This window comes from Phocoena sinus, chromosome 15, assembly GCF_008692025.1.
Source record: "Phocoena sinus isolate mPhoSin1 chromosome 15, mPhoSin1.pri, whole genome shotgun sequence".
Classification (NCBI taxonomy): Eukaryota; Metazoa; Chordata; class Mammalia; order Artiodactyla; family Phocoenidae; genus Phocoena; species Phocoena sinus.
In genome coordinates this window covers 33,561,938-33,634,026 of record NC_045777.1, presented here as the reverse complement: position 1 = coordinate 33,634,026, position 72,089 = coordinate 33,561,938, and the positions used below count along the sequence as shown (strand labels likewise).

General features: G+C 39.8%; 1 protein-coding gene across 2 annotated transcripts; it reads right to left on the bottom strand.

Moving 5' to 3' along the window:
- Nucleotides 1–40,437: 40,437 nt before the first annotated feature.
- BMP2 (bone morphogenetic protein 2) lies at nt 40,438–57,023 on the bottom strand. 2 transcript variants are annotated; one of them, XM_032606863.1, is made up of 4 exons: nt 55,832–55,965; nt 54,346–54,695; nt 46,002–46,792; nt 40,438–41,100 (listed from the first exon to the last, which is right to left on the bottom strand). In XM_032606863.1, exons 2-4 carry the CDS (start codon nt 54,686–54,688, stop codon nt 41,071–41,073), a joined length of 1,164 nt encoding a protein of 387 aa, XP_032462754.1. In that variant the 5' UTR covers nt 54,689–54,695; nt 55,832–55,965; the 3' UTR covers nt 40,438–41,070. The 2 variants fall into 2 exon arrangements, with proteins under 2 accessions (XP_032462754.1, XP_032462753.1); XM_032606862.1 differs by lacking the exon at nt 40,438–41,100 and having other exon boundaries at nt 44,805–46,792; nt 55,832–57,023.
- Nucleotides 57,024–72,089: the final 15,066 nt, after the last annotated feature.

The window sequence follows — 72,089 nt, the reverse complement described above, 5'->3', positions numbered from 1 at the left end:
ATAGCCTACAAAGGATGCCCTTCCAAGGGTCTGCATCTTTATGGAGCAGATGTTCCCTCAAGAACACGTGCTCCCAGTTGACCTTTTCTCAAATAAACTTCCTCCTTGAACCTGAAAGAGAGCTTGAGAGCCTCACTGTGTGTGTGACAAATCCAAGCATGTCCATTCTGCCATATTGTCTGTCACAACTGTAGCTCTGAAATCACAGAAGCCACTGCAGGGTTACAATTCCCTCTCTTTGAGATGGTATCCATCAAGAAATGGGACTCCTTATCAACCAGCTGGGAGTCAGGGCCAGTGAACCCCTCTGACCACAGCTGCTGTCAGCTTTCAACACCATGGATTCTGTTGTTATTGCATGTTGGCAAATAATCCAGTCACCCCTTCCCAGCTTTCCAGTTCTCTACTTATCAGGTCAAATTAGTTAGCGCTTGCTATGTCTTCTAAGTAATAAAGTATTCCTTGCCACTTGCTTTCAGAGTTGTTTAAAGAGTCTCACAGGCAAGTCAGAAAATAACTCTTTAACAAACGCTGGGAAACCACCCTTCCCTTGATGTAAAGGAAAAGATCTGCAGGCTGTTAAAAGAACTTCCTCTGATTAATAGAGTACTGAACTGTGGTGCAAATCAATGTTGATGGCAGAAAGAAAATGACTTTTGGAGAGGTGAAGTAGAGTGGTAAAATACATTTCTTTTTAAATAAGTGGAAGTCTTTTCTCTTTTGCATACAATGGCCTGCCACCCTCCTACTTATCTGCAGAGATCTTGACCTCACGTTTCTTTGTTCTATTGCACTCGCTGTTGCCACCTGCTGGTGACATAGCATGATTGAAGTACAGAGTGTGGGTGTTCATATGGGAAGTACCAACTGTAAGCTTAAGGCCAAATCAAGAGTCCACGTACACTGGAGACTCAGTCTTCCTTGAGATAGGAAAAGAACAGTCCTGAAAGCAGAGGGAAAAAATCCAATTCACACTCAACTTTCAAGAAGTTCTGCTATGTTTCCGTCCTAATTTGTCACCAATGCAAGAGACTCAGTTGCTTGCCATTATCCTTCTCTCTATAGGGTAACGTGGGACATGCCTCCTTCTGATCACTGGAGATATCATTTGTATCTTGCTATATTAATTTTGTATTTTGAAGACTAAAAGTTTTCAACGTAATGGAACTTGATCTCAAATGAAAGATGGCTTTTAGTTTTCCCTAAGCAAACTCTCAAGGCAAAGGATAACTTCTTCTGTTCCCAAGGAGCCTAAGCGTGATAAGGTTCTGGCACACTACATCATTTATAAAAGAGCCCTCAGAAGTATGTATATGCACCAACACACCCAGAGGACTCAGGATAAGCAAGTTGTTTGAAGTAAAGTAAGTCTAGTTTTTAAAGACCCATACTGAGCAATAATTTGCGAAGGAATATGAAATGGAAATACCTTTCCTTAGGTTTCTCCACACTCATAAATAGCCAATGCCATGGTACATATTTCCTTGGAAATTCAGACACATTGGAAGCTACTGTGCAGAGCTATACATGTGTAACCTACAAATTTATGGTCATACAATAAGAAGGTTTCAAATGAAAGTATGCCAAGTATCAGGAAGTTCAAGAGTTAAGATCCTTTCACAATCTTAACACACACCCACAGTGCACAAATGCCACATCATAAGGAGATTTAAAAGCTTTCTTCAGTAGGAATGCCTAATATTGAATAGGCCCAGCATGGACAACTTAACACTTATATGTATTTTGTGTTTTAATTTGTAATTTGAGTTGTGTTTTAATATAGATATTTATTTTTCATTCCCTGATCAAGTTCACAGTAATAACAGCAATGATGAGGGGCCCAAGGCCATGCCGGCACCCTTCTCTTCTGTATACACTCCAAGTTACCTTGTCTAATTCCACAGCCTTTAAATGCCACCTATATTCTAGAGATTCTTACATCTCTTTCCCCATTCCTGATTTCTCCCCAGAGCTCCAGATTCATAGCCAATCGCCCATCTGAGAAGTAACCAGCACCTCAAACCTAACATGCCCCAAGCAAAACTCTTAATTATGTTACTCCAAACCTGCTCTTTTCTCTAAATTTCCCCTTCTCAGTAAATGACATTAAAATCTCCCTAGATACTCACATAAAAGTTCTGGGAGCTAACTTTGATCAGACTCTTTACTCTCACTGCTTATATAGGAATTCTTGCTAAATCCCTAGGCATCAAATTCTCTAAAATTCTAATTCTCTCTGTCTCCACTGATCCCACCTATATTAGTCATCTATTTGACATAATGAATGATCCCAGCGCAGAGTACTATAAAACAACAAGCACTGATTATCTCACAGGGTTTCTGAGGGTCAGAAATCTGGGAAGGGCTTTGCTGGGTGGTTCTGGCTTCAGGTCTCTCATGAGGTTGCAAACTGTCAGCCAGGCTGCAATCATGTCAGCTGGGGAAGGATTCATGTCTGAGGTCACTCAGGTGGTTGTTGTCCTGCCTCAGGTCTTTGCTGGCTACTGGCTGGAGGTTTAAGTCCATGGCTACATGGGTTTCTCCTTAGAAACACATGGGAGTTTATTTCTCTCAGAGAGAGAGATCCAAGGAAGAGAGACGAAGATGGAAGCCATAGTCTTTTATAACCTAATCTCAGAAGCAACAGAATATCACTTATGCTGTATTCTGTTGGTCACATTGACTAATCCTGGTAAAATGTAGGAGGTGACCACAAAAGGATGTAAGTACAGGCATACCTGGGAGATTTTGTGGGTTCCATTCCAGACCACTGTAATAAAGCAAATATCACAATAAAGCAAGTCACACAAAATGTTTGGTTTCCCAGTGTATGTAAAAGTTATGTTTACACTATCCTGTAGTCTATTAAGTGTGCAATAGTATTAGGTCTAAAAATAAAATACAAATACCTTAGTTTAAAAATACTCTATTGCTGAAAAATGCTAACCGTCATCTGAGCCTTCAGTGAGTTGTAATTTTTTATTGGTGGAAGGTCTTGCCTCGATGTTGACTGCTAACTGATAGGGGGTGGTTGCTGAAGGCTGGGGTAGCTGAGGCAATTTCTTAAAAGAAGACAATGAAATTTGCCACATGGATTGACTTTTCCTTTCACCAATGATTTCTCTTCTCTGTAGCAAGCAGTGCTGTTTGATAGCCATTTACCCACAGTAGAACTTCTTTCAAAATTGCAGTCAATCTTCCCAAACCCTGTTGCTGCTTTATCAACTACATTATATCATATTCTAAATCCTTTGTTGTCATTTCAACAATCTTCACAGCATCTTCACCAGGAGTAGATTCCATCTCAAAAAATCATTTTCTTTGTTCATCCATAAGAAGCAACTCCTTATATGTCCAAGCTTTATCATGATATTGCAGGAATTCAGTCACATCTTCAGGCTCCACTTCTAATTCTAGTTCTCTTGCCATTTCTACCACATCTGCAGTGACTTCTTTCACTGAAGTCTTGAAGCCCACAAAGTCATCCATGAGGGTTGGAATCAACTTCTTCCAAACTCCTGTTAATGTTGATATTTTGACCTCTTCCCATGAAACACAAATGTTCTTCATGGTATCTAGAATGGTGAATTCTTTCCAGAAGGTTTTTCAATTGACTTTGCCCAGATCCATCAGAGAAATCACTATCTACGGCAGCTATAGCCTTACAAAATATATTTCTCAAATAATAAGATTTGAAAGTTGAACTAACTCCTTGATCCACTGGCTGTGGAATGGATATTGTGTTAGCAGACATGAAAACAACACGAATCTCATTGTACAGCTTCATCAAAGCTCACCTGGGTGACCAGGTGCATTGCCAATGAGAAGTACTATTTTGAAAGAAATCCTTTTTTCTGAGCAATAGGTTTCAACTGTGGGTTTGAAGAATTCAGTAAACCATGTTGTAAACAGATGTGCTGTCATCCAGGCTTCGTCGTGCCACTTGTAGAGCACAGGCAGAGTCAATTTATCTTAATTCTTAAAGGGCTTAGGGTTTTTGGAATGTTAAATAAGTGCTGACTTCAACTTAAAGTCACCAGCTGCATTAGCCCCAAACAAGAGAGTCACCCTGTCCCTTTGAAGCTTTGAAGCCAGGCATTGACTTCTCTTCTCTAACTATGAGTCCTACATGGCATATTCTTCCAATAGAAGGCTGTTTTGTCTTCATTAATTATCTCAGCTAGATCTTCTGAATAACTTGCTTCAGCTTTAACATCAGTCCTTGCTGCTTCACCTTGCACTTTTATGTTATGGAGATGGCTTCTTTCCTGAAACCTCATGAACCAAGCCCTGCTAGCTTTGGACTTTCTTCTGCAGCTTCCTCACCTCTTTCAGCCTTCATAGAATTGAAGAGATTTAGGGCCTTGCTCTGGATTAGGCTTTGGTTTAAGGGAATGTTGTGGTTGATTTGATCTTCTATCCAGACCTCTAAAACTTTTTCCATATCAGCAATAAGGCTGTTTTGCTTTCTTATCATTTGTGTGTTCACTGGAGTAGCACTGTTACTTTTCTTCAAGAACTTTTCTTTTGCATTTACAGCTTGGCTAACTGTTTGGGGCAAGAGGCCTAGTTTTTGGCCTATCTTGACTTTCAACATGCCTTCCTCACTAAGCTTAATCATTGCTAGATTTTGATTTAAAGTGAGAAATGTACTACCCTTCCTTTCACTTGAACGCTAGAGGCCATTGTAGAGTTATTAATTGGCCTAATCTCAATACTATTGTGTCTCAGGGAATAGGGACATCCGAGGAGAGGGATAGATTTGGGGAACAGTTGGTTGGTGGAGCAGTCAAACATATTCAATTAAGTTTGCTGTCTTATACGGGTGCAGTTCATGTTGCCCCAAAACAATGACAATAGTAATATCAAAGACCACTGATCACAGATCACCATAATAAATGTAATAATAATGAAAAGCTTGAAATATTGCAAGAATTACCAAAATGTAACACAGAGACACAGAATGAGCAAAAGCTGTTGGAAAAATGGTGCCGATAGACTTGCTTGACACAGAGTTGCCACAAACCTTGAGTCTGTAAAAACGCAATCTCTGCAAAGGGCAATAAAGTGAGTGCAGTAAAATGAGATATACCTGTATGAAGAAGAGAGAATCATTGGGGGCAAATGTGGAGGCTGGCTACCATATCATACTAGCCCACGCTTCTACCCTCGACTACCTAGTCGCCTGGAATAGCTTCCTAATCCATCTCCCTGCTTCTCTTCCTGCCATCTCCATTTATTAACCACTCAGAAGCTAGAAGCTAGAACTATCTTTTTGAAAACATAAATCAGATCTTGTTATTCATGTACTTCAAACCCTCCAATGGCTTTCCATTTTATTTAGAGTGAGATTTAAACTCTTAACTTGGCCCTGCCTACATGTCAACCTCAATGACCATCACACCCAGCCACCATGGATATGTTCCTGTTCCTCCAACACACCAGGTTGGAAGGATTCAGATCACAGCTTAAATGTCATTTCTAGAAAAGCCAGCCAACACTACCTTATCTGAAGTACTCATTCAGATACTCTCCTGCCCCAGCCCCACACATGAACACAAATGTACTTCTTACCTGCTAAAAGAATCCTGATTTTGTGTTTAAGAGCAAACAAAGAGATCTTGGTTTCAGGGAACACGGACTCCTCTCATCTACATGGAGGACACATGGCTGCTCTGTAGCAGGCATGGTAACCATTTCTTTCAAGGATGAAGCAAAAGGGTCTAGAAATGTCACATTGTCCTAAACTGAGTAATGAGAGGTGAGGGGATGTCTACTGGGGGCTTCCTTTCCCTTGGTGAAGACAGCATCGCTTTCTCCACTACTTTTCTGAATGTGATTACCATGAAGATGTAAGTCCAGAGCTATGAGATGAGCAATCATCTTGTGACTATGACATAAGCAGCAAAATAAGGAAAACCCAACAACACCCCAGAATCATAAAATAGGAAGATACAAATTACCCAGGACTCTGATCTTTGAACCACTACACCATTCCTGGTCTACAAATCTTTAGACTCCCTGGCATGTAAAATAATTATGTATCCTTATCACTAAGACCCTGCTGGCTGGGTCTTTCTGTTACACACAGAGGAAAGCATTCTTAATTGATAAATTTACTCGCAAAGAACCTTCCTGCTAAGTGAGATGGCTCACACATTAAAAATTTTAGACTCTATAACATAGCATACACTGATGACAAAGTGCGGTATTTTGATGACAAGATACCTGATGACAAAGAATCAACAGAAAGACTGAGGCCTATAATTTTCTTGCTAAACTTTCTTGAAGATCTTAAGCAGTAACAAATGAAGGCTGAATTATAAAAATAACTTGTTTTATAAGCATTTCCATGGAAAAGCTTTCTTTAATAAATTTAAGAATTATGAAAATGAATTTTTAATGAGTCTGACTACTACTGAAAAATAGTAGTAAGTGTTTCACCTCAATGACCTGAGATTGTAAATGATCCGACCTAATGAAAGAGCCAGTATTATTAACCCCATTTCACAGATGAGGAAACCGAGGCTCTGGGAGGTGAATTTGCCCAAGGTCATCCAACTTGCAAGACAGAGCTGGAATTTGAACCCAGGTTCATTGACCTTGTATCCACAAGCTTAACTCCAGTACCAGCCTCCAACCTCCAGCAGCAATGCTCAGCCCATCATCAGCTCCCTTCCTTCACTTCTCTTTTGATCTACAGAGTCAGAATGTGTAGACTCTGGAATGTGTCTCATCTGATCGAACCATATTTCCATGCCTGAGGTGCATATTTCCCCCCGCCCCCGCCGTCGCCTTTTGTCGTCTATGTCTTTTGTGTGTGTGTGTGTGTGTGTGTGGTACTCGGGCCTCTCACTGTAGTGGCCTCTCCCATTGCGGAGCACAGGATCCGGATGCACAGGCTCAACGGCCATGGTTCACAGGCCTAGCCACTCCGTGGCATGTGGGATCTTCCCGGACCGGGGCACGAAGCCGTGTCCCCTGCATTGGCAGGCAGACTCTCAACCACTGTGCCACCAGGGAAGCCCCCTGTTGTCTATATCTTAAAAAGCACACATTGAAGAAAGTTTAGATACAGTTGCTGTTACTCACCCAGAGGAATATTTTAAACCTTCTAAAGCTTATTAAATACCCATCATAACAAGGAGAAAGGCTTATGCCCTGAAGTTGAGATTTAGTGCCATAGCTGTTTAGTTTGTGGTAGTTTTCCTATTCCCTGCCATTTGTCTTGGTCAATATTCAATTTTAGCATAACCCTTGACCACTTAGCTGACCTCCCTACTTGCACACTTCCATCACACACTCCTGACTCTTCTCCACATAATAGCCAGAGTGATCCTTCTCAAATGTAAGTCAGAGTGCCTCATCCCTCTGCCCAAATCACTTCCTGGCTTCATACGTCAGCCAGGTTAAGTCTTTACAGTGTCTGACCAGGTCCTCTGAAATGCTTCCCCTTTTGCATTCTAACCTCATTGTCTAAGACTCTTCCCTTTGCTGGCTTCTCTTGGGTAAATTTGCCTCTTCACTGTTCCTTAAATAAGCCAAGCACTCTTGTACCTTAGGGCTTTTGCATATGCTGTTCCCTTTGCTTGGAAAGCTGTTCCTCCAGCTACCTGCATGTCTTGCTCCCACAATCCATATCTCTGCTCAAATGTCTTAATATCAATGAGAACTTCATTGCATGCCATATATAAAACAGGAACAGCTTCCCTCCAACACACACACACTTCCTCTCCCTTGTGCAGCATTTTTATGCTTATTACAACCTGATACAGTATAAAATTTGTCTACTTGCTTACTGACTTTCTTCTTCCCACTGTCATATAAGCTCCTCAAGAACAGGGACTTTGTCTTGCTCAGTGTGTTTCCAGAATTCAAGCATGCTTATCATGTGAGAGTTGCTCCGTGAATCCTTGTTAAATGAATAAATGATGAGTGAATGAATGAATGGACAAATGCATCTTGGGCAGTGAAGTCTCACTGCTGCTCTGTGACTTAGTTTCCTCATCTATAAAACAAAGGAGTGAAGATTCGAGGATTTCCATGCTTTATCCTTGCTCTTTTGTACCATATAAACAAAAACACAGGCCTGTCTCCATCTTGAGAACCAAGGGGATGAGCATTGGCCCAGAGCCAAGAACTCTGGGCCTTCCATCTCTTGGTTTCCTGGGTGGCCCTGGGCAAGTCACTTAACTCTATTCTTTAAGTTCTTCATTTATAAAACAAGGCTAACACTTAACTTCCCGCACTGTAGAGTTGGGAGCATTAATTAATGCTTATAAAGTACTCTGGTATTTCTCAATTAAAAGATTCAATTAGAGTAAATTGTTACTATTAGGCAAATGGAAAGGAAATAATGAGACTGTTCCAGGCACTATAATTCATGCATGAATTCCAGCTTTAAAAAATAAGAAGAACCACTGCCTACATTCTAAAACAATCCACAAAATGTTTTACTCAAAAGACAATTTTTCCAAAATTTAATGGTCTAAAAAGAAATTCAGTTCCAAAGAAGTAACATGCTGACTCTTCCTAATCTAGAATGTTCTTGGTTGTCAAATCTAGTTCTGTATATATGATTAAGATTACAGTTCAAAAATTTATCATTAAAGAAAAAAAAATGAACATATTTTAGCCCATTGCCCACCTTATGTATCTTATCTTTATAGACAAAAGGAAAATAAATATTTTAAAGCACAAAATCTTACAAAGAAAATGTATCATAGCTGTTCGTATTTGTGACAATGTCCAAGATCATTCAAGAAAAAGAGAATACAAGGAGCTATATTTTTAAACACCAACACTATGAAATAGAGCTGGAGCTCTCCTAACTGGGTAACTTCAGGCAAGCTGAGGCTTTTTATTTAAAGAGCTTTATTAAATTCAACTTCAAATCATTTTTAATTCACCCTGCCCAAAGAGAAAGCTTGCCCATGTCTCAGCTGCATTTTAAGCAAACATTTTGTTTTTCAGTATTATTGCCTTGGTATTCTCCAAGCAAGAGACTATCATGGCATTGCATGTCCTTCCTTCACCCCTTCCTTCTGAGCTAACTTCCTTCTTTCCCTCTCTCCTTTTCTTCATGGTCACGAAGGTCTGCCTGCCCACTGCAGGAAACCGGGCAAACTTGTTTAAGAAAACAGTTGACCTCCTGGGATATTGGGGTGATTGGTGCTGCCCAGCAGGGACTGAGATTTAGGAGCCAGAAACACTCCAGGAACACTCATGAACATGGCGGATGCGGTGTTTGAAGGAGAAGGCCCCTCAAGATTTTATGGGCTCAAAAGGCAAGGAATCATGATGGAGTGTGAAGCTAAGCTAAATCCCTTACATTTTCTTCAGACCTCATCTCTGAATCTCCAGTTTACCCATTCTTTTGAGATGCTAAGAAGAACACATGTGAAGAATTTGCTAAGTAGTAAAAATATCTATAAACCTTCAAAATTATTATCTACTTTCTGGGAAATGGCTTTCTTTGGTATGCAAATTAATATTATGGTTTCTCTTCCCAGAAAAATGCACATAGATGAAGAATTTTATATATGATTTTGGAGTTTTGGGATGTCTCTAAGATTCATGAATCCCAGACACTGCAGCCAAAGGGAACCAGGTTAAGAAAACTATCTGAGGAGATCTGCAGCTGGGCTCCAGGGGTACCATGAATTCCCCACATTAAAAGAAAAATTTTCATAGAATATTTAGTTATCTAGTAAGATTTTTTCCAACAATTCATGAGTCGGGCAGCATCCAATCTAGAGATAGTAAGGTGCTCCAAATAGCTGTACAGGTAAGAGATTTTTATAGAAAGTGAGCAGGATAAAGGAAATTATACTAGGCATTTGCTAGCTGGTCAAAGCAGGGTTATTTTTCTCATACGGAGTAAAGGGAAGTGTTGGAACCAGGTCAGGAGACTTGTGCTAAGCAGGCAAGTGCTGGCTGGTTGATCTGGGCCTTTCTTTCCTGGGGAGTAGGGCATAGAAACGTAGGGAAGTTTTGGTTTGCTGACCCAAGCTTTAGCATGAGTAACTCCATCTCCATGCTAATCTGGTTACTTTAGCATCCAAACTTGTGAACATTTTCCTGAGGAATTTTTCTTAACTTTCATAATGCTATCAATGGGGCCAGTGACCCACTTGAAGTTAAGAACATCTGAGTTAAGGCTACTTGAAACACTAATTTTGCTCCCCTGGTCAGAGTCTGAATTTCTCAAGGAGAAGGACATGTCTTTATCATCTTTTTATTATGTTTGGTACATAGAGTGTTTAATATATATTTATGAAATGAATAAGTCAATTAACCAATCAAAAGCCAAGTTGATTCAGTAGAATAGGTGTTGGCATAAAATAGAAGAAAAAGAAACATCAAGCAGAGAATAGAAATATAAGCAGGTAATCTTATTCATTTTATTTCCTGGATAGTTCCAAATATTTCCCAGAGTAGGCACTTAAGTCATGTGAGGTATATATTAAGCTTCATCAGCTTCATAATAAACATTTCCATGTGAAGAAGTATTATAAGATTCTCAGATGTTAATGTGCGTACACTGCACCCAAGTATCTTTTTTAAATGTTGGTTCTGTATAGGGTGAGGGCTTGAAATTTACATTTCAAACAAGCTCCCAGGTGATGCTGATGTGAGTGGCTTGCAGATCACACTTGGAGGAGCAAACACATGGTAAATCGAAGAAGTAGCTGTTAAAGGTTCTGTTCTCCCCCACCCATTCACTATCTTTGGGACCAGGATATAATGGCCACTTATGGATGGATTTAAGGTAGAGAAAAGGCCCATAACTGGGTAACTGAATAGACTCGCATGCAGAAATACCAAGAATCTCCTCTACAATCCAGCTGAAACCAAGATTGGATTGAATGTAAAGTGAGACACTGATTTTCCACTCTCCACCTATTTATATTGATATGGAATAAGCAAAGATATTTCACTTGTATTTGTATTTAGATTTTCATTGACCAGAAACACAAAAATCAGTCATTTAAACATTTTATCAAACTGTTCATTCTGATCAGATTGTCAGAGAATGTAAAAATTCTTACCCAAAAGGAGAATTTCAGGGCAGAATTTTTTCTACATAATTTAACAATGATTTGCCCTTCTTTCTCTCAATCCTTTTAGTCCTGGGCCATTTAGCCCCATCTTCTGACCCTAGAAAATTACTAGGTGAGGTCCTATTACCCTCAACTTTCTCTTTATGGTTTCTCAGTGCTCCTGAAATCCACTTACCGAGGAAAGGTGTTCATTTTCATCTTATGTACTTGTAACTCCCTACATAACTGTTCAAAGTTCTTGAAAGGGAAGATTTTAAGAGCTTTCATACTCTTACTTCAAGTTCATGTGTTAATGGGTGTCAATAAAACCAGAGTTTCAGAGGTTTTCTTCTATTTGCAGGATCGTTTATTGCAAATAAATTCCAAAGGTTCTCCTTCCTACTCTCCTATGGTGAATTACTTTTCTACTGTACTTTAAACTGACAAAAGTTTATTTCAAGCAGAAGACTAATTTTAATTTCCCTGTTGACAATGTTAACCCAGTGGCATTCTTATGTCTTGGCATGTTTTCTTCCAAAGGAGGTTTGGAATAGGTCAAGTCTTCGTGTTAGAGAACGGAGATAGAGTGACAGAGCAGTAGACAAGAAAGAGACTAGAAAAGAGTCAGAAATTCTAAGATCTTGTCTCAGCCCTACCTCGGAGTAGTCACACACATATGGGTAGGAAGCTGCTACCCTTGTAAGTCTCTGTAAATGGTGGCAGCAGTTTGGAGTTAACATGAACTTGATAAGACCTTGGTTCTAGCTCCTACGTTGGCCCATGTTACTCTGAGAGGATTTGTTTCTCTGTAACTTCAGCTTCTTCTGCTGTGCAAAGAGGGAATTGTATTAGTTGTTGTCTACTGGTGATTACAGCTCTAAATGTTGCTTCTATTAGAATCTACCTGGGGGCAATTAGGGAATCTAGATCAGCAAGACCAAGTTAGTTCTCAATGGGTGCCCACCCATAACAAAGGCATGGGGAGCTTTAGTTTTGCCAACTTCTTTTATCAATTATTTGATGACAGTGTGGCAAGTAAAATTTGCACTATGTGTTCCAATGTTTTTCCAACAGTTACAGAAAATTAAAAACAAACAAACAAAACACTCTAGCATCTAGCTTAAACTGAGTTTTCATAAAGGTAGAGGTCAAAGATTGTTCAGAATTTATGCTGATGCTCTATCTCTGGCAGACCATGCCAGAGGTCTGTTGTTTTTCTCTGCAGCCAAGTATAAATGCCTGGTAGCAGCACATCAAGAATGAAAAGTTACCACCTTGATGTAATTGTCTGACTTGGGTCCATTTTGTCTCAAAAAAAATAGTATCTTTATTTATAATAAGATAAACTATAAGGTAGATTATAAGATAAACAGTAATAAAATGATGCTCATAGTTTTTCATGGTTTGGTTCAGTGCAAAAAAAAAAAATTACTCAATTACCGTTCAGTCCATCAGAGGGACTCTGATCTACACTCCCTTTAATAAAGATTAGTTTGATATCCACACAAACTAAATAAGTATTTTATTTCCACAAAACCCTCTCAAATTTCAAATGATCAAATTTGCTTGTAAATTATAACCCAAGTTCATAGTTTGGTAGGTTGAAGGCGATTTAACAGATATTTTAAAAATATATGATAGTACTGGGCATAAATTTAAACTAAATGTAATTAAAACATATTATTTTGACAAGAAAACCTCTTATCAAAATAAAATAAGTCTGAACATTGTGACTTTTTGTTCCAATGTCATGAACATATATATTTTTTCTTTTTGATTTTCTAATAGCCAAAACCACATATTGCTACACTGTAACTGTAATGAAGGAAGCTTTTCAACTAGTCTCTTTCTACAGTGTTTTATTTTATTTTCCTGTTACAGTATATTGGGCACAAGGGGGCACTGAAGGAGTGAACAATCCCATCTACCATACTGCAACTGAGACACCTAAGTGTTTGTTCACCTTTCACTCTGCCACATTGTAGTAGTTACTTTCTTTCTTCTTTTTCTTTCTTTTTTAAAATAGCTGTAAGGAGTTTGTCCAACTTCTCTGGTCATGTGAGGGAAAACGTAGACATGGACATTTTCCAGCCCATGGATAACACCATCTTGAATGGCCTTTTCTGAGAATATACATCTCGTGTCATCATGAAATAGCATCATGTTTCACTAAAATGCCAAACATTGTGTCAAGAGTCTACCAGTTACATCCTTCCTTCTTACTACTTCTTACTATTCTTGGAGGCAGCTACAAACTGCATTTCCCAGCTTCCCTAAAAGATCATTGTGGATAATGAGATGGAGGAGGAAGTTGCTGTTGTTGCCGTGTGTAGGACATCTGGGAGAGTTACCCAAAGGTGGCTGAACTGGTAGGAGTCTTTTTCCTCTTCCTTCTTCTTCCTGCCTAGAGAGTCAATTCCATTGCTGGTGATGCAGCAGCCATGGTTCAATTCTAAAAAATGACAAAACAGAAAGAAAGAATACGCTTATGACCTTGGTAGGGCTTTTCTACTTCACCCCTGCACTGCTTCCTTCCAAATTGCATGTTATATGAAAGATAAAAAAAAAAACAAAAAACAAAAACACAAAACTCTTATCTAGTTTAATTCCCTATGATTTGAGTCCCTACAGATTTTAAAATAAAAGTATATGAAAACTACAATTTCCAAATGATGCATCCTAAAAATATCATGGTTGGCAATGGAGATTCTTTAAGTATATATAGCAAAGGAATTGAACCAAAGGAAATATTTCACTGAGCTTCCATATAGTCCCATGAGAGGTAATACATGATTATGAAAAAGCATGAAAAAAAGCATTTTTTAATTTAGCTGGACAAATATAAAATATCAACTCATAGTCCCTACAGAAAAGTTATACATTGATTACAATAAATTTGAATTCTCCTCTAAATTACTGCTGCTTCATCTATAAAAGCAACTGCCCTTGTCACTGGGGTCAGTGCAAAGCTTTGTTCATCTCCATTGTTCAGTAGAATGGGCAGGCAGTTGCACTTTAAAAAAATTTACCCTCTCAGCACCCTGGTCAGCGGTCTCACCCTGAACTGTCACCACTCCCAACACCCTTAGCTCTCACCCCACCCTCACCAACGACCTTGCCTCCAATCCTTCTGGTAAAAGAAGACTAGGGAAGCCAAATATTCAAAAGCAGCTCCTTCTAGAGAAACATCCTGAGTTTCTGAGTCTATTTTGTCCATGAAAGACAGAACTGTTTATTTTTATGATGTTGGTTAATTGAAATTTTAAACTTCCCTACCATTTGTACTATTCTATGTTATCTCAGTAGGTGGAAAATTTAATCTAGAATTTTAAAAAATGAGTGTAAATATTTTAAAATGTGAATCTTTGAATTATCAAAGTTGATGCTGTGCTTTTGGACAGTCCAGTCAAAGGACATTGTTATTGCAAAGTATTAGACATTGTTTTACTGAATAAAGGAGGAGGATGAAGCTCTAATTATTAGATGAGGTCCAAGACAATGCCCAATTCTATAGGAAAATGACAGTGCTTAGGATTATAGGCCATAATATTTTTGATACAGAGTTTGCATCATTGAAAAAAATCCATTTTTAATCCAAAAATGCCTTGATATATTGAAAGGAAATGACATGGCTTATGGGAAATAAATCATATCCTACTGTGACTTCTTTAAATGGATAGTGGATTTATATATTATCAAACTCAGCTGAATCTAGGGAAAAAAATCTTTTAAATTGCAGAATAGACACAAAGAATTGTTTTTTAAAAATATTTTGGTTAGCTTTCTAAAAAAAAATTTTATTCATTTATTTATTTATTTTTTGGCTGCATTGGGTCTTCGTTGCTGTGTGTGGGCTTTCTCTAGTTGTGGCGAGCAGGGGCTACTCTTCGTTGTGGTACGTGGGCTTCTCATTGTGGTGGTTTCTCTTTTTTCAGAGCACGGGCTCTAGGCATGTGGGCTCAGTAGTTGTGGCTCTCAGGCTCTAGAGCGTAGGCTCAGTAGTTGTGGCACACGGGCTTAGCTGCTCCACGGCATGTGGGATCTTCCCAGACCAGGGATCAAACCGGTGTCCCCTGCATTGGCAGGCAGATTCTTAACTACTGCACCATCAGGGAAGTCCTAAAGAATTGGTTTTTAATCAAAAGAGCAATTAAATACTGAACAGGCTATGTTAAATAAAGTTATATAATTTCAGGTTGGGGGAGCTCTTTTAAAATCAAAGCACCAGCCATCAGTCATAAAAAATGGCCAAGCAGGAAGTGATTTCCTCACTAGAGATGCTTTTACCTGTGTTTGTTTAGTATTCTAGATCTGCAACTCAGATCTCAAACCTTGATATGAACAGTTTCAGCACTGTGGGGTTTTTATAATATCAAACCAGGAAATATACATGTATACATTATAAAGAGCAACATAAGTATTTTCACCATAAAAGTATTTTGTACATCTGTTCCAACTAGCTTAAGCCTATTTATTGAAGGAACTTATTAACATGAAGTTTCCCACCACCCTCTGACACTTTATTTTTGTGAAGAAACTGGAACAAAGGTATTTTCAGCTATTAGCACAAAAAGGCAGAGGGGAAATTCCATGTCATGACCACTCCTTCTTTGGTTCCCAATACTGATTGCATTACACTCTGGCTTCTCAATGTATAGTCTGCAGACCAATGTATAGTCATGCAGCAGCATGACTTGGGAACTTGGAAATACAGAATCTCAGGACCCACCTCAAACCTACTAAATCTACAGGATCCCCCAGGGGATTCATAGACTCAGTGAAGTTTGAGAAGTTCTCCTTCAGGCTGCACCAACACCTAATTGAATCACCACATTCTCCTAGAAGTTGGGTGATAATGGCAGTGAGAACCTATTACCTCTCCAAGTATGGATGTTACAAAAATGCAAGTTAATGCCAGAAATATAAGTTTATACCTCATGCAAATTTAACTCAGGTGCTGACTTTAAAACCTCACTCTCTGTAAGATGAGACTACCATTTATTTCTCTGAATCCTCATGAGAAAGCAATCAATTAACATAAATTAACATTGAAGATGCTTAATATTAAAATAGAAAGAAGTAAACCAGCAGACAAGAAGAGCACATTAGCCTCATCCTCCATTCCACTTTCACCACTAGGAATGTGTTAAAACACAGATGGTTTGGCTGCAAGATTGTCTGTGTGAAGATTTTTCTTTAACCTCTTCTTTTGGTCTTAGTTGCCCTTTAAGTTTAGCTGTAGTAAAGATTATTGTATTTTAAACACACACATACACATATTCTTGAGGAATGATGTAAGAGATTTTCAATGGCCATTTTTACCATTCTCTATTTTTACTTTAGATACAAACTTGAGAAACTAATTCTATGTAAGCTGTTATCTACTTACATTTTTGGAAAATTATACAAATACCTATAGGTTTACCAGTGCTTTCTTACTACATGTCTTGTCCTAGGTTGATTGTGTCACTGACAATAGTTTGGAAACACGGAAGCAATAATTAAGCTCCATGAGAGATGACACTAATACCTTATAAACTAAACAGACGACTCAACTATGGAAGGAAAATGAGTATAAATGTTTAAATAGGTCTTAACTGGGCTGGAGAGGAGGTGGGGATGTTGAGGAAGAAAGAATAAAAGAGAATGGGTGTGAGAAAGGAAATATCAATGGAATGTTGAGATTGCAAATGAAACCCACAGAAGTCAGGAAATTCAGGAGTTAAGGTTCCCACTGCTCCCTTAATTCTGCCCCTGGTGTTGGGCAAATGCATTGTGTATGTATCTTTCATTACCAGATCCCATAACACTTAGCAACAGAGCCCATTTAGGGTGGTGATGTAGAAGCATATTGCTCCTTATGAAATGAACTTTAAATACATCGAAAGGTTAACAACTAGTATAACAAGGTACTTTTTTCTATAAAAACTTAATGTTAATTATAAAATCAGATAACATTGTTATGGCATGAAATATGAAATACACAAGGCAGCACTCCCCTGGGGCACAATTTATGTGCACTGTGTTCACAATGGAATTTTCCTACCTTCAGAGGATAAAAGTGTAAATAATTCTTTCTCCCTGGAAAACTAATATGAAAATTAGCTAATGTAGCAACATTTCAGAATCTCTGCTTTACATAGGAAGGATACACGTCTGAGGCTACAAACTATAGTTAAGATAGCCATGTATTAATAAACTAATGCGAGGCAGGAGATGGGGAATAACAAATAATTCCTACCTCCCACCAAAAAAAAATAAAAACATTTTTGGCCAATTTTGGAAAGCTGTGTAAGGCATTATTTTCCTTTAGATTTATCTTCCTAATGATGTTTATTTTTGTTAAATGAATGCCTCTCCAAATGTACTCAAGGTTAAGAAGTATCCCAGGAGTGTGTCCACTTGGAGATTAAAAACAGCAGTATAGGATAAAAAGGTGCACAAATCATTGATAAAATGCACCTGAAGTTGCAGTAAACAGTGAGTGAACAGTGAAGAGTGAACTGTGTAGACACAGCAGTTTAGTGGTTATTAAGGAATTACAGAAGCTTTTGAAGAGTAAATTAACCCTTCCAGGAGTGGCTGTATCATTTGTGGGGCCCAGTGCAAAATAAAAATATAAGGCCCATGTTAAAAATATTATTAAGAACTTCAAACAGATAAACAACAAAGACCTATGGCACAGGGAACTATATTCAATATCTTGTAATAACCTATAATGGAAAAGAATCTGGAAAACTATATATATATGTGTATAACTGAATCACTTTGCTGTAATCTGAAACTAATACATTGTAAGTCAACTATACTTCAATAAAAAATAAATAGGGCTTCCCTGGTGGCGCAGTGGTTGGGAGTCCGCCTGCCGATGCAGGGGACGCGGGTTCGTGGCCCGGTCCGGGAGGATCCCACGTGCTGCGGAGCGGCTGGGCCCGTGAGCCGTGGCCACTGAGCCTGCGCGTCCGGAGCCTGTGCTCCGCGGTGGGAGAGGCCACGGCAGTGAGAGGCCCGCGTACCGCAAGAAAATAAATAAATAAATAAATAAAACATTTAAAAATTAAAGAAAAAAATATTAAGAACTTCAAGATGGTGTCAGTAGAGCATTAAACCAAGTGCAAGCCCTTCTGAGCACAGGGTCCTGCATGACTTGCATAAGTTGCACACCCAGACCCCTTCTTTGGGTAAATGAACACCTTTCCTCTGTCTTTCTTATAGCACCTATCACTTTCTATTATTCTTAGTCCTTTGAGTCTCATCCTTAATTCTCCCTCTGGTCTGGACACTCATTGTGGGCAGGGACTCTGAAAAGAGCACGGACTCTGGAATCAGATAAATCTGCCTTTACATTTCCAGCCTCCACCACTTTTTAGTTGTATGAACTTAACCACATTACTTAATTTCCCTGAAACTCAGTTTTCTCATCTGCAAAATGAAAGAGGAAAGGATTGCTGTGAGGATAAATTAATTTCGCAGTGTTTGGCCCATATTGAGTACTTAAGAATAGTGGTTGTTCATATTATTGCATTATAAGGTTGCTGTGAGGATTACTGTGAGATAATAGAAGGAACTTCACACTGTTTAATGCTATGGGGCTGGTTGAAAATCGTATGGGAAGTTCATACAGTGGTGTGTCCAGAGCACTCTATCAATGGTACACCAATTAGCAACATCAGCAGTACCTGAGAGCTAGTTAGAAATGCAAATTCATGGACCCCAGCCCAGACCTCCTAAATCAGGAACTCTGGGGGTGGTGCATTGGGTGTGCCAAGCCTCCAGGTGATTCCAATATGCTCTCAAATTTGTGAACTGCTCTACTACATGAGTTGGGTCTGTGAGCTGTCGAAGAAAATCTTCTGTGCTATATTTTTATTAAATTACAAAGCAAGGTGCAGAAGCGTTCCCAAACTGATTTCAAGCCCAGAGATTTTCCAAAATTGAAGCCCATTTCTCCACCCTGGAGATATTAATGATGGTATTGCTCTGGCCAGGGATGGAGGAACTAGTCTCACTCCTCAAACTTGTACCCATTTCGCCTCTGGGGAGAGGAGCCCTTAAAGATTTTCCTTTTTCCATTTTGACTTTCTATACTGTTAGAATTTTTTTAACCATTCATATACATACATATGTGCATATATACATACATATATATAAATCTTGTCATGTGGTTTTTAAAAACTATTCCTCTTTATTTTTTTAACAATTATTTTAAAGTAAATAAGCACATGCTTTCTAAATATGAAAAAAGCATGGTTCTGATTAACTAGAATAAGGCCAGAATAAAAGGTGTTTGAAAATCAGGCCAAGTAGTAAGGGCCGTCCCTCTACAAGCAGAGAAATAGCCATAATCTGTGGACCTCTAACCAATGGAGCTGAGCAAACCCTCCTTGCCTGGGGAAATCCTGACAGCAGGGCCTCTAATTTCATGAAATAAGCCAAGTTGACCTCAAAAACCGTTGGCAAGGAAATTACACAGGAGCCAAGGTACTTCGCACAATCTCTCTTCGGGTTTTCATTCTTTTAGGGTTGGTTTCCATGGAAATCTGCACCTGCCAGTTCCCTGGGGTCTCTAGCCTGAGGACTGTGAGGAAACGGAGGAGAAAAGTAAAGACAGTGCAGATTTTATAGGCTTCTTTTACTTAGCATTTTCACTTACAGTGTTCTCAGAAGCCTAATTGTGAGGCTTAGAGAAATTCCATTTGTAATATCCCCTTTATTTACCACTTTCGTGCTTTCTGGAACCTTGAAAACATAAGATAGCAAGGCTTCAGTGCATAGTTATTTTGTGTACAGATATGAAATTGGGTCAAAAGCCAGGAACAGTATTGTTTTCAGAATGTTTTGGTAATGATAAGAATCCTTTATATTTACAAAGAGAAATCCTTACCCAAAGACCCCAGAGCCCTTTAAATCTTTGAAATCTGCCTTGAGCCAGAGAAGTAAGAGCACATATTTCTACAACTTTGAATCCAGAGTGTTAAAGTCACTAAGACAGGTGGTCACCAGCTGGGAAGCAGTGAGCACAGCCAGGTGACCTCTGAAAACCCCTTCTGAAGTAAGAATGTGTGACAATTGTAGTTACAGACCAGAAATGTCTCTGCCGACCCATATGTGAAGCTCAGTCCTGATCGGCTACATGGCTCTGTGCCTTCCCTCTCCTCCCGTAAAAATTTAGGTTGAGAAAGGATTACATGAACTTCTGCTCTAACTGAGAGGGCACCAGTCAACTTTGACTGAGTTCTGTTTGTGGATTACTGAGGGGGCCATAGGAAGGTGATAGCAAATAAATAGAAAAAAGTACCTAAAGAAGCTTACAACTGTTTAGGAATACACAGTATATGATGCACCTAATATATTCAAAGGGCACGTGTGTTACTTTTACACAGCAAAATTTACACAGCCTTGTTTCTGGAACACTATTTCAAAATTGACCAAGAGGCTCAAGGCCAGGTTGGTGTTAAAAAATTGGAGGTATAATATCTATTTATTGTATCTGGTTTGCTTGCTTGATGGTTGATTGGTTTTATGTAGAATATCTTAAATAAAACAGTTTTATTGAAGTATAACTTACATACCATAAACACCTGTTTTTAAGTAATTAAATGAATTTTAGTAAATTTATAGAGTTGTGCTACCATCACCACAATCCAGTGTCAGCATAATTCCATCACCCCAAAAAGATCCCTCAGGTCCGTTTGCAGTCAGTGTGTACCCCAGAAAACCAATGAACTGCTTTCTGTCACTATCGATTTTCCTTTACTGGGCATTTCATATAAAGGGACTCATACTATAAATATTGTCTTTTGGCTCTGGCTTCTTTCATTTAGCACAATATTTTTTAAGTTGATCCATGCTGTAGCATGTATCAGTAGTTTTATTGCTGAAAAGTATTCCATTGTACGAATACACTGCATTTTATTATCCATTCAATAGTTGATGGGCCCTTGGGTGGTTTCCACTTGGGGCTATTATGCATAAAGCTACTATAAACATTCACATAAAAGTCTTTGGGAGAACACAAGTTTTAATTTCTTTTGAGTAAATACTTAGGAGTAGAATTACTGGGTTGTATGATAAACTTATGTTTAACTTTTTAAGAAACTGTCAAAATGTTTTCCAAAGTGGCTGTACCAATTTACATTTTCATCAGCAATGTATGAGGGTTCCAGTTTTTCTACATCCTTAACAATATTTGCTACAGTCTGATTTTTTTTTTATTATAGACTTTCCAGGACTGTCTTATTGTAGCTTTGATTTGAATTTGCTAAATGACTAATGATGGTGAACATCTTTTCATGTATTATCAGCTATTTGTATATCTTCTTGGCAAAATACCTAATCCAATAATCTGTTCAATTTTAAATTTGCTTGTTGTTCCTAGTATTGAATTGTAAGAATGCTTTCAATGTTATGGATACAAATCCTTTATCAGATATATGTTTTGCAAATATTTTTATCCAGTTGTGATTTGTCTTTTCATTTTCTTAACTGTGTCTTTGAAGTGCAAAATCTTTTCATTGAGATTTATGAAACTTTTTCTTTATGGATCTTGATTTTGGTGACATATCTAAGAACTCTTTGCCTATCCTAAGATAAAAAATATTTCTTGAATGTTTTCTTCTGGAATTTTTATAGCTTTTTACATTTAGATGGTGTGGTACATTAATCTATTTCCAGGTATTAAACTAACTTTGCTTTCTTAGAAAAAATGCCAGTTGGTCATGGTGTATAATCCTTTATATATGTTGCTGGGTTTGGTTTTCTAATATTTTAGAACTTTTCCTCTGTAATCTCAAGGGATATTGGTCTATAGATTTCTTGTAATGCCTTGTCTGGCTTTATTATCAGGGTAATAATGGCCTCATAGAATGAGGTGAAAAGCGTTCCCTCCCCTATTTTCTTGAAGAGTTTGTGAAGGATTGGTAATGTTGGCTCTTTAAACATTTGATAGAATTCACCATAGAAGACATGTGAGCCTGGGCTTTTCTACATAGGAGAGTTTTAATAAACAATTCAATTTCTCTACTTGTCAGAGTGCTCGTCTGATTTTCTATTGCTTCTTGAGTCAGTTTTGGTAATTTCTGTCTTTCTTGGATTTTTTCATTTCATCTAAGTTGTCCAATGTGTTATGTAAAATTCTTTTTAATATTTCCCCTTATAAGCCTTTTTTATTTCTTCAGGGTTAGTACTAATATCTTCTCTTTCATTCCTGATTTCGCTAAGTAGTGTGTCTTCTCTCTTTTTCTCTCAGTCAGCCTAGCTAAATAATTGTCAATTTTGTTGATTTTTCAACCTTTGGCTTCATTAATATTCTCTATTGCTCTTCTGTTTTATGTTTTACTGATTTCTACTTCAGTCTTTATTGCTCCCATTATTCTGCTTGCCTTGTGTTTAGTTTGCTCTTCTTTTCATAGTTTCTTAAGGTAGAAGCCTCAGTTATTGATCTGAGATCTTTCATCACTTCTAATATAGTTTTAAATTTCCCTCTAAGCACTTCTGTGGTGGCATCCCACAAAGTTTTGGTTTTCATTCTATTTAAAGTATTTTCTAATTTCCATGTGATTTCTTTCTTGACCCATATATTATTTGGAAATGTGTTCATTTCCAAATTGGGGGTTTTCTAAATTTGTTTCTGTTGTTGATTTCTAATTTAACTATGTTATGGTCACAGGAAATAATTTGTATGATTTCAATTCCTATAAATATAGTGAGTCTTGTTTTATGGCATAACATATGGTCTTTCCTGGAAAATATTCCATGCGCTCTGTTGTTGGGTGGAGTATTCTACAGATTGTTAGTTGAAGTTGGTTGATATACATTATATCTTCCTAATTAATTGGCCCTTTTACATTATAAAATGTGAAATTTTGTCTCTAGCAACATTTTTAAAGTCTATTTTTTTCTGATATTAATAGAGCAATTCAAACTCTCTTACGGTTATTGTTTGCATAGAATATAATTGTCATGCTTTTAATTTTAACCTTGGATCAAAAGTGTTTCTTTTATAGGCAGCTGGAGCTTGAAGTTTTATTCAGTCTAATAATCTTTGCATTTGATTAGTTTTTAAGCCATTCACATTTAATGTAATTTTTTTTTTTTTTTTTTTTTTTTTTTTTTTGTGATACGCGGGCCTCTCACTGTTGTGGCCTCTCCCGTTGCGGAGCACAGGCTCCGGACGCGCAGGCTCAGCGGCCATGGCTCACGGGCCCAGCCGCTCCGCGGCATGTGGGATCTTCCCAGACCAGGGCACGAACCTGTGTCCCCTGCATCGGCAAGCAGACTCGCAACCACTGCACCACCAGGGAAGCCCTAATGTAATTATTGATATCGTTTGATATATATCTTCCATTTTACTTTTTATTTTCTGTTTCATGTCTCTTTTGTTCCTCTGTTCCTGCATTACTACTTTCTTTTGTGGTAAATAGATATTTCTAGTGTATCATTTTAATCCCTTTGTTATTTTTTTTCTTAAATAGTTTGGGGTTTTTAAAGTGGTTGGTTTAAGACTTGCACTACAGATCTTAGCTTATTTCAACCTATTTCAAATTAATACTAACTTAATTTTTATAAAATATATACACTTAGTCCAGTATAGCTCCATTTCTTCCTCCCTCCTTTTTGCTATTATTTTCATATATATTACATCTTTATGTTATAAGATTAGTAATGCAGTTTTATGAGTATTGTTTTATGCAATATTACATATTTTCAACCAGTTAAGAGGAGAAAAGAGAAGAAACTATATTTATACAATTTCATGTATTTTCCTGTATATTTAATTTTGCAGTGCTATTTATTTCTTCACATGGGTTCTAGCTACCATCTAGTATAATATATCTAGTATAATTTCCTTTCAGCCTGAAGGAATTCCTTTAGTATTTGTTGTAAGATAAGTCTGATAGCAACAAATTCATTCATTCTTTATTTATCTGGTAATGTCTTTAATTTTGGAATGTCAGTTTTGGAGTATAATTGTAATGGATTTAGAAATCTTAGTTAGCAGTCACACTCTTTCAGCATTTTGAAAACATCACCCCATTGTCTTCTTGTTTCCTTTGTTTCCAATGAGAAGTCTGCTGTTAATCATAGTATTGTTCCCCTGTATGTGATGTGTCATTTTTCTCTTATTCTTTTCAAGATTTTCTTTGTCATTGGTTTACAACCACCATTTGACTATGACACCTCCAAGTGTGACTCTCTTTGTGTTTATCTTCCTTGGAACTCATTGAGTTTGTTGGATCTGTGGACTAGTTTTTAATAAAATTTGGAAAATGTTTGGCCATTATTTCTTCAAAAAATTTTTCTGACCTTTTCTCTCTCCTCTTTTTCTGAGACTTCCAATATACATATGCTAGTATGATTGATAGCATCCCATAGATCTCTGAGGTTATCCTCATTTTTCTTGATTTTTTTTCTTTCTTCTCCAGCTTAAATAATTTCTACTCATTCACCTTCAAATTTGCTGACTCTTTCTCCTACAATCTCAAATCTGCTATAGAGCCCCTATGGTGATTCTTCACTTCAGTTATTTTACTTTTCAAATGAAGAATCTCCACTTAATTATTTTGTATTTATTGAGATTTTATTAATCTAGACTTTATTAAGAGTCTCAATTTGATTAATCATTGTTATCATAGTGTTCTTTAATTCCTTGAAAGTTACTTTTAGTTGCTTGAATGTATATATAATAGCTGTTTTTAAGTCTTTGTTTAGTCCAACAACTGGACTCCTCAGAGAGAATAGGTATTCACTTTTTTTCCTGAGCATGGGTCATAGTTTCCTATTTCTTTGTATGCCTTACAATTTTTTTTTTGTCAAAAACTGAACACTTTGTTTAAAACTGGACATTTTGTATAACATGATACACTAACTCAAGGTTTCCTATTTTTCTTTCCTGGAAGCTATTATTGTTGCTGCTTTTTTGTTTGTTTCTTTATTTGTTTAGTAATTTGCCTGAACTAATTCTGTGGAGTCTGCCTCCCCCATAGCATTTGACCACTAGTGTCTTTGCTCCGATTTTTCTTCATTCTTGCTTTTATTTGTTGAGTTTGGCTTCCTTTGATTTGCTCTTGTGTAAGCGTGGCTTAATGGTCAGCTAATGCTTGGTCAGAGATTGTACTCAAACACCTTGAGCCATTCTACCACTTGACAATAGAGTTACGTGTAGACTGGGAAATGTATTTAAAGTTCAGGTGGTTTACAAAACTGCCCTGACTTACTGTCTGTGTGTTCAAAACCTCACAATCAGCCAAAATACATAGCTAGGGACCTTTCAAACCTCTCCTGAGTATGTGTATAGCCAAACCATGCAGACAGCTTTCCAGATGACCAGAAATATCTTGGAGCTTATCAAGGTTCATCAAGCCTATATTATTCTCTGGCTATCCCTGTAAAAATTTTCCCCCAAGCAAGATCACAGCTTCAGGCTAGTTGAATTATTGGCCTTCTTTGTTTGCCACCAAGATCACACTATTTTCAATAACACTTAGGGATGTGATTTTTTTGCATTCTCTTCCAAATCAAGTCATTCCTTCCAGCAGTGAAGGTGCTGGTCTTCTTATCTTAACATGCCACAACAGAACTTCTGTACTAACTGAAATGGAAGCATCCCCAGGCTGAAATGCCATCAATTTTCACTGTTCTACCCCAAAGTTCTAAATTTGTTTTTATATCTTTGGTAGATTTATTTCAAGGGTTCTAAATAGTTGCTTTCACAATTTTGCCCAATTTTATCATTGCTTTCTGAGAAGGGGATTTGCCTTGCTCCTTACTTCTTCTGTCTGGAATCCCTGAACTCTAGAATAAAATTGTGTGTCTTTGGAATCCCAGCAAAGAGATTACTGATAGGAAGAAATCTAGAAAATATCACTTTATTACAAAATAAAATAAAAATAAACAACCTGGAGTTGATTGCCCCTCCCAAATTGGTACTAAGCCCAGAGATTTCCCAAAACTGTACTCATTTATCCACGTTGGCAGGTGGCACTAAGGGTGCTCCCCAGGCTGGCCAAGTTTACCCACTCTGGTGTATACTGTTTGTTGATATGTGTGCCTTTCTACCAAGGCTCTAGGAAATAGCCTCTCCAAGTGAATCAGGATGTTAAGGGATATATTGGCTCTTATAACTGACAAAGTCAGGGTGAGGATCAGGTGTGGTTCAATCAGGCTTCCTATGAGGTTCTTGCCTCTGCCCATCCTTACCTTCATCATCAGGCTGCAGCAGTTTCAAGAATCATACCTGCACAGCATCTCAGAGAGAGGGAGGAAAGGACTATTACTTCCTCTGGCTCTCTCACTAAAGAAAAAACTCCCACTACCACATTTCCTTGAAAACACACCCATTTCTGAGCCAATTCCTTTGGTCAGAGAAATGCCATATGCTGATTGGCTATAACCTGGGTTTTTAAAGTGACCTTTGGCAAACTTCTCAAAGTTACATGTACACATGAACCCTGTGGGGATCTTGGTAAAATGCAGATTCTGAATCAAGAGATTTGGAGTGGAATCTGAGATTCTGCATTTCTAGCATCCCAGGAAACACTGAAGGCCTACATTCTGAGTACAGAGGAATAGCGGCTATGTGGACTAGATATAGAAGGGCGGTAAGCTTCCTGAAGATGGCAACTTTGTTTTTATTCACCATTGAATCCCCAGGGCCTATAATACTACCAAGTACATAATAGGTATCCTATAAATATTTGTTGAGTTTTGAAGAAGTATCTTCCAAAAAACTGGGAAATTGATGGCTAGGCAGGTGACAGATCTTCCTAATCCATTAACCCTCTCCAAGCACAACTGTCAACTTTTGAGCTTTTCCAATATTACTTAAAACACCCAATAAATTCTGAAAACCCAGAATGAATAAGTGATAAAACACTTGCACTTTGAAATTGGAAAGTTACAGAAGTCTCCTTTCCTTGAGAACTTTGGTAAGAACAGCTCAATAACCCCATTGAGACATCAATATTTAGACAGAGGGATCTATTTTCCAGGTGCACAAAATTTTGCAATTAGAAGTATCATATACAAAGATTATTGAATGTTTGAGCCTCCAAGAAAACTGCATTATTTTCTGCAAACTTTTTAAAAATTGAAGTATAGTTGTACAATATTATATGAGTTACAGGTATACACTATAGTGATCCACAGGTTTTAAAGGTTATACTCCATTTATAGTTATTATAAAATATTGGCTATATTGTACAATATATCCTTATGGCTTACTTTATACCTAATAGTTTGTACCTCTTAATCCTCTACCCCTATATTGTCCCTCCCCCTTTCCTTTTCCCCACTGGTAACCACTAGTTTGTTCTCCATATCTGTGAATCTGCTTCTTTTTTGTTATATTCACTAGTTTGTTGTATTTTTTAGATTCCACATACAACTGATATCACACAATATTTGTCTTTCTCTGTCTGACTTACTTTATTTAGCATAATACCCTCCAAGTCCATTCAGGTTGTTGCAAATGGTAAAATTTCATTCCTTTTTATGGCTGAGTAGTATTCCATTGTATATACATACTAACTCTTCTTTACTCATTCAACCGTTGGTAGACACTTAGGTTTCTTCCGTATCCTGGCAGTCATAGATAATGCTACTATGAACATTGGAGTGCATGTATCTTTTCAAATTAGTGTTTTTGGGTTTTTTGGCTATATATCCAGGAGTGGAATTGCTGGGTCATACGGTAGTTCTAGTTTTAATTTTTGGAAAACCTCCATACTGTTCCACAGTGACTGCACCAATTTACCTTCCCACCAACAGTGTGCAAGTGTTCCCTTTTTTCCATGTCCTTGCCAATATTCGTTATTTGTGTTCTTTTTGATGAAAGCCATTCTGTCAGGTGTGAGGTGATATCTCATTTTGGTTTTGATTTGCATTTCCCTAATGATTAGTGATCTTGAGCATCTTTTCATGTATCTGTTGGCCATCTACATTTCCTCTTTGGAAAAATGTCTATTCAGTTATTTTGCCCATTTTTAAATCAGGTTGTTTGTCTTTTTGATGTTGAGTTGAATGAATTGTTTATATATGTTAGATATTAACCCCTTATTGATCATGTCATTTGCAAATCTTTTCTCCCATTCAGTAGGTGGATGGTTTCCTTTGCTGTGCAAAAGCATTTAAGTTTAATTAGGCCCCATTTGTTTATTTTTGTTTTCATTTTCTCTAGGATGTGGGTCAAAAAGGATCTTGCTGTGATTTATGTCATGGAGTGTTCTGCTTATGTTTTCCTCTAAGAGTTTTATAGTATCCAGTCTTACCTTTTGGTTTTTAATCCATTTTGAGTTTATTTTTGTGTATGGTGTTAAAGAGTGTTCTAATTTCATTCTTTTACATGTAGCTGCCCAGTTTTCCCAGCACCACTTATTGAAGAGGCTGTCTTTTCTCCACTTTATATTCTTGCCTCATTTGTCATAGATTAATTGATCATAAGTGTGTGAGTTTATTTCTAGGCTTTCTATTCTGTTCCATTGATCTATGTGTCTGTTTTCATGGCAGTACCATTGTCTTGATTACTGTAGCTTTGTAGCATAGTCTGAAGTCAGGGAGCATGATTCATCCAGCTCTGTTCTTCTTTCTCAAGATTGTTTTGGCTATTTGGTGTCTTTTGTGTTTCCATGCAAATTTTAAAATTATTTGTTCTAGTTCTGTGAAAAATTCCATTGGTATTTTGATAGGGATTGCTTTGAGTAGTATGAGGAGTTTAACAATATTAATTCTTCCATTCTAAGAACATGGTATATCTTTCCATCTGTTTGTGTCATCTTCAATTTCTTTCATCAGGATCTTGTAGTTTTCTGAGTACAGGTCTTTTACCTCCTTAGGTAGGTTTATTCCTAGGTATCTTATTCTTTTTGATGTGATGACAAATGGGGTTGTTTCCTCAATTTCTCCTTCTAATAGTTTGTTGTTAGTGTATAGAAATGCAACACATTTCTGTATATTAATGTTATATCCTGTAACTTTACAGAATTTATTGATGAGCTCTAGTAGTTTTCTGCTGGTGTCTTTAGGATTTTCTATGTATAGTATCATGTCATCTGCAAACAGTGACAGTTTCACTTCATTCCAATTTGAATTCCTTTTATTTCTTTTTCTTCTCTAATTGCTATGGCTAGGACTTCCAAAACTATGTTGAATAAATGTGGTGATAGTGGGTATTCTTATTTGTTCCTGATCTTAGAGGACATGATTTCAGCTTTTCACCATTGAGTATGATGTTCACTGTGGGTTTGTCATACATTGCCTTTATTATGTTGAGGTATTTTCCTTCTATGCCCACTTTTCTGGAGAGTTTTTATCATAAATGGATGTTGAATTTTGTCAAAATTTTCTTCATCTATTGGGATTATCATATGGTTTTTATTCTTCAGTTTGTTAATGTGGTGTATCTCATTGATTGATTTGCAGATATTGAAGCATCCTTATATCCCTGGGATAAATCCCACTTGATCATGGTGTATGATCCTTTTACTGTATTGCTGGATTTGGTTTGATAACATTTTGTTGAGAACTTTTTGCATCTATATTGATCATTGATATTGGCCTTTAATTTTTTTTTTATGATATCTTTGTCTGCTTTTGGTATCAGGGTGATTCTGGCCTCGTTTAATGAGTGTGGAAGTATTCCTCTGTAATTTTTTTGTAATAGTTTGAGAAGGATAGTAGAAGTGGCCTGCTATAGGTGATGTCCTATGTGTCCTAGCAGTGCACTCCCCTCTTGTTACCCAAGCTATATGCTCTAGGAGTTCCCCTAAGAGGGCTGTCTGGGTCCTTCTATTGTAGTGGGATGACTATGGGCATGATCTGTTAGGCTTGTTTGGACCCTAGCCTGGTTGGTTGCCAGGCCTTGCCTTGTGCTGATGCTGCTGGCTGTTGGTTAGCAGGGCCTGGTCATGAATGGCTGATTGCAGAACCCCAGGGGGCTCCAGAGCTAGTGCTGGCTCACTGGTGAGTGGAGACAGGGTCCAAAAGACTCCAGGGCTGTTGCCCTCCCACTGGTTGGTGGAGGCAGGTCCTGGGGTTAGTGGCAGACTACTAGCAGGTAGAACTGGGTCCTGGAGTCTGGCTGCAGGGCCCAGGGTTCTTAGAGCTGGTGTCAGATCAATGGGGGTGGGGGGGTGGGGAGGGCAGAGTCCAGTTCCTGACACAGTTGGGTACGGGGTCTTAGGTGTCCCAAAGCTTGTGTTGGCTGGCTACTGGGCAGGGCTGGGGCCCAGTTGGTCCCAGGGTAAGCTCTGGCCTGCTGTGGGTGGGCTGGATCAGTAGGCTGTGGGATTGTGGTTTTCTTGCATCTGGTGTCTGCCCCCTGGTGGGTGAGGTTGGTCTAGAGGCTAGTGCAGGCTTCCTGGAGGGCAGGGCCAGTGCCTGCCCCCTGGTGGATGGGGCTGGGTCTTGGCCCTCTGGTGGGTAGGACCATGTCTAGACGTGGTTGTGCGTTTAGGAAGTCTTTAGCCAACCTGTCTGCTGTTGAGTTGGGCTGTGTCCCTACCCAATTAGTTGTATGGCCTGAGGCATCCCAACACTGGTACATATAGGCTGTTGAGTAGGGTCAGGTCTTGGTGCTAATGAACTAGAGGGTGGATCCCATGATGGCTCCTAATTGCACCAGTGTTCACACAGTAGAAACCTCCCAAATATGGTTGACACCAATGTCTATGTCACCAGGGTGAGTCTCAGCCGCCTCCCGCCACCCTGTCCCTCTAGGAGACTCTCCAAGACCAGCAGGTAGGTCTGGCCCAGGCTCCTATCAAATTACTGTTTTTGTACTGGGTCCCAGTGGGCATGAGATTCTGTGTGCACACTTTAAGAGTGAAGTCTTTATTTCCCCCAGTCCTTTGGGACTCTCAAAATTAAACCCCACAGGTCTTCAAAGCCAAATGCTCTGGGGGCTTGTCTTCCCAGTGCAGGACCCCTGGGCTGGGGAGCCCAACGTGGGGCTCCGAACTCTCTCTCTCCTGTGGGAGAACCTCTGCAATTAGTCTCCAGTTTGTATGTTGCCCACCTGTGGGTATGGGATTTGATTCTATCATGAGTCTGCCCCTCCTACCCATCTCGTTGTGGTTCCATCTTTATGTCTTTAGTTGTAGGTTCTGGTATGTTCTGGTCTTTTTCATCGATGGTCATCTGCAGATAGTTGTGATTTTGGTGGGCTCATGAGAGGAGGTGAGCTCAGGGTCTTTCCATTCTGCCCTCTTGACTATCCCTTTGCACATTTTTAACATGCCTTCTCGTACGGGACAAGGGTAAGTGGCATGTAAAAATGACACAAACTATCCAAATTCATATTGAAATATAGAAATGAAACGAGATATTCTTTTGTTAACACAATATACTCTGATTCATTAGAAAATATGAGCAAGTGATTTAGATTTGAAAGGACTTCTAATACTTTCTAAGAAGTTATTCTGAAATCTTTTTACATCTTTCTAAGTGTTTCTTTCTGATTGCAGCCCTCAGCAGTAGCTCTGCATTCTGTAGGAGTGAAGCCACTTGGATCGATGCCTTCCTGAATTCCATGCATTCACCCAGACTGATGGCTTTTGAGAGAAAACATTATCTCCAAACGAAAAACTTCAAATGGAAGACTGTAAAACATAAAAACAGCCAACCAACCAACCAAACAAACAAAACCCACTCAGACTTGTGACCCTTGGTACTTCCCAACTCTAATACCCTAATGAAGCAACTTTTCTGAAGTTAGAGGGAATAACAGCCATCCTCACAGCAGTCAATGCCAATGTAAAGTCTTCATGGACACCACCTGCTTGGTAGTAGATCTCAGATGACTGTCATAGGCCCAGTCAGTTCCTGTGAAAGGGCTAATACCCAACCCCCATTTTCTTATCCCCCTTCTTTTATCAGGGGGAAATGCATTTATTCCTTCTGGGGACTGATTTGTGGAGGTGACAATTAGCCTCATGGAAACAAATGCAAACTTGTAACTGAGACTTCTCAGTTGCCCCTAAACTCCAAGCCTGCCTCCTGACAAGCTCATAGGATAGAAGGTTATTCTCTGGCCAGGAAGTTTATGAATGACTGTTTTTTTTTTCATGAGAGAAGGATATATAGGAATAAGAAAAGAGAAAGCAGGGGACAAATGTTATCATCCATTTTTCCCTTCCTCAAGCAGAAAATGGTCTGTGCTTCACACAAAGGAAGCATAGGGAACAAGACCTATTGCTTTCCCTGGCAATGAAAGGGAAAAAAAGAGCATCATGCACCAACTGAAACAACTTTGAAAGCATCAATGAAGCCAGTTCTATAGCTGAGGGGCTGGAACACACCATGAACAACTTAGGAAAAAAAATCTCGGTAGCTAAAATGTCTACAAAAGCCTAGAAATTGCTGCCTTCAGAGAGATATTTTTCCCATCAAATTCTGTGGGAAGACCAGGGGACAGAATTGAAGAGAGACACAAACAGTAAGTACCCCAGGTAGAACCCCAAATCTCTGGGTTAAACCAGAACTGTTATAACTCTTGAGTATTCTTGGAAGAAAAGAGAATTTTCCGTAGGAATGACTATACATATTCTTCCCCGCCAACCACCCTCTGCTGTGCCCCTATATTCTTTTTAAGCACTTATGCATTTTCGGACTTCCCTGGTGGTCCAGTGGTGAAGAGTCCATGCTTCCAGTGCAGGAGGCAAGGGTTCAATCCCTGGTCAGGGAACTAAGATCCTGCATGCCGCGTGGCACAGCCAAATAAAATAAAATAAAATAAAATGACTTATGCATTTTTGCTCTTTCTGCAATGTATGTCAATCTGAACCTATAAGAACTGGATGAACCAAAATGGCCACAAAATGATCAAGGAGATAGTCCACTTCACTTTTCCTAAAAGGTCCTTCCCATCTCTTATCCCCTCTTGATTTTAGACTCAGGAAGTTTTGAAGAATGGTGGTAGCAATCAAAACTAAACTAGGGAATGAGGGGTTCTGAAAGCTCTAATAGGAAATATATTAGAATTAGGGAATTTTGCTTAGGAAAGGTAATTCTTTGAGCTCATCATTGCCTTTGCTGTGTTGGAAATCTTTCAAGAACTCTAGATAATGGGTTTTAAGAGAGTAATCCAAAATAGTTTTTGAAATACTAAGCAATCTAGAGAATTTACAGGACCAAAAGTGGTCAGACGAAAGTATTACAAACTTTCATCATTGCAAAGTGGTGATTTTCCCCATCCTTCCCATTTCTATGCAAATCCTTAATCAAGGAAGTAGTAGTGATTACTAAGTGTCTCTTAAACTTCAGGATACAGTGTGAATAATAAAAGTCACTCATTTAAAAGATGAGACATAAATGAGTAACTATGAAGATCATAGAATCAATCTGTGGAAATTAACAACATTTCAAAGTTCAGTTGAATCCTCCTGAAAAGTCTTAGCTTTGTAATTCTAAACAGTTGCTGCTTCCAAGCCAAAAAGTAATCCTTTAGTCTTCTCTTTGGTAACTATTCCTTCCTACCTCACCCCCACCACACCTATTCCCAGTGTTTTTCTTTCTAACAAACAGAGAAAGAAAAAGGAAAAGAAAAATAATAACTGTTTAAAATTCCAAGGTTTTACTTCAAGCCAAGGTCAGCTTTCTAACTAACTTTGATCAGGTAAATTACCTCTAAGTGTCTCAATTTTTCCCTCTAGAAAATTGAAATAATGTATCACCTTTGATCTGCAAATTTGTTAAGGGCATTTAGAGATTGAATGAAACCTACCTGCTGGGATTTCTGTTTCCAGGAAGATGGAGTAGCCATCCTTCTACTTACTCCTCCTGCTAAGTTCAACTAAAAACAACTAAACTAAAAACAAATATAAGAAGATCCTAAAGCTGATAAGAGGAAGACAGGCCAGCTAGAGGCCTTGGGACCTGAAGACCATAGGTGGTAAGTTCCCTGAGGTTTCTCAGCACTTCATGTATTCCAGACTGAATACTGAAGAAGTGGCACCCTATCAACACCATAGATGCAAAAAAAAAAAAAAACAACAAAGGGAAGCCTGCTCTCTCTGGCCAAAGGATAAGGAACAGGGTAGTCTAGAAAGGTAAAAAATTTTTAGATAACAACCAGTCTACACCAGCCAAGCAACACAGAAATAAACTGTAGCCTAACCCCTACCTCCACCAGCAAAGGCCAAGTGGAGAGCTTAGACATCCACCCTTGGCAGGTTGAAATCCGGGGCTCCAATCCTCTCTCCCCCAGGGTTTGTCAGAAGAGGCCTAATGGAGAGTCAGGATTTTCACCAACATTAAGTGGTAACAATAACACCCCAACCCACAGCATTAGTGGAAGCCATTCAGGGACCCTGAAATCCCACCCCAACCAACAGCAACAAAGAGCCCCTCACCCCCTGGGTGTCAGTGGAGGCAGAGGGGACAACCTGGACTCCAACCTCACCCAGCAGTAAGATGGTGGCACCCCCCACCTTCACCCACCAGAGCACTGTCAGATGAGGGCTGCTACAACACAAGATCTGAATAAGATCTAGAATCTTATAACACACCCAAACTGTCTGGGTTTCAATTTTTAAAAACTCACTTTTTATACCAAGAACAAGGAGGAGCTCAAACTGAATGACAAAAGACAATCATCAGATGCTGCCCCAAGATGATACAGATGTTAGAATTCTCTGACAAGGATTTTAAAACAGCCTTCATAAAGCTGCCCCAATGAACATTTATAAACATACCTAAAATAAATGATGAATAGAAAGTTTCAGCAAAGAAATAGAAGACATGAGAGAAAACCAAATGGAAAATTTAGAACTAAAGAATGAAAATAACTGATATAAAAAGCTCAGTGGATGGGCTCAACATAAGAAGAAACAAGGCAGAGGAAAGAATCAATGAACTTGAATAGAACAATAGAAATTATCCAATCCAAACAACAGAGAGGAAATAGACTGGAAGAAATGAACAGTCTCAGGGGTATGTGGAACTATAACAAAAGACCCTGTCATCAAAGTCCTAGAAGAAAAGGAGAAAGAAGATGAGGCTGAAGAACATACCCAAACAAATAATGGCAAAAATTTTCCTAAATCTGGCAAAAAAAAGGGAGGTTGGTGGGGTCCAGTAGATTCAAGAAGCTGAGTGAAACTCAAACAGAAAAAGAGAAAAAGAAATCCATTCCAATACACATCATAATCAAACTTCTGAAACTAAAGGCAAAATCTTGAAAGTAGCTGGAGATAAATGAGGTATCCCTTAGAGGAGAGAAACAATTCAAATGGCAGTGTATTTCTCACCAGAAGCTATGGAAGCCAGAAGGAAGGGGCAGAAGATTTTTTTAAGTGCTGAAGAAAAAAGAACTGCCAACTCTGAATCTTATACCCAGTGAAAATATCCTTTAAGAATGAAGGGGAAACTTTAGACATTCTCAGATGAAGAAAAACTAAGAATTTATTGCCAGCAGATCTACTTTGAATGAATAGCTAAAGAAGAGTGCTGGCTGCTCATGCGGTGTGGGACAAGTGCTGGCCTGGCTGCCTTGCTCTGTGGTGGACTTGCAGCCATTGCAAAGGCCAACAGGGAGCTTCCCTCCTCCTTCCCCATGGGCAGCAGCAGCCCCAGGGTGAGGGTGCATCCAGACCCCTCCCCAGCCAACACTGTAAACAGAAGGGAAATGATAAAAGGACTCTTGAACATCAGTAAGGAAGAAAGTCCATAGAAAGAGGAAGTATATGGGTTAAGCACAAGACTTTCCTTCCCCTTGATTTTTCTGAATTACGTTTGATAATTAAAGTAAAAATTATAACATTGTCTAATGTGATTGTCAATGACTGTAGAGGAAATATTTAAAACATCTGTATTACAAATGGGGATGAGTAAAGTGACATTCAGGGAGGTAAGATTTCTTCACTTTAGTTAGGGATGGAAAAAGATATATGATGCAGTATATTTTATGCCTGTGATATACATGAAAGCAAAAATTGATAGGCCTGCAAGGAAAAGTCAACAAATCCACAACTATAGTTGAATATCTCAACTCCTGTCTCTCAACACTTGATAGAATAACTAGACAGAAAGTCAAAGACAGAGAAGAATTCAACACCACCATCAACCAGCAAGGTTTAAGATCTAAAGACATTCACAGAACACTCCACACAATGACAGCAGAATTCACATTTTCAAGTACTGACATAGCATATACCAAGATAGACCAAATCTTGGCAATAGAACAAATGTTAACAAATTTTAAATATTTGAAATCAAATACAGTATGTTCTATGACCATAATGCAATCAAACTAGAAATCAATGGCAGAAAGACAAAGTGAAAATATTCAGACACTTGGAAACTAAAAAACATACTCCTAAATAATCCACAGGTCAACAAGGAAGTCTCATTGAAAACAATAGAATGAAAGTTAAAATAAAACATATCAAAATTTGTGAGACACAGATAAAGAAATGTTGAGAGGGAAATTTGTAGCACTAGATGCTTACATGAAGAATGAAGAAAAGTCTCAAATCAATAAACTAAGCTCTCACCTCAAGAGTATAGACAACAAAGAGCAAAAATAAACCAAATAGGAAGAAGGAAGGAAATAAAAAAGAACAGAAATTAATAAAAATTGAAAACAGAAAAAAATAGAGAATCAATGAACAAAAAATTTGGTTCTTTGAAAAGATCAATAAACTTTATAAAGTAAGTCTGACAGAAAATAAAAGAGAAGACACAATTAAAAATATCTGGAATGAAACAAGATATCACTGCAGACCCTGCAGACTTCAAAAGGATAATAAAGGAATATTACAAGAAACTCTACACATAAAGTTGACAATTTAAACGGACCAATTCCTTGAGAAGTATAAACTAGCATAAATCACTCAATATGCAGTAGAAAATTTGAGTAGCCCTATAATTATTTTAAAAATTGAAATTGAATTCATAATTTAAAACTTCTCCAAAAAAGAAATCTTCAACCCAGATGGTTTCACTGAAGAATTCTACCAAATGGTCAAAGAAGAATTAATGCCGATTTTATACAATCTCTTCCAGAAAATTCAAGAAGAGAGAACACTTCTTAATTCATTCTATGAAGCCAGTATTACCCTTATAACAAAACCAGACAAAAATAGTACCAAAAAGAGAAAAAGGCAGACCAATATTCCTCATGAATATGGATGAACACATCCTTAATAATATATTAGCAGAGATAATTCAGCAATGTATAAAACGTATTATACAATGACCAAGTAGGGATTATTCCAGTGAGGCAAGGCTGGTTGAAATTTTGAAAATCAATGTAATCTACCACATTAACAGAGGAAAGGAGAAAAATCAAGTGATCTCAGCAATTGAAGCATAAAACGCATCTCTTCTGCATGTTAAAAACTCTCAAAACACAGGAATAGAGAAGGGTTTCTTCAACTTGATAAAGAAACATCTTTTAAAAAATACCTACAGTAACATTCCTTATAGCGGTGAAAGGAATTCAAGATAAGAGAAACATGAAGATGAGACAGTCTGTCTGACAGTTGGTCAATGTTAGAGAGAAGATGTGCTGGGGAAGAGGAGCCAGCAGGACTCAGGAGGAGAAGGGTCTGAAAAATGCCCCCTTGCCTTTGTTTTTTTAATTGAAGCATTAGTCCATCTTCCATTTCAGAGGGGGGAAAGTGTATTCCACCTGGTGAATGTTTTAAATTCCTAAAAAGTAAATAATTGTTTCAGCCTTTGAAATTTCACATGAAATTATCAATGAGTCAGGAGAAAAATGTTAACATCAAAATTAAAATCAAATGAATCATGGCTTCTCCCTGCAAAGAAGAAGCACTTTGGTCTGTGCTTATACTCTGCTGATGGACAATTGGCTGCCAGCTCCCTCCCACCTCACCCCACTCCCACCTGCCTGACTGGCCCTTCCCCCCAGCATCCCATAGGCTGGGTTATGGAGAGGAGCAGAGCAATTCCTCTCCCACCATGAGCATTTTCCACGAGGAAAGGCTGTGGCATTACTCCTTTCCCCAAACTCAGTCCTACAACCCTGGAAAAAAGGGAAATCACGATAGGATTGTGTTCCCTGTCCAGGCTGGTGTCTCAGAAGAGACCTTCAGCAGAGTTACACTTCGGTTCAGCAAACTCTCAGATTGGTGACAACATAGGACCAATTCCCTCTCCTTTTGTATCAGATCAGGTTAGCTTTTCTAGCTCCTCTTTCCCAAATGCATTTCCTCCTCTCCCAGACTGTCCTGGTACCCGGAAGAAGGGAGAAAGAGAGAGAGAGAGAAAGAGAGACAAAGGGAGAGCTGAATGTAAAATAGAAGTATAGGAAAATTCTAATTGGTTTTTTGAAGATTATGTAAGTGATGGGGACAAAATATATCAATTTCCACTCCTGCTAAACAAGGACCACCACTTGACTTACCTCATCACTGGACAGCCTGTGATATCCTTTGGGACCCAGAAGTCAAACCCCCACAAATCCACTTGGCAGGAGCTTTGAGAGAATTGTGTTTTGGCAACAGCTGCTATGGAGGGAGGCTCTTACTTTTACACCACTGGGGCTGAAACACAACCATCTCCCTGAACTTCCTAGAAATGGTACATAATATGTGGTTCTGGGAAGGGGGGATCCTTGAGACACTGCCCCCTCCCCATGTTATGAGAATGCACCTGTATTTTGGGAGTATCTGGCAACCCCCTCTCTGCTCCTTCATGCCACACCCTTAAAAGTATCTTAGCAAACTCATGAGTACACCAAGGTACAAAGGAACATCCAGGCCTCAACCTGACCCAGTCAGTGAAAGTGATATTCAGGTATAAAAGGTACTCACAAAAGAGAAAGAATCTAGAGTTCACTAGGATGTTATACCCCAGCAAGGCAGAAATACATTTTCCTCTGGGTTGCTATTGTTGGTAAGAGGATTCTAGAATTCTTTGTCTCCGCTCTTTTTCAGGTAACAAAACTGAAACTCTTCACAGTTCAATAAAAAGGGAGGTATCAAAAGTCACTTCTGTGCCTTCTCTACACAGGTAAAATACTCTGTAGCATCACCAAGGAAGGAGTTATTGTGCAATGGTGGTATTTGAAAATCACCCTTCTGCTCATAAAAGCTGCACTGATCTCACTCACATATGTATTTCTTTTCACCACAAAACAATGCTTAACTTCTCCAGTTCTCCCCATTTTCTTTTATTCGACCAAGCGATCTTCAGGTAAACACACAGCAAATCCTTTGAGATTAGAAAATACTGGAATTTTCTCCTGGGTCTATTTTCTTATTTTTGTTTAGCTCACCCTTTGATTGTCATGTGGTTTGCAGTCTGATTCATTTCAGGGCCTTGATGTTGAAACATCATTATTGTCATGCCTCCTAATATTGACAAGACAAATGTGCTAGTAAGGACAGTAGGTTTACCGGTGAAGCCAAGTGCCTGAGCAATGTTTAAGTAAGTCAGTAGTAAGATTTCTTTAGAGGAGAACATTTTATCAAACTGGTATGTACAGGCCAGATGGGCTTCAGAAGATCCTAATTTCCAAGGCAGTCTATGACGAACAAACTTCGGGGCTCCCTGTTTGATTCCCATGCCAGGAAATCCTGCCTGTAAATGATTCAGAAAAGCTGATAAAGTTTTCCATGGATTTGACTGAATTACAGCACAGGGAACCCTGCGAAGAGGAGAGGCAGAAAGACAGCATCTCAGAGGATGGAGGAGGGAAAAGGGTAGACCTGAAGTGAGCAAAGCACAAGCACGTCAGCTACAAATTGTGTACACATGCAAGATGAACTTGTGAACACACGTCCAACTTGGCAGATGTTTAAAGATTGGGTATTTATAATGTGCTCCTGAAACATATTACTGAAATGATGATGATTTAAGTGACTTTGATTTAGAGTTAGACTTTTAGGAATGTTTAAAAGCATTTCCAATGTTATCTACCAAAAACCAAATGCAGCTTCATGGAGATAGGATTCTCCATAAACTGACGTCTTGTGTTTCTGAATGTTGCCTCCAATCTTTTCTCTACCTCTTTGCCTTGCAACAAATGAAGCAGCTGGGGGCTGGAGCTCATTTTATTAGTGATTTAAAACACACCCTTGGAAACTAAGCTGGCTTTTTTTTTTGTCCATCCAGGTGGGAAGCGTGTTCCAGCAAATGGGAACAACACTTAAGAAAGTTCTCAAACAGCTAATGCTTTAACAGCTCAACTTCAACAAATCTTCTACCAGCCATCTCGGCAACAAAAGACCAGGGTAACCTGGTAAGAGAACTAAGCCTTCCATATAAAGACAAAGATAAAACAGCTCAGCAGCCGAGATTCGACATCTTTAAAAATGCCTTTTCAATCTTTAACTTTTGTCTGGTTGGTTGTCTAGCAACCAAGTGCCGAAAAGAAACTCCACCCAAAACAAAGTGAAACAATGCAGACACTTATTTAGGAGTGTGTGTGTATTAAGGTTCTCAGGGTGCAAAGACAGAAACTTGCTTTCAGACAATTAAAACAGAACAAGTCCTGATTGTAGATGGCAGGAAAGGAAGTTGGGAGTGAGGAAAAAGCAACTCGAAAATGCGTAATGTGGGATGAGGGTATAGTTTCCACACACCGGGCTAAAGCAAGGTTTACACTCTTAAGTAATAAAAACAAACCATTAAGCTCGGCCCAGCACTGTCAGGAAGTATAAAACAGTTCTTGAAACTTTGCAGTGACTATACAAAGCTTTTCATAAACTCTGTTTCCTGATCTTCATTAAATGTTCACATCAAGTTGCCATGGGGCAATTAGCTTGCCTCCTGAAATCAATAAAGAATCAACAATTTGGAAATAGTTGTACAGTAAAATAGTTCAATAATTATTCTCTCATCGTGTTGTGGCCAAGCAGTTCCAGTGTAAATGCAGACCAGATGAGAGCCTGTTCCTCACGAGGGGAGTTTTCAGCAATGGGCGGTTTGCAGAGAGAGCTGCTCATCGGCACGCACTGCAGCGAGAATGCAGTCCTGGCACTGCTTGGAGTGTGGCCCAGAAGGCAGGGCAAACACGGGCTGGAAGTGGCGTTCAAGTCAATATCTGGCACACTGCTCACGCACCTCAGAAGGACTCAGTCCAAAATGTGGAGACCTAAACGAAATGATAGACCCAATGGATACAAAATTAGGCACCCTACACTCAGCATTTGGACCCCAGACAGGAACAAACCAACATTTTTTTCCCCTGGGGTATATGTATTTGCAAGAGAAAACATAGGTATATCTATCTATCTATCTATCTATCTATCTATCTATCTGTGTGTGTATATCTATATCGATATATGTCTACGTTATATATGTATATAAAGAGTGTATTTGAGATTAGGATTCATTCATTTCAGCATTTCTTCAACAAATATTCAAATCTGAGTTGCTTGTAAGAAAACTTCAAAGTGCTCCCTTAGAAAGTAAAATGAGGCTACTAAACAGATGACCTTCCTAAGATGTTTTGCTACAAAAGAGGGGCCAAGACAAAGTTCTTCCTTTGCTGACCCCCTTTGCAGATGGAAGTCAATTCCTTTAACTTTTTCTAGTCAGAGCCCATTCACTTCAGCACCTTCTTCGAAGCCACCTGTGGCATCACAAATTCCAATATCCATTAAATCAAATGTCAAATACTAGCTTGGGAAGCTTTATATCACCCTCTAGGCTCAATGGTGCTGTAGAGTGAACTGTCTTAGAACTTGAAAAAAAAATAAAGCATCATTTTTAGTATAAACAAATGCTTCAAATGTATGACATCTATTTGCTGCCTTCAAAGGGAAAACTTTTAACTCAGACGCTTGGCACTAAGATCACACGGGATCAACTCAGTGGACTGACTTAAGTGTTAAAACTTTTTAAAAGTACGTTAAGGGCTTGCACCTGCTCCTCCATCCACATAGATGTACTGACACGTATTTGACTAAACTGACTACATACATGCCCAAGCAAGCAAGCTGAGCAGATTTTACAAGATAAGCAACCAAGTGTTTTCATGTCTGAGGGTGGCTAGAACCCAAAATTGCCAGTCATCTTGTGGGGGAAAAGAATGCCTTTGAAAAAAATATGTAGGGCATCATTTCAGATAAAATGTATCCAAATGCCATCCTGTATACAGGTTTTGTTGTTTTGTTTTGTTTTTCCTTTTAGTGCTATTTCTTAGCAAGGGGCCTAAACTTAGTCCTGCTTTCTGCTATTGTGATTGAGAATTCTTACAGCCTTGCTACTCAATGTGTAAGACCTTAAGCCGGTGCGTAAAGGCAGCTACACTTGGGAATGTGTTGGAAATGCAGAATCTCAGGCCCCACCCCAGACTCATGGCAACAGAACCTATGTTATAACATGATCCCAAGGGGTCTGTATACACATCAAGGCTGCATTCTCCTGGAGCTAGTATTGGTGATTCGCATGCAAATTAAAATCTAAAAAGTTTTATTTAGAGCATTGGTCCCCCAAGTTAGGTAGAAGTTCACTTTGAAGTTTGCAGGGCAGGGAAACAGTGAGAAAACTCTGCCCTGGAGAAAACCATAAGGCTGTAATTTATGTCAGTGGGGTGCAGGCAAGAGGAAAAGCAATTTACCTGAGTGAAGCAGACCTGCATTAATCCCATCTCACCCTACCTGCCCCCTGCAAAAAATGAAGCAGAATAGAATAGTGCCAGGGCAGTCCTACTTCTTTGTGATTGCCTATCCATGTCACACTTATTTCTACACTTAAATTGTTCTTTACTGCAACGCTAGGTTCCTTTTGCCTTATAACAGACTGGGGGGCTGTGGCATCTAACACTCCATGAATCAATATCTTAACATTAATATGACTCTAGAATAGAAATACACTATTTTTAAAAGTGCTGTGAAATGCACAAATGATTTTTCCACCTCCAATAAAAAGCTGAGGAAAAAGATATGGAACACTTAGATTATCCAGTAATGATGTAGCCTGCTACCTAGACCAGACTGATAGATCATCTCTCCACTCTTGGCCTCCTGAGGTACAATTTAAAGCAGCAAATGGAGTAGAAATTATGAAAAAATGGAAGCACAGAGAAATCTGTAAACGACTCATCTTCTTCTTCCCCAATTTTGAAGGCAAAAAATGAACAGAGCAATCTGGACCTGCCATACAGGTTAAAACCATGCCAGGGAGGTGCACACAGCCCAGACAAGCACAAAACGAGATGACACAACTTAATTTTGAAAGGTGATCTCCACAAATTCAGAAACTTACTACATTTTTTGAAAAGCCAACTCTAAAAAGATTCAAAGTTTCCTATAGAATAGTGACAGAAAACTGAAGACATTCAGTGTCACGGGGTTAGTTATGACACTTTTTTTCTCAGAATGAAGAATGTGAGACAAAACGTCTATAGGAATGTAGAATATATGTAAGAATATTATGTTTCTCAAATGAGCTGCCAAGAGGGTCAGAGTCCTCAACTATTAAAAAATCTCTGAAACTAAACTTAAAATGCCATCATCTATATATATGTAATACCAATCACATATATCTTCATAGGTATATTTATACATATTACATATATGTCTATATATGTTTACACATATATTTATATGTATTCACACATATATTTGTATGTATATTTACACATATATTTGTGTATATATTTATATATATTCACATATATGTCTATATATATTCACACATATATATTATGCAAGAACCATTTGAGAACCGTTTGAGAAAAGAACATTTGAGAATCATTTTAACCGAGAAAATCAGACCCAATGAAGCAGAGAAATAAAAAGGGACGGAACTGCCAAATGTATGGAAATTCTTGTGCTGTACTTTTACAACTCTTATCTAGAGAATTTGGAGATGAGAAAACGTGGATTATTATTTTTTAAGATGTTACGACTGTGCAGCCTGCCCCTCACATCCATGGCAAGAGAGGGTGAAGAATGCCAAGGGACAAAGACAATCCCGCCCTCCACAGGGATGTCTAACACAAATGATACATAAAGAGCAATAGAATAGGGATAAAAAGAAACTAAAAGATTTTAACACTGGAAGGAATAAAAGATAACTTGTACTAATTTTTCAGAAAAATATGATCTACATAATCTCAAAACGAGGGTTAAATCTATCACACCCAAAATGTAACAGGGTCATAGCAAGTTAATTCCTGAGAAGAATCTGATGATAACACTGTTCCTTTACTAACACACTTTTTTTTCAGCCACATCAAGGAAGGGCTAGGAAAGGAAATTAGAACTAGGCCTCACCAATCACAGCAGGATCAGAGGTGACACAAAGTCCTAGAAATTGACCTTAAAATACTTCCAGTAAAATTGTGGGGTTGTGGGTCCCCTGGCCATACAAGCATACCCACCGAACCCTTCCTTGGGTCTGATTTCAACCCAGAGCACAGAAGCCCTGCCACTGGTATGTGTTCATTCTGAGCGGCCTAATTCGACTTCATTCTGCTTGGGCTTCAGTCCAACTGGCAGATGTCCTTGTAGAAGCTTGATCTCAGACACTTTCCCTTTCTAATTTTTTGGCACCATTGCCTCTATTGCATGGGATATCATCTCTGAAACTTTATCTTGGGTTCCCCAGGTTTGGCTTGATTTTTGTTGCTTCGGTTTTCTCTTAAATCTTCCTGCCCCAAAGAGGTCCATGTGAAATACTAAATCATTGATTAATTCCTAGGAATTAGCCAATGACTTGCCTGCAAATTTCCAACTATTCCTTGCCTTCTCCCTACCTCCCTCCAAAATGAGTAGCCTCAGAAGCAAAAATGCAAACACAAGGTAATCTTTGTGAACGCTGTACAAATGCACCATTTTCTCTTACAGGTTGGCCTTTATAGAATGAAATGCCAGAGCTTTGATATTTATTATCTGAAATAGGTTTAACATTTGGAGAAATGTGTTCAAACACATAACCTTGGAAAGAAAAGCAAGCTGATGGAACAGAGAACAGGGGTAGGCAGAAAACAATTTTGCTGTGGAGAGGCAGTTAGAAAATTGAGTCCTTTTGAGCATAAAGAGCTCTTAGGTGAGGTAAAAGTAAAATACAAATCAATTTTCAACTCTTCACGAGGGCCACTAGATATCAATTTTAAATATACATGACCACAATATCAATAATGACGAAATCTTATGTTTTATTTAATACTTTGGCCAGACCAGCCCCTTTGAAGGGGTCACTAGTTTAGGAAAGAAGAACAACAAACCATCATTCACTTTCCTGCAGGTTTATCTTTTCTTAATTATTTCTATTGGTCCTGCTTTACTCTTTCTGCAAACTAAGGGGTGGGGGATTTCTATATTAGATCAGCAATGTCTGGTTCTTATCCAAATATTCCACCTAATAAGGATGTAAGTTCTCATGGACTGGACAACCACTCTGCAACATTCCTGAGAATTGAATAATATAATAATCTTGAAAGTCAGCAGAGTGGATTATCCACTTTTTTTTTTTCTGGACATGAACTTGTGACCTTAACAGTAGCACTGCAAAAAAAAAAGCAAATGTGCTAAGCACTTTGCCAGAGTAACCTTCCATGTAGACTTTTCATCTTAAATACACACGACTGAAAACAACTACAATTTTTGGAAAATTATGTACAAACCCAATACTTCTTTTGATTACATATAAATACAAATTAGCTATTTTTCCTAAAAAGTGGTTATAATAGTAAATAAATACAAAATAAATCTGACCATTATACTTCATGTGCTGGGGTTGAACCCATATAAAATGTACAACTAAATACATTTTAAAATCTTTAAGGAATAATTCTCTGATTAAAATATTTGTTTTCCCAACTTCTTTTCGTAGATATAAATATATTTTCAAAATAGCTGTTTTTTTTTCTCCATTCCATTCCATAAATAAAGTCTTCATTGGGAAATATTAAAGTGTCAACTTGATTTTTTTTTTGCTTTTTTCTAAAATATATATATATATTTATTTATTTTATTTTATTTTGCTGTGCTAACGACACCCACAACCCTCGACAACCATGTCCTGATAGTTCTTTAATACCACCTTTTCATTCTCGTCAAGGTACAGCATGGAGATGGCACTGAGTTCTGTTGGGACACAGCATGCCTTGGGAATCTTAGAGTTCACTGAGTTGACCAGCGTCTGGACGATGGCGTGGTTTGTGGAGTTCAGGTGATCAGCCAGGGGGAAAGGGCACTCCCCGTGGCAGTAAAAGGCATGATACCCTGGGGGGGCGACGATCCAGTCATTCCACCCCACGTCACTGAAGTCCACGTACAAAGGGTGTCTCTTACAACTGGACTTGAGGCGTTTCCGCTGTTTGTGTTTTGCCTGACGCTTTTCTCTTTGGTGGAGAGGGTGTCCTTTCCCATCGTGGCCAAAAGTGACCAGCAAGGGCCTTCTCTGTGACCAGCTGTGCTTGTCTTGGTGCAAAGACCTGCTAATCCGCACGTGCCTCTTGGAGACCCCGTGGCTGTCCTCTGGGTGGGCCACCTCCACCACAAACCCGTGGTTGGCGAGCCCCTGCGCTGTCCACCTCATCACGGCAGGGGTGACATCAAAGCTCTCCCACCTGTTGGCATTCTGAGTCACCAACCTGGTGTCCAGAAGTCTGGTCACGGGGAACTTGGAGTTGGCTGTGGCAGGTTTTATAATTTCATAAATATTAATTCGGTGATGGAAACTGCTATTGTTTTCCAAAGTTTCCTGCATCTGTTCCCGAAAGACCTGAAGTTCTGCTGAGGTGATAAACTCCTCAGTGGGGATAGAAGTTAAATTAAAGAAGAATCTACGGGTTGTTTTTCCACTTATTTCTGGCAATTCTTCCAAAGATTCTAATTTAATGGAAAAAAGTAGAAAAAAAGAAAAATCATTCAGTATGATTGGCAAGTATGGGTTTGATTTAACACATGTAAAAATCTGCAGCCAGAAAGTTAAAATTTGCCCTTCAGATAAAGAAATGATCCTCCCTTTTCTATACATTTATGTCAATGTACACACCATGAAACAAAATTTCACAATTCACTGTTACGTGTTTAATCTAATACGTGAATACTGCTTCCAGGTGGCTATAATAATGGGGGAAATGGTGAAGCATTTCTTTGGAATTCACAGACTTTAGGGCAAAAAAAAAAAAAGTCAGCACTATAGTTAATAGAGGTCTAATGAGTGAGAATTTGAGGAAATTATTGCATTTCTTAAAAAGAAAAAGGCTTTAATGTCAATCCCTTAAGCAGTATTCTAAAACATTACTCTGCCATTTAGATGATTTACAAATCTCGATATACAGATTTCAGTTTCCTAATTAAAGACTCTGAAACTCAACATCAACGATGACGTTTTGCAAAGTACACCCTACTGTTTTACTCAAAAGTCCAGAGACAAAGGCATTTACAGGGATCTACTTCTTTGGAAACGTAAGGGTGGTACTAGGACACTGTAGTAATTAAGGCTGGATGATTTCAAGAGAAATAACTTCCCAACTTTGTCTCTTCTCTCACCTCTTTATGACCTCAAAAATCAAAATCTCATTGCAGATGCTTTTGGGAAAAAAAAATAATTCTCTTCTGTTTGTAATTCCTTTATCTTTAAAAAAAAATAAACCATATTAAAATTATACACCTACCCAATAATAGGCTACAGGATACAGATAAATCTCCCCCAAATTTATAAAAATCTACAGAAATGTCATTATGACATTCATGATGTAAGGGATAATCTAATTACAGAATAATCATTTTATATCTATTATCATTATTTTAAAATAGTCATTCAAGTGGGCTATTCATAAAAGTTCTTCCTGATTTAAAATTCCAGAATTTCAGTTTTAAGGAGTACTGCTTGTCGAGCAAACAATAAAATATAACATAGCACCTTGAATGTATAGTCTGCAAATCATCAAAGGTGCACATTATTATTAAATTGATAGTAAACAGCACTAGAATTTGGGATATTTGGGTTTACTTTCTTCTAGCTTTACCACATCCTGTTATTTCACTGTTAACAAATTTTACCTGCTTCATTCAGGATCCAACCTGAGTGCTAACAAAATCTATTTGGCCCTGTCATCACCATAAGAGGAAACCATATTTTCATTAATTTTCTGGTTGTATTTCTCCTGAACCAAACGGCTATTCATTGTTCACAAAATTTAGACATTTTAGCAAAGGATAATCACTTCAGATCGCTCACTCAAAGGTTCTACCTGTGTAAACCTTCATCATCAAAGCAATAATCATCACTGCAAGCTAAGGTCAACAGGGGTGGTTTATACCAAATTATGGAGGAATGCTTTAATGGGACGTTTCTCAAACTTCAACCTGTGTGCAAAACACCTATAGGACACCTTAACTCTTCAAATGCAGATTCTGATTCAGTGGGTAAGTCTGGGGTAGGGCCTGAGATGCAGCATTTCTAGCAGTTCTCAGGTGAGGTAATGCTGGAAGCTGGTGAACTGCCCTTCGAGGCTAAAGGTTTTAAAGAACGTTTTTCACATGCAAGTATAAATTGCCAGGAACATTTTTTTTTTTTCTTTTGCGGTACGCGGGTCTCTCACTGTTGCGGCCTCTCCCATTGCGGAGTACAGGCTCCGGACGCGCAGGCTCAGCGGCCATGGCTCACGGGCCCAGCTGCTCCGCGGCATGTGGGATCTTCCCGGACCGGGGCACGAACCCGTGTCCCCTGCATTGGCAGGCGGACTCTCAACCACTGCGCCACCAGGGAAGCCCCAGGAACATATTTTAAAGTGCCTTTTTGTTAAATAATATAGGAATGAATAGAAGAACCATTAGCGTTGGCCAAGGAGTAAGACTTGAGGCCAGGGTGAGCAGCCAGACTCAGAACAGAAAGATCTAAAGCTCCTCTCCTTGGACAGGGAGACCATCAGGCCAAGAAGGGAGTCCCCCACGGTCCCCTCAAGCCTGCTAACCCGTACCCGTACGGATACCTTTGGGGAGCCGCTCTAAACCCCGCTGCTGGCTAATGGTACTTCTGGCCAGGCACTATTTTTAAAATAACCCTCCCACCAATCAACCAGAGCTCTCCTCTGTGGCTCCGACAAGTATCAAGGGTTGTGTTTAGCCCCTTCTTTCCTTTCCTCCCTGCAATTCACAAGCCCTCTGATGTTTCCCCTGAAGGCATTCTTTCAGCAGAGAAGCCACCAGCTACCACAGAAAAGAAGAGTGACCTAAAAATCTGCACATCCATCAGACACAGTGACACAAAGCCAAGGCCTGGACCCTGGCAACTGACTTCGCTGATCCCGGCACACCTAAAAATGCTCTCTCTTCTTTTAAGGAGAGGAAGGAACGGCACATTATCCAGGGCCTTTGGGGAACAGCTGTATTAACAAAGGTGCCCAGAGAAATCATACACACACACACACACACACACACACACACACACACAGTCAGGAGGAGGATGAAGGAACAATCTCCCAGGTAAGCACGAGAGACAAGTAAATGAAGTAAAGAGGATGGGTATAAAAGGGGCATTAAATAGAACAATAACCCTCCAAAAGACTAATATGAGACTGAATTATACAAAACTACCACCATTCAACTGGATTTAACCTATAAAAAAAGCAGTTTCGTGTGCTTCAAAATCTCATTGGAAGTAAGTGGCCAAAAGGATAATCACTTAGCAAAGGAAAAAATTACACTATTAAACATTAACAAGTAATGTGAAGATCCCTCTCCAACTGTGCAGTTTCATCTCAGTCAGCCTAATCCCTGAAGGACTACTATCCCTCCTTAATACAAAGGCCTCCATGACAAGACCCCTGACTGCAGACTCTGGTCACAGAGATAAGTCAGAAAGTCATAGGAACCCCCAAACCCAGGAAAACAACTGACCAAGGTTAGGGCACCTACTACCCTCTCCTTTGATCTTCAAGGGAACATGAAATTTTTCTAGAAGGCAGAAAAAAATCTGAACCTGAAATGAAGTAAAGAATCTGCAAATCACCACAACAAGCCTAGGGATTCTGAAAATATGGAGTATTTACCTAAGTAGGTAATGTATGCTTTTCTAGAGGTATATACAATTATTAATTCTCTGTAAATAACCCTTATTGAATAAGCTGCACTTGCCGAGGGATCTGAGGATTCCAGCCTATCTTAGACATGGGTTCTTGAACCTCTAAGTTCTTATCCAAATAGATGGAGCTATGGCTACAAAAATGTGGGAAAGTAAAGAAAAATAAGGCAACAATGACATTTGACTTCTCCTCCAAAAAGTGAAGTTCTAACTTAATCATCTACGCTGTCAATTATTCATCTACATTCAAAAAGACGAGACTGAATTCCCTCAGCTAGCCTAGGTCCACTTTGGCATCTTCCCTAGACCAGGGGAGAATAGGACATAAAGAAACAAGTCATCACGATAATGACAGCAAGTGTGCTTAATGGTTGTTTGTGTCAGGTCTGGCACTAAGAACTTTATATGAATTACCTTATGACAAATCAGTTACAGAGGAACTGTTACTAGCTCCATTTTGTAAATGAAATAGTTGGAGCTCAGAGAGGTTATGTGATTTTCCTAAGGTCACAGAGCTAGTAAACTAAGAACATAGCTATGAACTTGAGTCTACTGCAGCTCCCAAGTTTCTGGCCACTAGACGGCACCATCTAACATAGGGGAGGAGTCAAAAACTCAAGCAAAAGTCAAAACCATTAGAGGCAGATTTATATTTAACACAGTGATAACCGTAGGGCAAGTTCTGTCCCAGATAAAGGGATAGAAATGGTGGAAGAAGCAGACAGAACAGAAAAGTAAAGCAGAAAGGTAAAGTGGCAGGGGCCACTGGGACATACAGATCTTGTGTGGAACCACTGATATTTTGTGACTGCCTGTTTGTCCTACAGTATGACGAGGACAAGTTTTGATGGGTTTTAGCAAAAAGTGAGTTGTCATTACATTTTGAGAATTTTGCAACACTCTTTAGACAAAAAATGTCCATTAAGAAAACAACAATAAAAACCTGGAAATGTTCTAGTAAATCAGTAAGGTTGGAAATCACTGCCCTGAAATAAAATGAAAGTAGTGGAGAATAATAAATAAAATTTTCCAAAATATAAAATAATGGTTAGAGAATTGATGTATCAAGGAGAAAAACAACGATAAAATACAAAAGGTTAAAATGAATCAGTTAAAAAAACAAAGACAACAAAGGAGATGGCAGCTAAAAGAAAGAGCATGGTCGTGGTCACCAACCCTGATTTGGCCTCTACGCACTCTCTTAGCTCCAACACCTTTGGAATGATCCAGGGCCCTCTTATTGTTGCTTATTTGGTGAAACACACAAAGTGAAAGTCTTAAAAAGACAAAATAGCTCAATGAGGAGGGATCAAGGGGGAACAGAGAGGAACCACTAAAAACGAGGCAAAATGGAAAACATAAGTGCAAGAACTATCTCTGGGCACCAAAGCCTCAATCTCTATGAGCATTTCCAAATAGAATGCCTGTTCTACCTAAAGGGGGCCTTTCACAATCACAATGAAATACCTGGGGACACTAGGGAAGCACCCCAAGTGAGCACTGGTTTGGGGGGGTGTATGTGTCCAAATCCTTTGGTTGCACTGGGAATTTGTGATACCAGTGCTCCATCACAGAGCAGTGGTTGTTTCTTGAACTTTCCTTATAAATGAATATTTTCAAGAAAATTACATTTGTGGGAACGGGGTTAATCTCTATTTCAAAGCTTCAGTCATAGAGGCAAATAATTCAGTTATTTTGGGCAAAAAGAGAACTGTGTCCTTCAGAGTCTGGAGAGCGAGCACGTGGTCCTTCCATATTCCAATCTGACAGGAAAGAATGAAGATTTTTTGCAAGGCCAATCAAGTCAACCTATTTCAATGTGTTTTTAACTACAAGCAAAACACAAAACACTGTTTCCAGTTGAAGAAGTGATTTTTCTATCCTCAGTGGCAGTTCCGAAGCACTTTTTAACAACTTTGAAAAAAGAAAAATTTTCCAGCGCTTGGGCTCTCCCGAATAAAAGACACTGGAGAAAGGACTAGACAAAGCTTAATAGGAGAAATGACAACTGATAATTTCTGTGTCAGATCACCTATGATGTAGACCCATTATCTTCACACATCGGTTGAAAGAATGCCATCATGATACTTCTTGTCTTGTATTTCGCCAAATCACCCAGATCCTACCCGCAAATAAAACCAACAGGTAATTCTCGTAATCAGGTCCTTTACCAAAAAAACATCCACAAGGGCCCTAGGAACCAAATTCTGCTCCTAAACCTGCAGCCTTAATCACATGGTTTATTAAAAGATTTTTTAGTGCCATGCATGGATGTTTTATAAACAAGAATATTTACAAAAACCAAATTCTGGTTTACGTAAAAATGAAACGGTCTTCAAAAAAGGGCAATTTGTAGCTTAATGATTATATGCTAGTCTTAAGAAGAAAAGGAATGTGTTTGTTGAAATTTGGGGCAAACATTACATAGCTTTTTTTTTATTATCTAATTTCATAAAGATCTGAAGTTATTATTGCAACTTGATTTTAAGCAAGTTGGTAACTTCTGCACTATTTGGTGCATAACATTTACACGTTTAAAGACATAAATTCTGACTTATAAACTCAAGCACGCTCTTTAACTTAAAATTATACACTCCAATAAGTTCTAGACTGTTTAGTTTTGGTCGAGCCACTTCCAGAGGAAGGAGAAATATGCAGACTTCACTGATGGAATCCTCATGCAACTGAACGTTTTTAGGTGTCAAATGCCTTAAATGATCTATCTTCCTTTAAAGTTCTAAGAGACACACACAGTGCCTTCTTGGCCTTAAAAATAAAGTTCAGAATGGTTTCCATGCTATATCTCCAGGAGAGGTGGCTGAAATAGCAATTCTTATTACTTTTCTATCCAGAGAAACAATTCTAATCAGCAGCAGCTGGGAATGATGAGCTGGATCTATAATCTCCCCAAGGTGGTGATGACAGAATGTACAGGAACAAGAACATTTCTGCATGACAACAGACAACTTCTGCTTTCAGTGGATGAATCCTGAAGGAGTAAAATGAGATCTTATTTCCTTTCAAATATGATTTCTGCTAGCAGACAGCACCTCACTTAGAAATGTGCTGAAAAATGAACTGATTTTTCAATTCATGTCCCCTTCATTATGTATAGCTGCCTTGATGAAGTCCCTTTTGTTATGTGACCGGCCTTTAGGACCCCTTCCCACTATTGACTGCTGTTCTCACAAGTATAAGTTCTCCTTCACACTGGCAGAAAATGCCTGGCTGTGACACTACTGATTTGTTTATATCAGAGGGTAGATTTCCACTTGAAATTGACCACCTCAGCAAGGCAAGGCAAGAAAACCGGAACAATATCCCAGTTCCCTGATATCCTATAAGTGGCTGCTGTGTGATATACATCTTTGGACCATTCTGTAGAACTTGAACGAACCTGGGCTCGTTTAGAATGTGTTAAGCCAAAGGAGCATTTAAAAGTGTAGAAAAAGAATTGAAGTGGAAAATATTTTTGACCAATTGCCCTAAGAACTTGGGTACAACAGATCTCACTAGCTGCTCTAAGACATTTCAAATCCACTAAATGCCTTTCTGATGAAACAAGTATAAACATCCTACCTTAAAAGAACCACATCCAGTATCATAAAAGAAAAAAACCCCACGTTTCAGTGCACATGAAGGAAAACAGGCAGTTGCTGCAAAAGCTTTTATCTGAAGGCTAGCCTTGTCTCTACTCCGGAGTTCATCTCAGATTTAAGCACAAGACAAGAAAGTCATTGTGGAAACAATAAGATTGATTGTGGAATTGATCTCCCACGAGGATTAGATAGGGATTTGAAATCTTCCAAACCAGGTCCAGATCTACTGTAAATTAGAAAGACATTGAAACCCTGGGCTTTGATTTTTCAATACTATCTCTGAAAATTCTGCCCTTGGCTCTGTCATGCTTGAAACCCCGGCTTAAGCAAGAGAAGCAGATTTATAGAGCAAAGGCTTCCAAACAGACCTAAAGAGATCCCAATCTGCCCCCCTCCTCATTCTTCTCCTATGGAATTCTTGCACGTTTAGCTGACTAGGGGCAAGCCTTTTGCCCTCATCTTCCCCATCACTTGATTTCTCTCCAGTTCCTGGAGGAGGAGTCGCTCTTCTGGCTGCAAGCCAGGAAAAGGGTGCAGATTTACCAAAGGGGAATCCCTGGCTCTCCCGCCACACAGGCAGTGAGTGAATGCCAGGTTCGTAAAGGTTCTTGCAGAGGCAAACATGGAAACGTCTGCAGCGCCCCGGCCAAGCTGCCCTTCCAGGGACGCCTGCTGTCTGCCCACTGTGGGGCGCTTGGATGGACGACTCCCCGCCCCCGTCTCCGCCCCCGCGCCCCGGCTCCAAGCCTCACCTTCGTGGTGGAAGCTGCGCACGGTGTTGGCGAGGCTGGCTGCCCTCTCCAGCCGGTGGTCCGGGGCGGGCGCGCCTGGCTGGCCCGAGTGCCGGCGGTACAGGTCCAGCATGTAGGGGGGCACCACGGCACCCCTGCTGGGGGTGGGTCTCTGCTTCAGGCCGAACATGCTAAGCAGCCGCAACTCGAACTCACTCAGGACGTCGTCCGAGGGCTGGGACGAAGACCGGCCAGCAGACACCGCGAACTTCCTCCGGCCCAGCTCGGGAATGAGGCCGGCCGCAACGCCCAGGAGGACCTGGGGAAGCAGCAACGCTAGAAGACAGCGGGTCCCGGCCACCATGGTCGACCTGAGGACAAGGCCGACGTGAGTCACGGAGTTCTCCGCCCAGCCCTCCCCCCTTCCGCCCCCGCGGTCCCGGCTCCCGCTTGGTCCCCTTGCTTCCTCCTCCAGGATGCCCACCCGGCTGACAACACTCGCGGAGACACTTCAGAGGAGCTGAAGTTCAAACGTTTAGGAGAATGGAAGACCCTTAGTTCCTGAGCCAGATGGATTTCACCCTTCCATTCCATTCTCAATCCGTCTGACAAAATTTGCCCCCCCCCACCCCGCGTCAGTGACTGTCACCTTTTCTTTCTGTGACACGCTGACAGCCTGTGCAGGGAACCTGGGGAAACCACCGTTTGGTCTCACACCCCTCCGTCCCCTAAACTAACCCAATCACACAGCGCTCGCTGGCATATAAACACAAATGGTGCATGTGACTTCCTTAGAGGCACTGTATAGAACTTCCTGATACACACACACGGTCTATAACTTCCAGAGCCAGTAATCTCAGGGGCACAACTTCCGAAGTCACTTGCAACCTGTGGCCCACGTCTCTAACCTCAGAGATGTCAGGGCAGGCCACTCCATCCCCGAACCCCCTCCCCCCAATGCAGTCAAGATACGCAGGTATCTTCATAGGATTACGTAGATGGCTAATATCTATTAATTCCCGTGTCAGCACAAGGTGGCACGAGAGAACTGCCCCCTCGCATTCCTGGAAACAAACAGGGAGAATCCCAACTTCTAATATTTTCCCAAATGGGACGCAGCTCTGAGTACAGAGAGCAGGTCTCCCGGAGAAACTTGAAAAAGTCAGAAGGGATCGCCACGGCAAGGCGTACAGGTTGGCAGCTAACGGGTGAAATCCAGGGGCCACCCTCTCCAAGGGATTTCTTTGCCTTAAAAATAAAATCATCTAAGTGTTAACAGCCCTAATAAAATGCCGAAAAGAAGGGAGGGAGGAGGGGCGGAAAAGTGCGAGCCGGGAGTGTAAAGCCGACGGTCGCCCGGCGGCGGTAGGATGGGGGCATCCCCGCAGAAGCTCGGCTGCACGTGGACCTGCTCTGTTTACGTCCGGCCCAACCTGGCCCCGGGAGGGGCTCATCCGCCGGGGCCCCGCGCCCACCCACAGCCCCGGCCTCGGCCCACGTTGTCTACCTTTAGGAGACCGCAGACCGTCTAAGAAGCACGCGGGGACACGTCCATTGAAAGAGCCTCCACATGGAAAAAGCTCTGGCTGAAGGACCTGGCGCAGGGACCGGGTTCCCTTCTTTCGCCTCCTCCTTCTCCTCCCGGGTGCCGGCCCGGCAGTCTCTCTACGCAGGGAAAAGCGTCTCGGGTCGGGCCCAGCGGTGGAGTGGAGGGGCGGCGGGGTTCGCAGGCGGCGAGGCTGGGTCCGCTGGGGCAGAGGCACCGGCGCGAAGTGGGGAGCGCAAGTTACTCTCCCTGCAAGTTCAAGAAGTCTTCAGCCAAGTGCTGACACACAACAACAGCGAGCAGGGGGAGGAGTGCGGAGCAGGGAAGGGAAGGGAGAAAGGAAAAGCTGGTGCTGTCGTCGTCCTTAGGAACCAGAGCCCATGGGACGCGTGGCCCCGCGGGGCGCTGGCTCCGGGACTGTGGGGGCGAGGGTCGGGCGCTCGGCGCTAGCTCCGCCGGGGCCCATGGCTCGGGCCAGCCATCCTGGGAGACGCCGGGTCCGGGGAAGGGCGCAGCGGCGATCTTGGTGCCGGGCGAGTTGCCCCCCCGCATCACTCTGCCTTCCTCCAGTGCACCCCCATTAGCGCTAGCCAGTTGAAACCACCGCGGCTCCGGCGCTCCGGCGTCCTCGGGCGCATTCTCCAGAGAGTCGAGCCGAGTTTCGGGCTGCCGAAGCGAGTGGCTGCGCTCTCCCCTCGCTCTCCTCGCCCCCGGGCCAAGCCGCTGTGCCCTTTGTGGCCAGCCTGGGGTACGATCACACCTCGGCCGGCACGTCCCAGGCCCCCGAGCAACGGCGGGAGGTGATCGGCATCGCGGCGCTCGGGCTCGGCTCCCGGCTCCCCGGCGCTCTGCACGCCGGTCTTAGGCTCCGGCTTGGCCCGGGCAGCCGAGGCCACGGCGCAGCGGCGCGCACGGCCGGGTGCTCCAACCCGCGCAGGGTCTGCGGGCGCGGGTGCCTCGGAGCCCGCAGTAATCCGCAAGGCGCTAGCGCCTAGGTCGTCCGTGTGGGCGGCGGAGCCTGTGGCGGCCGATGTCCGGCGGCGGCTGCCAATCCCCGGCCGGTTGTGGGAAGCAGAGCGGCGGGCGCAGCGCGAGCCGGGCGCAGCGCGGCGCGGCGGGGCGAGGACTCCGGTGGCGGCGGCGGCGGCGGCGGTGGCGCCGTGGCGCGGCGCTCGCGGCTTTTAAAGGGGACGCCGCCTGCCGTCTCCCTCCCGGCCGAGGCCGAACACCTCCCCCTCGGTGGCGCGGCTCGCCGGGGATCCCCGAGCGGGCGGGAGCAGCGAGCAGGGGTGTGGACGGCGCGCCGGGGCAGCCGCGGCGGGGTGGGGCCGAGGGTGGGGACTCGCGGCCGCAGAAGGGGCGCTCGCGCCTCCAGCCCCTGCCCTCAGAGGGGAGATCCGTCGGAGCGGCGGACCCTGGCTGGGGCTCCGGGAGCGAAATCCCGGACGAATGCTGGGTCGGGCCTTATTTCCCCTCCCGGCCCGTTATTCAACTTTCAGTTTGAAGATGTTCAATAATAGTCGATTAAAAGAAGAACTCAACCAAGTTACAAGGCATCTTGGCATAGGCTTGGGGTACACACTTCTGTGTTTCCCCGGGGTGGGAGGAGAATTAAAACAAAACTAGAGATTGGATATTGGGTGTTACTTAAACTTTAACACAGAGAGATATATTTATTTACATATGTAAATGTATTTATATAAATGTGCACTATTACTCCAATAAGTATATGTGTAATACACAAATATTCGTATATGTAAATATGTGCTAACGAAACCACACATTTCTGTAAACATATGTCTATGTGAAATGGATGTCCTGCTATATGTGACATGTGCATTGTGGACTCTGTTTACGTCCACGTGTGTGTGTGTGTGTGTGTGTGTGTGTGAGAGAGAGAGAGAGAGAGAGAGAGAGAGAGAGAGAGAGAAGAGAGGATGAGAGGGATTTTATTTCTTCTTACGGTAGCAATCACTTCATGCCTTGTGATATTTATCTTGCCCAGCTCAGAGGCAACTCAGAGGAAGGTAAAATAACGCACAGTGTGAGCCAAGCAGACAGGACAATTCTGGTCTGAGACCTTAGAACCTTCTGCCCCACCCACTTACACCAGGCCCCAGCAGCTGATCTGTGACATGTGGTCAAGTGACTTGTCTTCCTCAGCTGAGAGAGTCCCCAAATCTGCTGCACCACAAATTTCAAGGCTAAGGCTTTCAATCCTTTCCAGGATTCCAGGACCCCCCATGCACAGCTCAACAAGTTTACCCAAAGGGAGAAAAGTTTTGGAAAAGGCCAGATGGGCAAAATCAAGTTCTCTTGCACAGGACCTTCAGCCTGCAGAGCAGAAAGAGAAAAGCCTGAAGCAGGAACTCATAACAATCTATTATCCATGTGTATTATTTTTTCAGTCGGAAAGCTAAAATAATTCTAGGTTCCGCTCACGTAAATCGGATTAGTAACTCACAGAGGGGAATTAGGCACTCGCTGTTTCTGCAAGTATAAAGGTCAAATAAGGTATTTATGAGGAAGCCTGCCTACTAGGAAAATAAATGGGGGGGGGGGATGAGGGACAAAATATTCAGGAACATGGTACTATTTTTCCCTGAAAATGCACTATGGAAGCTGTTTGCCACTCTGAATCATTGGACACCAAACAAGTTGGCAAGAGAACATGTTCTCTTCACAGACACTTTAAGTCAGAAAGTGTTTATTGTGCTTCTGAAACAATTTCCTTTCCTATCAAGTTTAATTGAGGAGTTAACAATAGTTTCTGTCATCAGTGAGATTTAAAAAACAAAACAAAACTTATATGAAACCTAAATCAGTGTGTAGCTTTTAAAGAGGAGGAGAAAGCTGACAGCTATTGAATGTGCCTCAAGTAAGGATGAAAAATAAATCTTTGGTGTTGACATCAAGGATGTCTCACAGCTGCAGGCCTTCATAACTTGGGAGCCTTGTCAGTCTGTGAAATAATCTTTGATCATCAAGAATCGGAGGGAAAATTGGCACTTCTGGACACTCTATCCCATTTCAGTGTTGCCCATCACAGAACCTCTTGTGTGTGATATGTGATTACTCAGGGGCTGCTGAATGCCCTGCCCAAGCATAACTTCCTAAATGTTGGCCCTATTTCTCTTAAGAGCCAGGCTCTCTGGCTGTTTTTTAGAGATGGCTGCCCTCTTGTGGTGGAAATGAGTTTGAACGCTTGGGAGAAAGAAGTCAATAAATAAAGAAGTAAATATGTAAGTAAATAAATAATCTCCAAAGACGGATTTGGGGTGCGAAGTACAGGATGATCGAACCTACCCATTTTCTAGGCATTAGGAATAGTTTGAAACAATAAATCTAAATGGAGATGACCTCTTTTTATTCTCTTTGTGCACAGCTACCTTCCCACCTGCAACTCAGAATGCAGGGTTATTACTTTGAGGTGACAGTGTCTATTTCCCTTGAAAATATCACTTGCTGCTAGCCATGGTCCATGCTACCTTCTTCAAAGGTTTATTGCAAGTTTTTCAGCCCATAAGGTGAGAGTCATTCTTTCTGGGTGTATCAAATTTAGTGTATGTGCCAGATGTGGGGAGTGGTGAAAGTTGGGGTCAAGGGTCATTTGGGGAAGGTGATGGTAGTTGAAAATTCAACTTCCTCAAAGGGAACACACAAGTTATGTAAAAAAGCAAAGCCAGGCTTCCCTGGTTGTGCAGTGGTTGAGAGTCCGCCTGCCGATGCAGGGGACACGGGTTGGTGCCCCTGTCCGGGAAGATCCCACATGCCGCGGAGCAGCTGGGCCCGTGAGCCATGGCCACTGAGCCTGTGCGTCCGGAGCCTGTGCTCTGCAACGGGAGAGGCAACAACAGTGAGAGGCCTGCGTACCGCAAAAAAAAAAAAAAAAAAAAAAGCAAAGCCTACCAGGTTAGGATTCTATATAAAGGAGGTTGCTGCTATTCCCTTCCAGTCACTTATTGCCAGTTTTTCAAGAGATACCAGAAATCACATTTGATTGAATGTGGACATGACCTGGGATGAAATTAAGTGTTTGAACAGTCATACTTTGGCAACTTTTCCTTTAGCAGTTCAGCCCAGATGATGTTTAATTTTATTGCATCCTGCAGCTATTAGCATTCACCGTTGTTCTTTCAGACCTACCATTATGCAAATTAACATTAAAATAATGACTCTCATATATTGGAAAGGTCACAGCAGGCATGAAATGATCCATCTACCTTGTAATTGTTATTCCACTGAAACCTACAACAACTCCTCAGGGAAACCTCTAGGCTTGATAGCATACCTGTCACCTTGTAACTAGTGTGACACTTAACAGCAATTCCACTTACTTCACCTGGATGAAGTTCTTTCACAGGAACCAGGAACCACAGCAAAGAGCAGCATGTGCTCAATCAGACTTTTAACTTTTACCTATGTGATGTATAATTAGATGTGGTGGAAGGATGGGTGGGGTAAAGTGACTTATTTGCCAACTAGTAGGCCTAGTATTCTGAGTCTGGGTTATTCCTTTCAGGCAAATACTGACTACTCCTTAAAAATTTAGAGACAATAAATTTTATGAATTTAACTAGATTGTATTGTATTGTAGGATACACATAGTAGGTGCTCTATACACATGTTGCTTATGGCCCAAGACATAGTTGGGTGACTTACATTTTAATTCTGGTTTGGCTATGGATGGCTGAATTTAAAATGGCCATCTCTTGACCTCATCTATTAATCGGGGTAAATAGATATGTTCTACCTGCCTCAGATGGCATGATAAAGGTCAAATGCTTAGCATGTGTGGACTTGGAGAAGTAAAAAATGCCATACAAACACAAGGTTTTGATTGCTACTTACTCTATGTATCTTTAAATGTATTTCTTGACCTTCTGCCTGAAATATTATGGCCTGATTTTGAGATAGACTTCGTAGGCTTTTCTTCTTCTTTTTCTTTTCTAACAGCTTTTATCATGTTGCCTAGAAGTGGATATTTCATCAGAAAGTTTACCACTGAGGTTGATTAAGCCAATAACAAATTCTGATAGTGTCAGCTCCCTCATGAATAATATGTAGAGATTAACTGCTTATCTCCTCACAGAGCTGTAGTGAAAAATAAGTGAGAATACATGTGTCAAGACAACAAAATTTGCCCAATTTGAATTACTACACACATGCAAATTAATGTCAGTGGTTCTTGGAAGATTCATTTTGTTTCATGTTATTTTCTTTTGTACTTGGCAGACAGCAAAAATCAATGTTAAATGAGCACACACTTCTGAAAAATAATTATAAGCTTCCTAATATGTTGTTTTCGATATCCATTAAATATTATTTTATTATATTCATATCAATATATTTGCATATCTTGTCAATGATATTAAAATCTGTGTTAATTATATTGTGAAGAGTCAATGATAATATTTCTCTTTACATATCCAGTCTGCAAATATGCTTGAGCAGCTATTATGGACATGGAACTGTCCACTTTGGGCCCAGGAAATACAAAGATACAAAATCTCTGCCCATAATGCATTTAGAATTCAGCAGAAGAGATGGTGTTGCAGAAGTGGGACCCCTTCCAGGGCCCAGGAGTGGGATCTTGTCTAACACTCGGAAATGAATTGTCTGAGGAGACACTTGTGCTGACAAAGCAAGAGACTTTATTGGGAAGGGGCACCCTGGGGTAGAGAGCAGCAGGGGAAGTGAAACCAGGAGGACTGCTCTGCCATGTGGTTTGCAGTCTCAGGTTTTATGGTGATGAGATTAGTTTTTGGTTTGTCTCTTGTCTGTTGTTCTGACTCAGGGTCCTTCCTGGTGGCACATGCATGGCTCAGCCAACATGGATTCCAGCGAGGATGATAATGAGAAATATTATCTTTGACTCTTCATAATGTAATTAACACAGGAGGTTGGTAGGACATACGGACTTGCGTCTCCTTTTGACTTTCCTGAATTCTTCCAGTTTGTGGTGGCTTATTAGTTCCCTGTTCCTTACCAGGACCTCCTATTGTAAAATAACTCGTGAAAATGGTTACTGTGGTGCCTGGCCAGGGTGGGCAGTTTCAGTCAGTGTTTCCCCTAACAATGGGACATGTTTGCAGGTAAATGAATATAAGACATATGAAGTAAGAACTTTAATAAGAGAAGTGAGAAACAATTTCTATAGGTTTAATGGAGAGCAATCTCATTTCTGAAAAGTGGACTCACTAAATTCATAGACGTGAGAGAACTTGAGAGAAAAGTTCAGGGTGTGTAAAATTTCAGTAGGATCAGTAGGTATCTTTATGAATGAAAGCATTAGCAGCAGCAGAATTTCCACCAACACCTTTAGTTACTGAGTTTCATGTACTAGATGCTTTCCACTTATTTTTTCATTTAATCATCACAAGACCCTTGCTCAGTGGGTATTATTACGCCCATCTTACAGATAAAGAAACTGCCTAGAGAGATTAAGACAGTTTCCCAAGGTTACACAGGTAGCAAGGAGCACAGTCAGTAGTTTGTTTTAGAACTCATGTTTTTTGCTTGTTTGGATTTTCTTCCCCCATCATGCCAACAGTCTCTAGATTCTAGACAGTAGAAGCAACCCAAAGGCAAGACATCAGGTGGGAAAATGTCAGATTGTGTTCTGTGGAGCAAGGCTGGTAGTTTAGATTTGGAGGTGGGTTTGGATAGGATACTAGGAGGTAAGTTTATTCTTTAGGCAGGATCCCAGCATGAAAGTAATAGTAATAACATTCTTTAAAAAAGAATTTAACAAAGTTTAACAAAGGGACATTTACTCAAGGTGTGGGGAGAGTTGAGGAAAAATAACCAGGGATAGTGAAGTACTCTGGCCCTACATTAGGAATCCAAACCAGAGGCTTTACCAACCTTAAGTCTACAGGGGCACAGGAGGGACAGTTACTAGCTCCCTGAGATGGCTGTAGCTAAAGAGAAGCCATTGGCAGAAGTTGGCGGCAGTGGGGAGCTCTGGTAGGGTGTCAGCTGGCAAGAAGCTGGCAGGGAGAATAAGTATCTCAAGATCTCTTTCCTCCTACTCTCTGAACAATCTTGATATATTCTATTGACCTAATTTGCCCAGAAGGACAAGGGTATTAGTTAGCTATTGCTGTGTAACAGATCACCACAAACTTAGTGGCTTCATGCCCATTTCTTATCTCATGTGGGTCAGCAATCCAGAGCAATTTAGCTGGTTCTCTACCAAGGATCTCACAAGGCTACAGTCAAGATGGTGGCCAGGACTGTAGCCTCATTTAAGGCTCAGGGTACTCATTTAAGCTTATGGGGTTGTTGGCAGAATTCACGACCTTGCAGCAGCAGCACTCACTCATGATCATCAATGCCAGCAGGAGAAATTTCTGACTACTAGACTGTCTTCTAAAAGAGATCAACGTGTACACACTGCTATATTTAAAATGGATAACTAACGAGGACCTACTGTATAGCACAGGGAACTCTGCTCAATGTTATGTGGCAGGCTGGATGGAAGGGGAGTTTGGGGGAGAATGGATACATGTATATGTATGGCTGAGTCCCTTTGCTGTGCACCTGAAACTATCACAACATTTTTAATCGGCTATACTCCAATATAAAATAAAAAGTAAAAAAAAAAAAATAAAAGACTTACCTGATTATACTAGGCCTACCCAGCATAATCTCCCCATTGATTAGCTCAAATTAAATTGATTAGGGACCTTAATTACATCTGCAAAAATTCCATCACTCATTGCCATATAATATAACCTAATAAAGGGAGTAATATCCCTCCATTATATCTGTACATCCAGATCATACTCAAGGGGAGGGGATCCTGTAGAGGCTGGGAATGTCAGTCCATGCAGCCATAGAGATCAGTCTCTCAGGCACAGAACAAGGTGAAGAGTGGATCTGGGTACCGATATTTAGTATATTTTGAAACATAAGCACACTTCAGGACCTCAAGACTCTTGAGTGCTAGTCTAAGGAGTTTGAACTCTATCCCATGTAAATGGATCACTGTGAAATGATTTTACCAGAGGAGTGCTCTGGTTGGAGGTGCATGTTAGGAAAACCAATGTCGTATTTGGTGGAGTATAGTGGTAGGAGTAGAGAGTACAGACAGAGACTGGAGATGAAGGAACTGGATAGTAGCTTCTGTAATTATACACTCAGGTGGTAATGGGGGCCTGAAGTCCACATGAAGAACAAAACAATGTCGTTGGGTAGGGGAAGAATCAACAATATCTATAGGGTTAGGAGCCCAGGTGACAAAAACCTAGTGGTGCCCTTAACAGATAGGAGTGTGTGTAGAAGCCAGATGGGAGATGCAGGGGTGGTTCTTTTTGGAATTACCTATGAGGCTCTGGTCAAATATCCTCGTGGAAGTCTAGAGCAGGTGGGCCTGGAATTCAGGAAAAGGATTAGGTGCATTGCAGATTTCTGAGCTAAGGCTTAACCATTTGGAGAGGAAAAGATTGCCAAGGAAGGGCATAGATGTAGAAGGAAGAGTTTCAGAGAAGTGAAAAACAGACAATAGTAATTTGTCTTAGAATTCATCAGAGAAGAACTTTCAGAAGAGGAATCATGTCCACAGTCCTAATGCTTGTGAGGTCTGGGGGACAACTGAGAGACTGAGAATTAACAAGAGCTCCTTGGCGATGTTTCTAGATGACAGGTATAGAAGAAGAGTGAAGTGGGGAGGGGGCTACATGGAACTGAGGTAGGAGTACTGAGGAGGTTGAGTAAATGAGTGAAAGAGAAGGATTTAGCAGTATGTGAAAAGTATCTCCAAATAGTTCATGAAATAGTAGAAGTTCTCTGGGAGCCTTACCAAAATCAATAACAAGTTTGTATAATTGGCTTTGTTGGAGTTTTGTGTGGTCATTTGCTTTTTACAAGAAGGAATCTCCTAGCGGAATAGTGTATTTTAACATTGTAATTAATACCTAGAGCTTCTTCGTCTACTTAAAACTTCATTTGCATATTTCTGCACCTTTCACAGTTTCTGGGAGTACAGGAAGCCTGAGAAACCTGGCACAGTTATCACTGAACTGTCAGTCATGTTCATCTCTCCACCGCAAATCCTTTTCATCTTGGTTACCTAGGAGTTCAGTAAGAGAATTTGGCAAAGGCAAAAGGGGTTTGAGGGCTGTGACTTTAGAATTATGATAAAATTCATTTTGCTATGAATAGTAGCAATCCAAGAGAATCACTCTGACTGGTGACTCTTAAGGAATATTCTCATCCTGGGCATATTTCACAATTGTCTTAATTAGACACGAAAGATTTTGCTTCCTGCCCTAACTACTGCAGAACTTGTTTGCTGAGCAAATAATGTGGGGTATATGTGGCTAAGAGATTTTGAAAAATCATATCATATTTCATCCTCTCATATTTACAATGACCACTCAGTGTCACCAAAGACCAAATGCAGCCCACATGTCAATGCCCTGACCACACCAGTACACACCTGATTGCCAATTTCCCCCATTTGGTGGAGTTTGCTTTGCCCACATGTGCTGCTGGTCAGATGTGCTAGGGAGTTAATACCTCCCAGGAACAGCCCTCAATCAATGACCAATGGGACTTATACCTCACCTCCCTCACATCTCTGGGAGGGATAACTCTGGGATGCATGGTGATCTGAACTCCCACAGCCCCTGTCACCCCCAGTGTAACTGGCTTGATAATGCATCCTTTACTTGCCTTCCCTTTTCCTCCTCACTTCCCCATTTCCCTAATTGTGTTTTCTCCACCTTCCTGTAAACTACGTGTACTAAAACCCTTGTCTTAGTGTCAGCTTCTAGAGGAACTTCAAATAAACCCTGGGTATTCTACTGACCTAAGATAGCACCTCAGATTCAGATTGCACTATGCCAAGAATGAAATAAAATGGTTAACTTTAGCAACCTACCTCCTGCATTTTGTTCAATGACTTTTACTTTTATTCATTCAATGACTTTTACTTTTCTAGACTGCTAAGTTTCTGGGGCTACAAAGGTGAATACAATGAATTATGCAAATTGATCAAATAGAAGCTTACACGAGGTCCAGCATGTTAACTAAAATAGAGTTACCACCTTCCCTTGTAGGTCAGAGGTTTGCTGGGAAGACATAATACTTGAGTTGAATCATGAAAACTGAGCAGGTGTTGAGCAGATAGGAAAGGGGGAAGGGAATTCCAGACAGGAGGAACAGTAGGGGTAAAGGCAGGAAAGCATAAAACATCAAGATGCATTAAAGAAATGGTTGACAATTTACTGTGGCTGGACAGAAGAGGAGAGAGGGGTGCCAGCACTTTGCTGCGCAAAGGAATTTGGACTTTTCCCCATAGAATCTACTTTGAGAAAAAGCTTTTTGGTAGAAGGGAACATGATGCCTTGGAGTAGCGCCAGACTGATGATGCTATTTTTTCTTCTGAGCAAATTAAAAGGTTGTTATAATTATTTAAGCAAGAAATGGGGCGTCCTTGAACTCAGCAGATGCATGGGGTGAAGGAGAAAGCTATAGGAGATTGAAAAGATAAGATCTGATGGCACTTAACTGCCCACAAGGAATGAAAAAGGAGATGTAGAAAGTGTAGGAAGGGCTCAACTTACATGAGAAAATTCTTGATAAAACTCATGTGGCTTCCAGGATCCAAAATTTCAATTTTAAACTAATAATGATTATGTCCTTAAGATTCAACTATCAGTGATTGTGTTCTTAAGCTTATTCCCTCAAGGTCATTCATGCCGGTAAGTATATATCCAGCAGTAAACTAAGTCTACTTACAGTGTGAAACTAGTAATTTTAAGTTATTAGTGTGCCATTTTGTGTGTGAACAATTAATAAAAGACCAATTGGCATGCATGAAGTAGCTAAAAGATGGGCAATATTTGGTCTAATCCAGGGTAGAAAAAGTTGTAAGACAATTAAGGAAAACAGCCATCATTACATTCCATGCCTTGAAAATTAATGTTAACAGTAGTCCTCCTCCTTTTCTAACAATTAATTTTTGCTAACTCAGCAAATTACTGTTTAAGCATCTTATTAGGCAAGTAAACAGAAAATGCATACAGAAAAGATGGGGACGTAGGTGACTTAGTTATTTTAATATGCAGATGAATGGACCTATCATATGTATTGTTTCAAAAGTGAACTCAAAATGCAATTTTACATTTTACTTATTTATACATTACATATAATTATAAGAAAATATCTCTGAGCATAATTTAATCTGTTTTTGAAAATTTTAAGTTTGCTTAGTTTTCTATAATGAAAACCTCAGTACTATAATACTTGATAATGACCAAGTATTATCCTTGTACCAGCTGTTAATCTAAAAATAATCTATAGAAATTGCATCATATTTGTCTTAACCATTTGAGACACTATGGAGTGGGTGTTGCAAAGAGAGAAGAATAAAAGGGAGGTAGGAAGAAAGGAAGGAAGGAAAGGAGGGAAGGAAGGAGGGAGGGAGGGGGTAAGAAATTAGCTCTACTTGCTATTCATTCATTTGTCATGAAAGTAGTATAAAGGAGTAAAGATCTCTGGTTGTTTGAGTGTTCTTGTTATTTGAATTCAGGGTAAATTTAAGTTTGCTTGACTTTAGCTAAAGAGTTAATACAGTGTCCCGAAGTGCCAAACATAGAATCAGACAGAACCAGAACTATTTGGCTATTTTCAGTATAAGTGTATTTTCTATAATTTATTTCATTTATGTATACTGAATGATTTTCATTATGGCACTACCAAGAGATGTCTGAATTGCAACCCCATATGTCCTCCTTCATTTTCAACAATCAACAAACGAAGCACTTTTAGATAGGAAGAAACTTTCAGATCAGCTGACTCTTGCTTCATGTCCTATGTCAGTAATTAAAAATCAAAACTGGATGCTTTTCCCATTTTGTCAATTTGGCTTCTACCTTCAGTTAAGCCACAATGGAAGTTGAATGGTACCAGCTCTTCAGTTGTCTTTCTCTTTTTGAAATAACTTGAGTAAGGTGAACGGATCTTAAAAAATGAATGACTAATTAATTCTTTCATGAAATCCTGCTTTAATGAACACTTTCAGAAGTGTATTCTAAGTTGCTTTTCCTTTTCTGCTTCATACTATTTTCAGAGCTCTGTGGTCTCTCCTCCAAGTCCACATACTAGGAAAGCCTCCAGGGATACCTGTTTTTAATGGAGTTTAAAGATTTCACTTCATAGAAGGAGAACTAGGGGAAGAAGCCATTGTCTTGCCATATGGACCAGGTTACCATCAGGGGAGAAGGAGAATACCAAGAGCCAATGATAGCCTTGTTTAACCCCCAGATCACTCCTTACACTATAAACTGAAAGCATTGCTCCCAGTTTACAAAATATCTGAATACTTTATGGAATTCACTTTCTTTTTAACATAAGAGAAGTTTATAACCTATTAAAAATTGAATAATGATGATGCCACATTTTATTTTAAATAATATTTTAAAGCATTTTTAATAGAGAAAAGCAGAGAAAGAAATTTATGATGACTCATGATTCTGTTACCCAGATAACTCCTGTTAACTTAAAAAATGCTCCACATGTATATAAAAAAATTAAACATTACCAAAATGCATAAAATGAAAATAAAGGTCTCCCTCCTCCTTTTCTACCCCAAAATGACTTTTTCTAAAGGTAACCAGGGTTAATGGATGCATATGTAATCTTATGGCAATCAAGACATTACACATATACATACACATTTGCACGTATGCATGTATGTGTATTTGTGTGAAAACATTTTGCACAAAGGACTGATATCCTACACACTGATATCCACATCTTTTGATTTTTAAAATACATATATCATGGAGATATATGTATATATATATAAGACAGAGCACACAGATCTGTCTTACTATAAAGGTAGTATTATTGCCATGATTTTTTTAATCTGCCCCTCCTGATATTTTAGATATTTTCAGGTTTTGTTTTGTTTCGTTTGCTCTTATAAGAATGTTTTAATAAGAAATTCATGTAAAAGTTGGCAAGTATATTCAGAGGGTACATTTCCAACAATAAATTTTCTCGGTCAGAATATGTTTATTAAAAAAAAAATTGAAAGAATATAGCTGAACTGTCCTTCAAAAAAGTATATACTGATTTATTCTACCATCAACAGAATCCTTGTGAATCTTGTGTGTCATCAAATGTTGGTAAAATGATTAGGTACAAACACTATATTACAATTTATATTTCTTATTATGTATGGTTGAAAGTCTTACCTTATGCTACTGGCTATTATATTTCAATTTTTGGTCACACTCTTTACCTATTTTTCTAGATTGTTTGTCTCTTTCTCATTAACTTAAGCAAGCAAACAGAAAAATATTATAATACTATTGTCACACTTAAATTTTTAAATTAAGTTTTACATGTTCTTTACATATTAAAGAAATTAGTCTTTTGTCAGAAATGTGTTTAAATATTTATTCCTTCTGTTGATGGCTTATGATTTTATGATGCATTTTTTCTGTATAGAAATTTCAAATAGTTTTGTAATTAAATGAATTAAACTTTAATTTAGTGACTTTTGTGTTGTATGTCTTACTTCAAAAGGACATTTCATACTGCAAGATCATAGATTCACCAATGCTTTCTAATAATATTTTAATGGATTTCAATATTTATCTTTAAATCTTTGACTCATCTGGAATTTTTTTTTGACTTGTCAGTTTCCCATAACATTTATTGAGTTATCCATCTATTGTTACTGGTTTGAAATGACATCTTTATCATGTAATTTCTCACTTATATTTGAGAATCTTTCATTGATCTGTTCATCCACTTCTTTTTTCTTATCTAATTGTATGGCCTAGTCTTTTCCTACTAAATTGAGAAGGAGCAGGGATCTTATATGCCTTGTTTGTAGTTAAATCCACACCACTTAGAACAGTTTCTGACACATAGTAGGTTTTCAAAAATACTAGTTGAACACATGAATAATAAAAAGCTCTATTTCTTCATTTATCACTTTTAGATATAATCTTTTGATTGTCCATATAAAAATGGGGAGATTAGTACACAGACACATCTCCTTAGCTCTGCCTTTCATCTCCGGATTTCCTGTTGCTCTATTATTATTTTTAAAATTTCAATATTTAGAATATTGACTTTCTGAAATCATATTTCTCACGTTGATTTAATTTTTGTTCTATGTGTAAATAGGTTCAGTGCATCCACCTGTAGTCTGATTAAGGCTTCTCCTAAGGTAGATTTTATTAAAAAGAGCTCATGGGTTTCATGAGATTTATTTTATTCTTGTTTAATGAATTAACTAACACTTACATAGTGCTTTCTATCTGCCTGGCACTGTTCTATGTGCTTTGTAGATATTAAGTAACTTAATCACAAAAAGGTATTGTTCTTGAACTTTTGCATATAATTTAATTGACCTTAAATTTATATACCCTCTTGGCTTGGTTTAGGATTTTTGTATCAACCCCTCCAACCCAAATAACTTGAAGACAACAGATATTGCTGTAAAGAAGTCTGAAGCCAGCTTGACTTTTACCCTTATACTTTACTTGCTTTTTCTATCTGTATTCCTGAAGAAAATCATCTTGATCCTTGACATTCAAACTTTATCTGACATGCCTGTGTTTGTCATTATTTATTAGTTTATCTTAGAACACATTACATAACCCCTTTAATAGATTTGTTAATTTAAATCATTTTCAGTTAGGTGACATTTTCTCCTGTGTATGTCTTAATCCCCTTCTCTCTTCCATCTGTTAGGATTACTTGTCAGGTTCTTTTTTTAAAAAAAATTTAAACTTTTAAAATTAAAGTATAATTGAGGTATAATTGAGGCTAGTTTCAGGTATACCACATAATGATTCAATATTTGTGTATATCACAAAATGATAACCACAATAAGTCTAGTTAACCTGTATAACTTACACAGTTACAAAATTTTTTTTCCTTATGATGAGAATTTTTAAGAGCTACTGTCTTGGTAACTTTCAAATTTGTAATACAGTACTATAACTATGGTCACCATGCTGTACATTACATCCCCATGACTTCTTTTTTTTTTTAATAAATAAAGTGAATTTATTAAAAAAATAAAAGAATCCCTGCTCTTCACAGGAAATAAAGCCAATATTTTATAATAACTATAAGTGGAATATAACCTTGTGAGTCACTATGTTGTACACCTGAAATATATAATATTGTAATCAACTATAGTTCAAAAAAAAACCAAACAAACAAAAAAAAAACAACCCCTGATCTGGAACGTTACAGGTCATCTTGGGCAAGAGAAGCAAGTGTAGCCAACCAGATACTGGCTCTTTTATGTTGCTGTTTGTTTTTGGCCACACCGAGTGGCTTGCAGTATCTTAGTTCCTGTACCAGGGATCAAACAGGAGTCCTAACCATTGGACCACCAGGGAATTCCCAAGGCACTGGTTCTTAAAAGCATTTGCCTAACAGTGACTCATCAGTTTTGCTCCTCTTCCATTGGGCAGAGCCAGTCACATGTCCAAGCCTGCAGTGATGGGACCATGCAGCATAATTCTCCTGGGAAGGACAGTGAATATTTGAACAATAAACAATTTACCTTGGGGTACATCTTTGATATAGAAGTTTTTCTAAATTGTTATTGCTCTGTTTTCTTTCTTGATTCAGACTGTAATTTTATATCTTCCTGGATGATTACCATTTTATTGAGTCTTCTAAATTGATTGGGGTAAAGTCCTACTTAATAATCATGATTGAGTTTGTCTATTTGTTGCCCCCTTTCTCCTTTCCAATGTCTATTAAAATGGTTCTCAACCAGGTACAATTTTATCCCCCTCCCCCCAGGACATTTGGTAATATCTGAAGACATTTTTGACTCTCAGAACTGGGGAGGAAGGTGCTACTGGCATCTAGTGCAAAGGGTCAGGGATGCTGCTAAACATCTTATGTGCACGGGACAGGGCACAGCAAAGAATCACCTGGCCCCAAATGGTTGTAGTGGTGAGATTCAAAACCCTGGCCTATTAGTATCTTTTCTTTGAGCAAATCTTCCTTTTTAATTTTTTTTTTTTTTTTCCAGTACGCGGGCCTCTCACTGTTGTGGCCTCTCCCGTTGCGGAGCACAGGCTCCGGACGCGCAGGCTCAGCGGCCATGGCTCACGGACCCAGCCGCTCCGCGGCATGTGGGATCTTCCCGGACCGGGGCACGAACCCGTGTCCCCTGCATCAGCAGGCGGAATCTCAACCACTGCACCACCAGGGAAGCCCC

Excerpts from the sequence above, each read along its gene's own strand:
- BMP2 (XM_032606862.1), bottom strand. The coding sequence starts at position 54,688 with ATGGTGGCCGGGACCCGCTGTCTTCTAGCGTTGCTGCTTCCCCAGGTC. Across the intron at positions 46,793-54,345 it reads GCGCAGCTTCCACCACGAAG|AATCTTTGGAAGAATTGCCA; the intron begins GTGAGGCTTGGA and ends CCATTAAATTAG.